General features: G+C 35.3%; 1 protein-coding gene across 5 annotated transcripts; it reads right to left on the bottom strand.

Annotated features, from left to right (window-relative positions):
• Nucleotides 1–21,494: 21,494 nt before the first annotated feature.
• EMC2 (ER membrane protein complex subunit 2) lies at nt 21,495–58,679 on the bottom strand. 5 transcript variants are annotated; one of them, XM_039329524.1, is made up of 12 exons: nt 58,527–58,566; nt 51,203–51,316; nt 48,993–49,057; nt 44,271–44,356; nt 42,743–42,800; nt 36,258–36,343; nt 36,054–36,113; nt 33,451–33,532; nt 32,177–32,287; nt 29,500–29,604; nt 24,714–24,775; nt 21,495–23,249 (listed from the first exon to the last, which is right to left on the bottom strand). In XM_039329524.1, the coding sequence occupies exons 1-11, from the start codon at nt 58,564–58,566 to the stop codon at nt 24,716–24,718; spliced, it is 867 nt and encodes a 288-aa protein (XP_039185458.1). In that variant the 3' UTR covers nt 21,495–23,249; nt 24,714–24,715. The 5 variants fall into 5 exon arrangements, with proteins under 5 accessions (XP_039185458.1, XP_039185457.1, XP_039185461.1 ...); XM_039329525.1 differs by lacking the exon at nt 24,714–24,775 and adding an exon at nt 58,066–58,227 and having other exon boundaries at nt 23,163–23,249; nt 58,527–58,631; XM_039329526.1 differs by lacking the exon at nt 24,714–24,775 and adding an exon at nt 58,066–58,258 and having other exon boundaries at nt 23,163–23,249; nt 58,527–58,630.
• Between the last annotated feature and the right edge of the window lie 13,410 nt (nt 58,680–72,089).

Raw genomic sequence — 72,089 nt, 5'->3', positions numbered from 1 at the left:
TACTATAACTTAAAATGCAATTTTTCTTCCCCTTATATATCACTGCAATTATCATTGCATGATAATTCATGCAGATTTAAAAATTTGCAAGAGGTTAAAGAGATTCATAAAAGATGCAGAAAGATCATTTTTATGAGCACTGTAATGTAACAGCACCCTCTTGTGAAATTCTAGTGGAAGTTGTAGGTTTGGTCAATTGTTATAACTATTAAGAAGATTAAAAAGGACAAGAGAGGACTTCAACACCTTAAGAGGAATCTTTTCTAAGCCATTGCCTTGCATATGAGTTGAATGGCAATTGCCATTATACCCATCAAGTTATATACTGTAATCATAAGGATTTCAATGTATTAATCATTACCAACTATGATCAGAGTCAACAACATAGATCAGATAACACAGAGTAATAGATTTGAAGGGACCTTGGAGATTTTCTAGTCCAACCCCTGCTCAAGCAAGATATCCTATACCATTCTAGACAAATGGCTGTCCAGTCTCTTCCAATGATGGAGCACCCAAAACTTTCAGAGATAAGCTGTTCCACTGATTAATTGTTCTCATTGTCAGGAAATTTCTTCTTGGTTCTATACTTGATCTCTCTTTAATGATCTTTCATCTGTTACCTCTTTTCCTGATGCAAGGTGCTTTGGAGACTAGGTTAACTCCTTCTTCTCTGTGACAGCTCCTTAAGTATTGCAAGCTGCTATGATATGAACCCTTTTCTTTATTAGACTAGACATACATCGTTCCCTAAATCTAATAGCTCACATCAAAAATGTGCCATTTCCATCACCCTGAGGGCTTTGAACATGAAGTCAAAAGCTGTGTTCCAAAAATGGAAGGTGCCACTTTTGATTTTTGGAAGTGGTTTTGGTTTTTCAGGGCTACATTCAGTTGCTTAAGTTTCCCAATTGTCCCTTACCTCCTTCAATAAGTTCCAAAAATTAAGTCTGTGTCCATTCTAGTGAATCTCTGAAACTATAAATAGAATACTAGTGAATCACATATGAACCTAGGCTACATGTCTTGAAACGCTTGGTTGGCTATTTTGCTACCTATGAAATTTCATGCACCTAAAATGATTTTATTGTTTTATAAATTAGGATTTTTTAATGAGGCTGTTGTGCTCAAAAACTACCTAATTGTATTTTTGTATTTTGTATTTTTAATTATCATTTGAATTGGTGGTTAAGTGTTACCAGCTATGCAAAAAACAAGACTGTTACTTTCTGGATTACTTAGTTTCTGGATCATAATTCTAACAACTATATGTTGTTGCCTTATAAATTCTTATTTTTTTTTCTTCCTTGATTATGAGGCTAGGAACACAGGTCAGAAACCCAGAGTAACCAAGCTAATTGTTCCTGTCTTTTAACTTACATTTTAGTAAACATTTTTCTTATTAAAAATTTCTTTTCTCATGTATACTTCGAAATCAACTGAGTCATGTAGTAAGTTGCTTACAACATAAGCTGCTTTTTCTAAAACTATCCAGAAGAGGGTGATATTGAAACATTTCTCTATCACAAGAAAAAAAAAATAATTCTCCTCTCCCTTCTTAAATTAGAAATGTCCTGAATCAATTAAATTGTTTTCCACATTAATCATCTAGCTGCTTGGGAGTATTCTACCAGCTGGCATGAAAAGAATATTTCTGCCCTACTGTTTGCTGAAAATATTACCGTATTTTGTACCCTAAACTTCTTATACACTTCCAAAAAATCATACCATCCTGTTTTGCTGTAGGATTCCAAGTTAAAATATAATATCCAGGTAGTAAAATATAATACCCAGGTAGTAATTTTCCATCTGTTTTCTGTTTCAGATCCATTATTTGATGGAAACATTTCAAAGAAGGGATTTAATAAAATAAAGCAAAATTACATTGCCAATCTGGGAAAAGGCTAATTGTGCCAATATTATTTTTTCTCTTTGCGTCATCTTGACCATTGCTGAATTTCTTCCATTTTGTTTCTTCAGTGTTTATCCCTATTGAATATTGGATTTGCAATAAAAAAAGGTAAAGATTTCCTGCCAGTTGTATCTGATTCTTGGGCCTTGTGCTCATCTCCGATTCTTGGCCAAGGGAGCCAACGTTGTCCAAAGACCATTTTTCGTGGTCATGTGGCCAGCGTGGCTATAAGCCAAAGGCGCATGGAAAGCTGTTACCTTCCCACTGAAGTTGTACCTATTAATCCTTCGAACTGGTAGATGGGCAGGAGCTGGGCGAGTAGTGGGAGCTCACCCCGTTGCACAGAGCTTGGATCTCAAACCCAGCTGTCAGCTCTCTATTTAACAAGCTCAGCATCCTTAACCACTGAGCAATCACATCTTCCATAAGTTAACTTTAAAACTAATATCACACCCTGAAGAAATTCCATCAAGAAGAAGACTGATTTCCTTAAGTTTGGCAAATTGCTCTCTTTTTTAATTTTGTAAAAATCCCTTTATCCTACATCAGCACGGGAAGTATTTATTCATTGTAACTGTGAGATTCTAATCTTCAAACCCATGTTAACAGCCATCTCCCGATTTCAATTATATGAAACTGAAATAAAAGTCAGTAGTATGATATAGCGGTGTTGGAACAACAGTAGAATCCACTGCACGAATATTCACCATTTCTCAGTTATATTTCTCAGCTCAGTCTACCACACAAGATTGTTGTGTGCAAAATTAGAATAGTTTTCAGGTTATCCTCCTGTAAAAAGTCAGGGTTTAAATCTAAAAAGCAACTATTGTAGTTGATTGGAATTTTCAGAATACTTATGAATTCCATCAAATAAGCCCATCGACTTTCCTAAAACCAATGCAGAGTATGTCAGGTTTCTTCAGCCTGCACCAATCCAGATGTGTTCACCTACAATTTCTCAAATTCCAAGTCAATCTTTAAATTGGATTCACATGTGCTCAGTACAGTTGATGAACACATAATAAAGCAGACAAATGCTATGTACACACACAAAAAACCTAACTCATCTCTATTGAAAGCATCCAATTTGTGGAATTTCTCCAGGCTTAAGATTCTCTGAAGTGTTGCTGAAATGCATTTTGATTAATATGAGTGTTGGATTTTCCTGTTGACATTTTTATTTGCATTTTAGGGGACAATGGGAGAAAGTGATAACAACTGAGAAACTAACTACCATAGCTTTATAGGCCTTAATCACATGGGCTGTATGATGTAGTGACTTGATAATTTCTACTGGCAGATGGTTCCTAAATTTGCTCTTGCTGTATGCTGATGGATGTTATGACCAAGACAGAATAAATCAGCTGCAGCCACATGAGAGTGATCCTTATCCTTGATAGCTGTCTAATGTTGGTTTCCTTATTAAGTGACAGCAGTGGGCGAGGAATGTTTTAACTAATGGGTTTTATTCACATCTGGTTTTATTCATGTTTTAGTCTTATTTACTCATAATCTCTGACTGTCTGAAGCCCACACAGTCATGCAAAGCATGTGGGATTGAGACTTTTTAAAGGTTGTTTTTCCCTATCTTTTTTTTGGGGGGGCAGGGAATAATTGGCATTTCTTCTTTGCTGAAGTTATTTCATTTTGCATTGAATTTATTTTAGGCCACATGCAACAGTTTTTTTTCTGTGTTGTCTCTCAAAATGGCAGGATAACAACGACAGTGTATGCAACACTGCCCCTGCAAAAGACACTATGAGTCCCATGTTCCTTTAGCCCTGAAATTTTAATTCTATTTTTTGCAATTAGTTGTTGCTAAGTTGCCTTGGGCAGGTAGATGAAACATATTTAATTAAGCAAATAAGTGAATAAAATTGCACTTATGGCTGCCGCTGCTGCTTTACAAGATATGACATCAATCAGGTGATTTTTTTTTTTTTTAGCATTACATATTTTCTACAACATGGGTTTGACAGTTTCTTGAGGGAGCTGCCCTGGATGGGACAGGGAGTGGTCTTTTCTTGCCGATCTGTCTAGGACTTGCTATTTGAAGGGAAAAATAAGAAGGCATGCAAAAGTATGCAAAAACAAAACAAAAAAATATTGGGCTGAAAACTGAGTTTACATTCAGTGCAAGGATATGAACAATGACTTCTAACAATATAAAAGAAACTGCTGAGACTTAATTTCAAAACAAAAATAAATGTTATGTTCTGCCTACCTAAAAATCGATGAAATAGTTTCCTTTATTTTTGTTGGGGTTAACTGTCAGTTCCAAGCCCAAAAATGACACTGTGAAATTCAATTGAGTCCAATTCTTTATTTGCTTATACCTAATGGAAGAATCTTGCCAGACTAAAGTTATAACCTTATAATTACAAGATGTATCCTGGGAAATTGTAGGATGTGGCTAACTTGAACCTCTTCCCCTCCTCCCCCACCCAGTTCAGGACTGTGCAGTGTCTTAATTTGGGCTTCTCTCTGTGCTGTGCCGCTTCCTCTCTGGGAACTAATGGTGCTGCTGAGATACCCCTCCCATTCAGGAAAAAAATTACAAATGAAAAGAAACAAAAATAGACAAAACATTTTAAAAATGTGCATTAAAAAGGATTTAAAATACATATATTATCCTGCCTGGTTCATTTCTGATAAAGATATTGCAATAATGTTAGCTTCTCCCCCTTGTAAAACAAGTCCACAATTTATAAACTTCTACAACCATTATAACCAATTTGGCCTATCCTCTGTCTACTATACATAAAAACAAAGTATTTAATAGCAATAGCACTTAGAGTTATATACTGTTTCATAGTGTTTTGCAGCCCTCTCTAAGCAGTTTACAGAGTTAGCATTTTGTCCCCAACAATCTGGGTCCTCATTTTACTGACCTCAGAAAGATGGAAGGCTGAGTCAACCTTAAGCAGGTCAGGATCAAACTGCTGGCAGTGGGCAGAATTAGCCTGCAATACTGCAGTCAAACCATTGTGCCATCACAATTCTTATAGAAAAATTAAACTTCAAAGCTGCCTATTAACATTGAAGTAACCTCTGCTCTAAAGGTAATTTTGCAGAGTTACTTTAGTGTCTACTGTGGATATGACTATTTGTTTTTGTTTTACAGTATAAGTTTTAAAAAAAATCTTCATCAGGGTCCAGTTGAAGCTGGGAATAAACAAAATGGAGACTGCTTTAGAAAAAAGGTTGTAGTTTATTGAAGAGCAGAACCAGACAGAAACATGTCTCTGGGAAAGATGATCACATGTTGCTGGGAGTGGTGGATTTTTATACCTTCTGGGGCTCTTGAGGTTGTTTCCTGTTCCTATTTGAGGCTTTGTATTTCCTGTGTCATGTATTTTGACCTGAGTCTGAGTGTGCCCTTTTAGTATTAGTGGGTTAATCCTAATGTCCCCAAAGGTCATGTCTTTTAAAGTTTGGGTGGAGTATATAGATTTTAGAGGTCTTTGTCTTCCTAATCTCATAGCTTCTAGCTTCCTGGCCCCAACCTTCCTGAATGGATTATTACATCTGCATTTCTAAAAGCTGGTTTCTGCTGAGTTTCTGTTTGGAGCTATTCAGAAAAACTGGGCTTGCTTTTCTACCTTTAAGATCCTTTGGAGAAATATATTCTGCCTTTTTAATATTCCCCAAAATATTTCTTTCTATGGATTCTTCCCACAATACCATTTTGGGATTGCTATTTTAAATAGATAACCTTGCATAAAACTTCAGCTAACCAACAATGTAACCCCATTATTATTAGATATTTGTTAAAATATTAATTACGTTCTCACGAATGATGTTCATTGTTAGTTAGTTTTGCTGTTTATAATTCTACAGATTTATTTTGCTAACTGATTTTTTAAAAAGAAAAATATGATAAAGTGCAGAAGGAAAATAAAGAAATGTGCACATCATTGGTTAAAAATTGAAATGATCAGAAAAAATAATAATTGTGCCGAGTTTATTCAATGACCATTAAGCAACCATTTGTGGGTTTGTTCAAGTGTTGACTGATACTAATGGGTTTTAGAATTCCTCAAAGGTCAAAGGAAGAAAAAAAAGGACAAGGTGACAAAAAATGGATTAGGTGATTCATGGACAGATTGTATATAAAATAGTTGTAAAATAAAACACTGGGCATTCATTATTCAGCATTGCTCTTTTAAAAAAAAGGAAGGAAGGAAGGAAGGAAAGTTTTCATGTTGCTTTCATATTTTGAATATCACAGTTCATCTCATGGTTCATTTTTAACATTTTTGTTCTGTGCATATTGTCTTCAATTATTTTTGTAAGACACTCCATGAGGATTATAACCAAAAAAGAGAGATATAAATACGTAATAACTAAAATAATAAACAGGCAAATGGGGTGACTGAGGACATGCCTCAGTACTTGACCCCCAGGTGGGAGAAGAAGTCATCAAGGGCTTCCTACATGCTTCAGTTCTTGACCTCTAGATGGGAGTCATCAAAAGCATCCTGTTCCCACAAGAACTTGTGCCTTATTTCAACATTATCAGATGTTTCTTTCTGAATGTTCCTGTTTCCAAGAGAATTAAAACATGGATAATATAAAAGAAAAGATGTTTCCTACAATGGCATCCAGGCTCTGGGCCAAACACCTTTCAAACCACTTGCTGTTGGTTTTCTGATGACAATAACAAAAAAAAAATTACTTCATTCCTTTAGGAATTCTGCTTGTTGTTAATTGCTTGAAGGGGCTTTCAATTGAAATATGCCTACTTTAATAAAGGATATCCCAGCTTTCTACCCTCCTATAGGTTTATCCTCATCTACCTTCTTTTTTTACTATTTCAAAACAAGCCAAACAACATGAGGCACAAGACAGGATTTTAATAAACAGCAAAAGTGAATTTTAATTTGGATCACTTAATATTGTGGGGTTGGGGTGTTGTTGTTGTTGTTTTGCTTTGTTGGTGTTTTCCTTTTTTTAAATGAGAGAATTGGTGAGATAGGTAGTTTTGGGTCTCTCTGTTGCGCTAATATTGTTTTCTTTCTAAATACCTAACTTGAAACCAGACAAAAAGTTGAAAGGGTTCTATCTGCGTTGATAATCTTGAAGGTGCATGCCCTGTTTTCACAGATTTTAAGATCAAAGCCCTTTTTGAAATATGGAATTATGAATCTTATAAATCAGGTTCACTTCATTTTTTATGTATGTTGCGGCTGCCATCAATTTGGTATTTCTGGCGCTAATGGTTTTGCAGGAATGTTGAGAGTTCTTCAGAAGGTCTAGAGAAGCAATAGTGAAGCCTTAAAAAGATTCTTATCTTTAAGGGGTGATGGTTTGCCATTTTATAAATAAAACATTTCAAGTCTAGCTTTTATAGTAATTGAGTTGAATTCAAGGATGGCCAAGCCAAACATGTTATATATAAATAAATTTTGCTACAAACTTAACTTTTTTATTTATAAATCATATACATGTTATGTATGTATATAGGTTGCATCTTTATTAAAATACTTTTACTCCAGTATGACCATATAATGTAAAAATATATATTCATGGCATAGCAGCCAGTAAAAGAAACACATAAAAGCAAACTAATAGAATGGCAATCCAGCAGAATTAAACAAAATTAACGATGGCAGAAACACACAAAAACACAGTGTTTTATTGAGTGGCAAGTGCAGGGATGTCAAGGCAGAAGAATTTTGCACTTTAAAAGAAATATAATATAAAATAATTTAAATACCCAGGGGAAAATGGTGTCTTCAGAAGTACCACGACCAAAGCATCTCTGGGACATCCAGATAGCAAAGATTTTCTATAACTATAGTTGCTTTCATACACAATTACAGATTATTTTAATTTTGTTTTGCTGAATGAATCCAACCACAATACCCTGAAACATAATTTAACCAATCCCTGCCCTTCCCAAAAATGTAACTAGAATAAAATAATAATAATTGTATTGTGTAAATGCAGAATTAGACACATAATTTTAAAGATCAGAATTAAGACAAAAGAATTTAGAAATATAATTATTTTTTTTTGTATTAGTCTCCTCATTAAGGAAGGCCATGAAAGAAAAAGCTATCTGATGGATCTAATTTTAAAAAACTATTATAGTTTACATGAATTTTACTTAAAGAATAAGGGCAAATAAAAATAAGCACGATCATTGAAAGTGTAATGGACAGAAGTTAACATATTATTCTAAACTCCTTTTCTCACACAAAGGTTTGGGGTGCATTAGGAAATGTGGCATGTCTGACTACTTATATTGTTCTAAGATCATATGTAACATTTAAGCCTGCCCTTAAATGGGGAAGTATCAGTTCCCCCCCCCCCCAGGAAAATTGTGAACATATGGTCTTGTATTGCATTGCTAGGGTAACTATGTATATACCTTTATAGAAGACAAACCTTGGTTTGAAGGAATCTTTTCTTTTGATGTTTGTATTGTTGAGCTTAAGAGCAATATTGTTGGCAGGCAGAACATTGGAGTTCCTGGGAATCAACAATGGATGATCAATGGAAGAAAAGAAGAGCAAAGCACATGGGACCCCAACTATATTTTTTACTGTGCTAGATTTCTATTTAGGCCATAGTTGTTATTTCCAAATTTGCATTTGAAGACAGTTCAGAAACTGCAGCTGGTAAAAAGTGTGGCTGCCAGTTTGGAAAGTGGGAAAACTCCATGTACACTAAGCCACTATGAACACTGAATTAAGTGGGGCCTTGAATATCCCAGTTTAAATACCACCACCACCACCTCCTCCTCCTCCTCCTCCTCCTCCTCCTCCTCCTCCTCCTCCTCCTCCTCCTCCTCCTCCTCCTCCTCCTTCCTTCCTCTTCTTCCTTCTTCTTCTTCTTCTTCTTCTTCTTCTTCTTCTTCTTCTTCTTCTTCTTCTTCTTCTTCTTCTTCTTCTTCTTCTTCTTCTTCTTCTCCTCCTCCTCCTCCCTCCTTCCTCCTGGCAACTTAAATTATATTTTCAAGATATTTCCTTAAGATCAAAATTAAAGCTGACTATATGTGTGTGAAAAGAAAGGATAGAATAGGTTTTAACTGTTCCACACTTAAATCTTATATACTTTGTGTTATTTCTATATTTTTTTCATTTTTATTGTTTTACATATGTTGCTAGACTTTTTTTTAGAAAAATGAGTGATATAACAACAGCAGCAATTACACTGAGCCATTGTATGCTTAATGATTATATATTGGATAAACCACAATTACCTGAGCTTGTAAAATTAGCTTAACTATAAGACAACATTTACAACCCACAGTGGCTGGGATTATATAACATTAAACCAAAGCCAAACAAATCACATTGCTCTGGCACAAAATGTGAACTTGTGTTTAGCAAACCAAGTTGATTAAATCAATCATCTGTTAACAAAGAAAAATAAATTTCTTTTACACACATACTCATAAATACACACATATCACATATATAATACGCAAGATAAAATGTTATTGTGTTTTTAAATCAATGAAAATTTTTAGTATAAAAAAAAATCACCAAAAAAATAAAATGTAATGAGCGTGCAATTTCGTCTTTTAAAATTAATCTGCTTTGTTGACTAAAAGAAAGCAAGTGAAAGTCAGTTTAGAGTGCTTAGGCTATTTTCTTTAGAGAAAATATAGAACTTCCTTAAGAAAAGTAAGATTAAACAAGCTGTTACAACAAATCCTAATTCAGGGAAAGGAAAGGAAAAAAATAGTTCCAGGAACAAAGGAATGTCCAGACAAAATATCCAGACATTGAAGACTTAATTATTTTTGACAACTGTTGCTGCAATGAAAGCTTCGAACATTCATAAGCATAAACAGAACTTGTCATCAGATTAAATACAAAGAGAACCCTAATAAGAAACCTTCACAAAAACCAGGAACACAAATAAAAATGTGTCCTTTTAATTGTAAAGGGTTCAAGAGAACTTGGAGTTTTTACAAAGATACAATCAACAAGAAAGGATTGTGTTACTTACAGAAGCTATAGTTAGCATAAAATGTGGCAATAACCAATATGTGATATTAGATCATGTTAGAAAGATATATAGTGGTTGCTGGTTTATTTTTAGATACAGAATAAAGTATTGATTTGAATCTCTTACAGTGCCAAAAGAAAGCTGTATGTCACTATAAAGATTTTTCTTCATTTCCATTGGTTGAAGCTGTTCTGGATATACAATATATCCTGTATATAGAAAAATTCATTCCTTGAATGGAAAGTATCTTTGGATCCAACTCACTAAAATGTCTAGAATGGGGGAAAAAAACCTATACTAGCAATAAGAAAATGGGTTAAGTTTCATGGTACATTCCTATGTAGCAATAGCTCAATATGTGTTAATAACTATCACATGATGCAATAAATGGGTTCCTTTAAACTAGATGATGAATGTTTGACACAACTTGAATTCACACATAAGGAGGAAATAAATCTTGATGGGTAGTGTATTATTCAGCATGCACCAGAGTTTATGATGCAAAATGCAGACCAGACAATAATGAAATTTAATTTGCTTCTCTATTGTATAAGAACTCTTTTATTTATTATGATTCAGAAGGAGAAATACTCCAATAAGCATAGATGAACTGAATACGTCAGAAGAAAGGCTACATTTGTAAAACTGGAAGAACATGGTGATGATTTGCTATCTACAAATCATCTTCAATGTACTGAAATGATTTAACAAGTCCAGATTTCCATTGAGAATTGTTACCAAAGAGATATATCTCCTTAGAACAAACAAAATTGCATTTATCAGAGACTGATGGGCTTAAAGCAGGACCTAAAATGCTGAAATCTTTCTTGGTATTATTCATTATACTGTCTTTAATGAAAATTATTGAAATACCTGGCATCTTCAAATGCATAAATGTACCTTGGTTGGTATTCCCTCCATGTGATACCCCACAAATTCTCCAAATATGTTTGAAATACATGATTCTACATTCACTCTTACATGATGTGCAGATATTTTATCTGTAATGGAGGAGAACATGAAGCAAGAGATCCTGTTCTCGCAATATGGTTTGGTAATATATTCAAGAATCAAGGCAGATGCTTGGATAAACTAGTGTGGTGGAATGTAGTCTGGAGTTCCAGGAGGAAGGGTCTGCTTTCCAGAGAGCAAAGAGACAATGAAGCTTGGAATGTTTTGTAGGCAGGAAGAGGGCTAAGATGCCTCACCTCCAGCAGTAGTATATCTATAGCAGTGGTGGTGAACCTATGGCACGGGTGCCAGAGGCGGCACTCAGAGCCCTCTCTGTGGGCACGTGCCGTTGCCCCAGCCTCGCCTCCCCCCACAACCCCCTCCTCTCCAGCAGCCCCCCTGAAGGAGAGTCGCCCATGAGCGTGGCCCACATGGAGCAGCGCAGCTAAGGACATGGCAGCCAGGCAGCGTAGACAAGACTCTGCCCTCACACCCCATCGTGCACAGTTGATGCTCCAGGGCGTGGGCAGAGGGCGTGACTGCCATAGCGCTGCTGGACTGCCTGGGTGATCTGTGGCGGACTGTGGAAGCAGTGAGTGGCCCTGCGGGCAGGTGGGGTGGGGGATAGGGGAGCGGAACGGGGCAGGGGCAGGGAGTGGAGTGGGGGCAGGGCCAGTTTTTGGGCACTCAGTCTCTAAAAGGTTCGCCATCACTGATCTAGAGTTATGGAAATAGTTGTTTCACTCTGGCAAGATTTTGTCTGTAGATAAACAACAATAAAACTACTCAGAAGAAACTCCATATACCATTCCTGGTTCTTGGGGCCTGACACATAGTATCCAGTTGAAGGATTAGGACTGACTGGGAATTCTGGTAAATATATTTTAAATCTTCTTGGAGACTGACAGGTTGAATAAAAACCAAGTGAATGGTATACCATCATCTCTTCCATAGAATATGTAGACTTAGATTTTTTTAAAAAAGTTGTTATAGAGATTTCAGCCAGCCAGACAAATGTTGCAATTTTCATCTATTATTGAACTGAAAACGTTTCTCCCCATTGCACATTACACTATCCCAGGCGAATGCAGACATCTTGCTGAACTCATGTTTGTATCAAGGGAAGGTATTTTAGCTTGTTTCAGATTGGAATCAGACCAAAAATGAGGGTCAAAAAGTATTATCAGGAGACCTAAATCCAAAGTATACAATTATGCCAATGTTTTAAAGGCTTAAAAAAATAAAGCAGAGCCTCTTCCAGCTAGCACATATCACTGTCAGTTTCTTCCACAGTTTACCTTTTTGCAAAGAGATTTTCTTCTTTAGCATCTTGGCAGATCTAACAAGCAAGCTCTCCAGTTACTGATCTTAAGTACGAGCCACATTACATATACTTTACACCTCATTTTTATCTCCCATTTGGGGATGTGATACGAAGCAAATCTGTTTTCTTTCTTTCTTTCTTTCTTTTTCTTTCTTTCTTTCTTTCTTTCTTTCTTTCTTTCTTTTCCTTCCTTCCTTCCTTCCTTCCTTCCTTCCTTCCTTCCTTCCTTCCTTCCTTCCTTCCTTCCTTCCTTCCTTCCTCTCTCTCTCTCTCTTTCTTTCCAGTAAAGGAGAAATTGGGTCAACAGTAATGATCAAATTCCAAATAGCTTTCAATCAAAATGGGATTTTCTAAGGAGTCTTCACCCAACCAATCTGACAGAAGGTTTTCAAGTTTCAGAATGAAAATAAAGTAAAGAACCTGGTGCTTAACAATCCTACAATAATTCCTTACAGAGCAGTGGCTACAAAACAAAGACTTGGGTTCAAGACACCCATCAGGAAAAAATAAACACCTTTCAGTTTAGCCAATCATATAAAGTTGTAGAAAGATAACATTGGAGAAAAAAGCCCAGAAAATATAGTCCTAAACATCTTGAAGAAAACCAGAGTATTGACTATTTTTTTTCTTTTAGAATATACACATTTTCTGTGTTTGTTGACGTAGGGTACTAGGACTTCTTAAGTTGGAAGTAAATAAATAACAAAGAGGATTGTTTGTTTGTTTATTCTACCATTATTTTATATGCATAAATAATTCAAGTCAGAGAACATACCTAATACTCCTTCCTGTTCTTGTTTCTCCACAATAGCCATGTTAGATGGGTTGAGTTGAGAGAAGGTGACTAGCTTCACCTAGCAATCAACATATTTTTGTCCTAGTGTGCATTTAAGGTGTGTCAGTACATATGTGAAAGTTTGCATGATATGGTTTATTCAATTAACCCATTGCTTCGATTCACACAACATTCTGAACCATACATAAACTACCCAGCCTAGACTTTCTATAAACATTTGAGTCACTTTTTGACTCCTGGGGATTGCCTGGATTAGTACCTGAAGTTTCCTTGTCAAGATTTTTCAAAAGTTTTTTGCCACTGTCTGCTTCCTAGGACTGAAAAAAAGCTTTATGGGAAGGACTAGAATTCAGTTTCCTAATTGCTAGCTTGATCCCTTAACAACACCAAACTGACTGTCTTGTACAACTTAGTGAACCATAATCCAGGCAACCAATTTTAAATTCAGTATGAGACAAATAAGTAGAGCATACAGTTCCAATAATTGTCAGGGAGACAATTATTTCTGTATATGGATATTCCATGTAGCGGTTGTCACTAGCAGACAACAAATAACTCTTTGTAGCGTTGCAGCCAGACACTTTTTCCAGATATTCTATTCCACTGTCACCACTAAATTTTAGTAAGACTCTACTTACTTTAATATTTCTCCATGCTCTTCTCCCCCAGTCAGTGAGTAATGTCCATTGTTACTTCATTTCCACCCAAAATTCAGTACTATATCCATGAATAGACTTCTATCTTTTTGATTTCCTTATAAGAAAATATCTTAGATCATTCCCAATTATGTATAGAACAGTTCTCATAACCTGTTATGCATTTATAGGAGAGAGAAACGTATTCACACTGGAGCTTCATTTATAATAAGCTCTGAAGCTCTATTGGCTTCAGGCAAACTTACAAAATGTGTTCATTTTAAGGGTTGTGTTTACCACTGAATTCCACCAAAAACAACTGACAGTTCCTCCTTTGTCAAGATACCCAAGGCATTTCTAGGGAAGCCAAAAGCATTTTGACTGAAGTAGCCAAAATTCTCAAAGAAATATGCAAACATCTAACTTTTACTTGATATGAACATTTGAAGTAAATTTGGAGATTTCTATGGGAGGAGGACTATATCTGTCTCTACACAGATTGAAAATGTATGTCAAGAAAGTGTGGATATTCCTTAGAGTCTCATCCCATAAATACTATCTAATAAAGGGCAGACAACCTGATGTTATCCAGATTTCTTGGGATTTTAAAAGCCCCAAAGTAAAAGATTATGAATGCTGTCACACAAACTATCTGAAATACATCTCAATACATCCGTCTCAAATGATGATTTGCAGAAGTGGAGTAACTTTCACTACCAATTATTTCAACCTTCTCTTGTTATAGTTATTTTTCATTTAGTTTTCTTTATATTCTCATCCCAGGAATCATAGCAATCACTGGCTCAATTACATTATGAAATAGCTTTGGTTTTGTTTTGTTTTTAAGATTGGTTAACTTGCTTTTCTTCACTCTTCTCCATCAAACAGAGATACAGATTCATGGTGGAGTTCTTTCCAGCAAGGTTACAAAGGTCATGGCCTTTTATGGGAAATTTGCCCAAAGGTTATGTTTTGCATCACCCAAGTCACAACCGGACTGAGAGAACCCTTGTTCATGGACTCCTTCCATCCTCTTATTGAAGTGCCTTTACAGAACAATCTTTAGCTTGTAACGTTAACCACTGATTGGAAGTTTACATCAATTTTAGAAACAGTAATCCAAAACCTGCCGTAAATTAGAAAAATGTGACAGGGAAGTAATTAAGGTGAAATCAGAATTTTTTTTCCTGATTACCCTATTTATCAGGTAAAATTTCATGCCATTCACAGAACTGTGAGAAGACTCAGCAGACAGCTATATCCCAAGACAGCAGCTGAGTTTGGTTTAGTATTGCATCTCAAAGTAGGACCTTAAAGGCCACATCTGCAAGAAGATTAACAATGAGACAAAAGGGATCATACTTGACCAATGAGACATTTTGAGAAAGAAGTCTAATTTGAAATGTGTCTTGGTAACTTTGAAATGAAAATGATATGTATCTAACCAAGAGTCATGGTAAGCATTAGCAGAAAGTTAACTCCATATTAATTGGATAGTTAGGGACTTTATATCAGATATAGAAAAAGCCTTTCTGGAAATTGTTCAAGGCTCTTAGCTGCACTTACAATAATTTCTTTTATATTGGGTATGTTTTAACAGCACTAAAGAATAAATACAGAGATGTAAATTTGGATAGTAGTTTCTTAGGCCTTCCAGCCATCAAGGATTGTCCACTTGCATCCATTTTTATTAGTAATAGTATTTATATTGCATAATTCTCTGCTCACTTCAGTGGCAAATAAATATGGGATCATAGAACTCATAATAGTTTGGGATTCTTTTGTGACCTCAGTTTAATAAAATTTGAGCAGGAGGGATTATAATTTAATAATAGAGAACTTCTCAATTTGTAGAGCATTAAGTAGATTTGGGGGGGGGGGGGTAGAGGTTAAAACTGGGGAATAAGTAAGGTATCAAGATTCAGTAGAGAACAAAACAGAAGCCCTGCCTAAAACTCTGGAATGAAAGGCTGATGATGGAATGTTGGGCCAAATATTCATGAAACTGAACTGATGGAAGGTCACAAAAATCACTAACCTTTTTATAGCTTTTTAAACTGAGTCTTAAGTTCTTTACCTGTACAATTCAATGATTTTTACTTGTATATGTCTCTAAATAAATGTATTCCTGGCAAGTTATTCTTTTTTTAATTCATTTTAATCCACTTTTTCATAATCACTGAGATAAAAAAGAATACTTAATTCTTAATGCTTAATTAAGGAGTATGTACAGCACAGAATTAAGCAGAGTTAAGCTGACACTGAGCAAGGTTGAATTTATTTGGGAGTAAATTAATCCCTTTGCATTTGATTGGCTAGGTCAATTGACATATATTTGGTGTTTCCATCATATTCTAATTTCCTCTTTTCGCCCAATTGATTTTTAAAAAATTAGTTATGGGAACAGAGCTGTTATTTTAGTTAAATAATTAATTAACTAGATTAAACAATGTAATATAAATTGGGTGATATAAATTACAGCATGAAAACAATGAACATATAAGCAAAAAATGTTCAAACTATATAACTTTAAAATGTAGAATATAAAATATAAAATGGTGAAGCACCAAAACATAACAACCAGAAGGAGACTCCACTCATCTGGCCCCTATTATTAATGTATAATGAGAACATGACAGAAGAGAAGTAAACATATACACACAATCCACATAATTTTATACAAAACTTCTACATGGTATAGCAGTGGTTCATAACTGGATGTCCAATTCAGCTATCCAAGTGATCACCTCTGGCATTGCTTTGTGCAGATCTTCTATGGAACCAGAGTATGCACATCATGGACAATCTTGCACAATATGTTTCATAGTTTGCATATCAGCACCACAATTACAACAAGGGGAATCTTTCCATCCCCGACGATACAGGCACTTCTTCCAATATCATACCTAATTCTTTCAATTTCAACCAGAACGAGGTAGGTTAAAATCAGATGATTTGGTACAGGGATACTAATGGTCAGGCCACAAGAAGGTAACTTGGACCATTCCTCTCTCCAGGAATTCTTGAGGTTAGACTTGTAGATGTTAAGTGAATACCTGGTTTTCCATGCTGGCCTACAGGATTTCAATCTTATGATGGACTGTGCATTATCCTGGCGAATAGGGAGGGCCTTGTCTTTGACCATAGTTGGACAAGAGCACGTTGTCTTCTAATGTGGAGTAATATGATATTGCTAAGTACTGGAAACCAGTGCCCAGAACTGGGATGCAATGTGCCAGTGGTGATGCACATTGTCTGATGGAGTTGGATATTAACCATTTGAGTGTGGGTGCTGTTAAGCCACTCAATGGCACAATATTCTGGTTCCTAATGCCTGTGAAAAAAGCCAGATTTTAATGGTTTTTAATCTCTATAATATTTTTAGAGGAAAAAAAATCTTTATTTCGGTGACCAAGTCATACATGGTAACTATACCAAAAAGATTTCTGTGACATAGGTTGCCCATTCCTGTCTTAGAAGGAAGAAATGTTACTGATTGCTGAAATTAATTTGAACTTCTAAAGGCTGCAAAATAGGCTGAAATATTCTCAGAAAATACAAAGTGTCAACAGAGGAACCAAGGAAATAAGCTAGCATTACAAAACTGTTTTTATTCCTTCATTGCAAACATTTTTAGATAGAAAGATAAAAAGGAGACAGAAACTTTAATGTTTTGTTTTGCACACACACACACACACACACACACACACAGAGAGAGAGAGAGAGATAGATAGAGAGAGAGAGAGAGAGAGAGAGAGAGAGAGAGAGAGAGAGAGAGAGAGAGAGAGAGAGAGAGAGAGAGAGAGAGAGAGAGAGTGAGTTGTTGTTGCTCTTGGTGGTTACATTAAAACCAACAGAAATCTAACTCTGGAGTTATGTTGTTGTTGTTTCCCATTTTCCTATATGGTGGGAACATGAGACAGAAATTGTCTGAAGAATCAGACTGCTCCAGATGATAGTGGTTGATCTCACTCTCATAACAGCGCTTTAAAAATCCTTTTAAAAATGGGCATGGAAAGTGGAAACAACATATCCCTTGTGAGGAACGCATGACAGACAGTTAACTTATTTATTTCTAGTTAACACACTTCAGGCTTTCTGATTTTACAGCATTACATGTACTGAACCTCTTTAGTAAAGTGGGGGTTTCTCATTTCAGCCTAACTGCTGTTAATTTGTTCCAAATGTTAACATTGCAAATAAGGATCTGGTTACCATCTCAACATCAAGTCGATAATAAGAACAGAACTGATCAGCATCTGGTTTAGTTCAGAGTTAAAACATACTGCCGAACACTACAAAATTTGGACTGGAAGATCCTGGCCATTTCAGGGCCACCACCAAGCCCTCCCCCGGAGAAAAGAACAGATCTCTTCCCAAACAGCATCAAGCATTTATTGCTTGATATGTTCACTAAAAATGGACTATCACATTACTAATTTCGCCAAATTCCAAAATATGTAAACAGGCCAAAACCTCTTAGCATAAATTATGGAAGAGCGGCCTTAATGATAATTTTTAAAAATTCATGGTGCTTGATTTCCGGAGTTGGAAAACCATTTTTTAAAAAAACACCATAAGAGACAAAATTTTGAAGTTTCTAATTTCATCTCTGCTACAGGCAGCTCCCACCATAAATATATCATAGTATATTGGACAATGCCTCTTTGTGAATAAACTTGAAAAGAAGTTTAACTATGAATCCAAATTTAACCCCAAGATGCCCCCTTCCAAAGAGGAAAAGGAGGGGTGAAAAGAGAGAGAGAGAGAGAGAGAGAGAGAAGCTAAAAATTTAATCAAAGTCATAGCAACTTTTTAAAGTACCTAAGTATAAAGCTTTTTCAAGTATTCCTGCATTTAAAAAAATCTTTCAGGTAGATTAATATTTTGGAGAGTTTCTTGAGATTTCGTTGCTTAGTGAATTGCTCTATTCATTACATGAGTAATAGCAAGGAACAAGTCCATGAAAGTGTGATAAATCTAAAATAATAATAAGCTGTAGAATTACAATGAGCGTGAGAAACTGAGCGTGAAAAACTGAGGATGTAATAAAATAATAAAATCATCATCATCATCTCTGCCACATGACTGGATAATCAAGTGCCTAGAAATAACAGGTGTCAGTAGAAACATCAGAAAATTTGTGCAAAGATCGATTGCACAATAGAAGACACAGTTGCAGGTCAATGGTGAGAGATTGGGAGAGGTTAACATCAAGAGAATATTTCAAGGAGATTCATTATCACCATTACTATTTTGTTATTGCACTGTTTCCTCTGTCAACAATACTGAATAACTCAGGACATGGCTATCAAACATCAAAAACATCTGCCAGACTATCCCACCTCCTGTACATGGATGATCTGAAGCTGTATGGAAAAACATCATCTGAAATAGAATCGCTGCTCAATACTGTCCTTATATATAGCCAAGATATTGCAATGGAGTTTGGCTTGGACAAATGTGCCACACTTACTATCAAACAAGGAAAAATAATGAAAACTGAAGGAATCAAGATACTTCACAAAAATAACATTAAGAGTCTGGATGAGGAAGATTACTACAAATACTTGGGTATCCTTCAAGCTGACAACATCAAGCACACTGAAGTCAAGAAAAAGATTAGAGCTGAATACATCAAGAGAGTGAAGATCTTAAAGTCCAAACTCAATGGAGGAAATACCATAAAGGCAATCAACACCTGGGCAATTCTAGTCATTAGATACACAGCTGGAATAGTGGACTGGACTCAAGCAGAACTAAAAGCAATGGATAGGAAGACCAGAAAAATAATGACAATGAATCATGCCCTTCATCCACGCAGTGTCATTGACAGACTTTATCTACCAAGGCAAATAGATGGGCGTGGAATGCTGCAAGTACATCAGATGGTTGAAGAAGAAATGGCTTTGGAAGAATATCTGAAGGACAGTGATGAAGATGCACTGAAATTAGTATATCAGGAAGGCTTACTGACTACTGGAGAGACCATTATATCCTTATCAGAACCCAAAACCTCAGCTAAGTACATCTAGGAAGATACAAGATATTTCAACAATTTTAATATATTAGTTTTGTAGACTTATATACACTTAGTCTAGTTACAAAGTACATTAATGAACTGGAACCTATTTATTTTGATGTATCCAGGGAATTGGACTATAGCTTGTGAGGCATTCACCCACATAGTTTTTTTTTCCACATTTTTTAAATGGAGAAAGGAGAAAACAAAAGTCCAAATTTTTTATCACATTGGTTTTTTTTTTTTCAGTTCAGTTCCATTTGCATTAAGAGTCGGGTCTGATGAATCAATAATATACAAACAATAATTTTTAAAACTTGGTCACTAAAACTACATGTTTTGTAATTTATTTCTACAATTTTTCAAACAAAATATTTTATTTATGTAGTCAAAGCAAACTAATGAATGCTTAACCAATTAAAGGTGTGTCAATAATCTTGAGTATAAAAGGCATATCAAACTGAACGCCAGTGCCCATCCCACATTGATTGGGAAACAGCAATTTTTATTTATTAATATGTTTATTCAAGCTGCATATTGATTATATGCAGAACAAATCCCTCAGATAAAATTAACCCTGTAGACTTCTACCTAACCTTTCTCTGTGCAGACAAGAAAATCTGGCTTACCCCTTATACTGTCAGAAAATATCTTTTTTTAAATGATTTATGTCATAGCTTAAAATCTTGCCAATGCATCATTACAGTCTTCTCCCTTCCTTAGCTAGCCCTCACCATGAAGTCAGGGCCAAGTTAAACATGTTTCAAAAAGCAAAATGCCCAAACTATGGTATTTAAACAGGAAGAGATGGGGTGTGGGATACAGAATGCATTCATTTAACTGGTGATTAGTTTTCTGCCAGTTTTCCTATCCCCCGACAAGTGCCAAGTTCTGATGTGACAACAATCTCAGAGAATTTAGAAAGGGTGTGATGAGAAAATTAAGTAACAAGAGCAGCCCTAATGCACTTTTGCAGTTAAAATTTGCTAATAGCACATCACTTAAGCTGTATCAATTAATCCTGGAATGGTACATTTGAAGAACAAATGTTTGGTTTACAGGTAGCCCTCATTTAGCAAGAACAATTGGGACCGTCAACTTGGTCACTAAGGGAAGCGGTCGCTAACTGAAGCCACAACTGTGCTTATCACTTGATTTCAGTTTTCCTTTGCTTTAGACCTGTGGAGGTCATACATTATTTTAAAAATGTATATTTCATACTTCTCAACTGCCTATCGCCATCAGAAGGTATATGCAAGAACTTGTGTCAAAGTTACTTTTTCATCACTATTGTTATCTGCAAATGGTTATTAAATGAGTCATTAAACAAGGACTACTTGCAATTAATTAAATTAATGTTAATTTAAATATCAAATTGATTTCTAATCCATTTTTTTTAAAAATCCCTATCGTTTGATCTTTCCCCCTCTTCTCAGTTGAACAAATATGAATACAGTAAAAGTTTAAAACACATACTCTAATATCTATTATTAATCCAAGCACTGTTTACATCTAAAATAAAGACTAGAATTTAAACACAATTTTTGACTCTTCAATCTGAATGCAGCTTGGCAGATGAACTTCATATGACATAGATGAAAGAAACTGTGTCTTTTAAATATTTGGAAATCTCTGTTTTTGCACCTTGATAAGAATTCACCCCCCAAAACTGGGATATGTTCAATGTAATATTTTTATGACTGAATGGCCCTATGAAACATTTAATAAAACATTTAATAATGTTTTTAAAAAATTGTATTTCAAGCTGAGATCTAGTTCTAGCCTTGGAAATACCTAGCTTGCTACAAGTAACTACTGAATCTTACAATCAAGCATCCCATAATTACTTTTGATCAATTATGTTGCAATGAATAAATTTGATATGCACATTGACTGAATGGAATAAATTTATTAGAAATTCCTACTTTGCCTAGATTCCCATTTCACCTAACAGTATTCAGTATCAAATTATCAGTATTAAGAACTTTAATACATCTTTGATTTATTCAGTCAAAAATAGCACTTCAGATTTACTGGATTCCATTGCATTTATACAGAAAAGACTTGAGTGAATCATCAACTTAGATAGGCAATGAGATTATTCCATTAAAACAGCTGTTTGTAATGTCCTACAACAGATGTCATTCTGAAATTTATTATGTGTATTAATTGAATTTTGAGATAACTCAATTTTGAGACAAGATTTCACATTCTCAGATGTTCGTTCTTTTGAACTAAGTTCCTATTGCATGGAAATTGGCATTTGTACAAAGAATGTGGAGAAAGCACAAAGGCATTTTTAAAAATGAAGTAAAGCTGTTTGCTGTGGAGGAATGAGCAAAAATTCCTATGCAACAAGCAGTTATAAGAAAAGGATGTTGTAGTTACTGCAGCTAAATAGTTATGAATTTAAGGCAGTGATTACTTTTCCACACCGGAATGCTGCATATAACTTCTTTTTCTCTCTCCCTAGAAAGCATAGATATTTAAAGATATGAACAAATTCAGAAAATCTGAAAGGAAGCAAATGCTTTTTCAAAATATTTTAAAATGTTCCAAATGAAAAGAAACCATTACTTATTCTCCCTAAAGCCCTTTTACACTGAAAAGCCAGCAACACAATCAATAATAAACACAATTTGTTGTAAAGTGGGAATCCATTAGTAAGGCCATGGTAGAAATTCAATGTCTGACCATCCCCTTGAGTATATTTTTCTATATATTTTCAGATAGGGGCATAATAAAATCTTTATAACTCGGCACTTTTGAAGAGAATCCAAATCGGCAAACGATATATTCCTTTTCTACAGCTGCTACTAAAGTCGGTTCAGCATGACTTAATTCCATTTTGTTCTTGCCATCTTTTATCATTTATTAGTTTTAGTGTAATTTCTTTTGACTGTTACGAGTTGGGTGGCATACAAGCTTAATTAATTATCATTATATTTAAGAATGTCTTCATTTATCTAAATAGAGGAGCCATTTCAGGTACAGGTTAGAATCAGCAGCAAGTAACTTCAACAATAAGGTTTCCCTTACAAGTGATACTCAACCCATAAAGCTCAAACTCTAGCACTTGCCACTACTATTTTACAAATCAGTGCTGCAGTCATACTAATAATATTGTGCAATACAAAATACCCAGGGGAATATTATTTGATCATTATGGTGAACTTTTAAGTCTGATCTATAAAACAGTTTATGTACCATATGCGACTCCTATTTTGCCCCTTACACTTCCATAAGTCAAGAAGTAATGTTGCTTTATCATTTCTACATCAAGTTATCACTTAAAAATTTACTCTACCAGGTCTGAAGAGACTTATGTTCAATAGAATTTACTCTTTTCATTAACTGCAGTGATTTTTCATCATAGAAGCAATAAATAGAAATCTTATATTTTTATAAAACACATCATTCACGGTAGCAACTTTTACTGACATGAAACCACTGTTAACATAACGAGGCATTTAAAATTAACTTTTAAGTCAGTGAGGACAGAATTTTAGCAATGGAGCTGGAGGAAAATATCTATCACCGGTGATCCTTCTTATGGTTTATGATTGAGTGATCTGTAGGGCCTCCAACATGTCTTCTACAGCTTTCAGTGAATACTTGGTCTCTTTCTTACTACGGCCAGCATACTATGCAAAACAAAAGCAAAGAAGAATCTTTTGAAAAACACATGCAAACAAAGTACAATAGTAAGAGATAGCTCTAGGTTTCAATAATTATATAAAAAATTGTTTGCTTATTTATTATTTATTTAAAATTCATTTTAAATATACTTCAGCAAAATTTGATTATAAAGGAATAAATTTTAAGCTCTACATTTAAAAGTGTTTAAACACTTTAAAATGATTATCAGAGGTGAGGAATGGGGCAGTAAAAGAAAGGCAAGAAATTGCCTGGGATCATAGCATTCATACTTTACTCTCCCAGTTTTCTGTGGATGAATGAATGAGTTTTATTTTGTCTGTGTAACTGTAATATGTTCTCAAATGTTAATAAGCATGTGTGTGCGTGTGTGTGCGCGTGCACACACACACAGATATATGTATGTATGTATGTATGTATGCATGTATGTAATATTGCCCTCAATAAGAGACTGTTTTCTTATAATTAATTTATTAAACATCTTATGAACATCGACAAAAGGTAATTTTATAGGTAATAAAATTAACCTGCTTTTGACCTTCTGAATATTTTTAAACTAGAGGAATCTTGATTCTATAGCCTAAGATTTTAAAGAAATTAAAAGAAAAGCAAAAGGTTACATATGAATACTCCCCTTTATTCTCTTCGGAAATTGACTAGATACTGTGGATAATTTTTGATTTGGATTTCAACTTAAGGGAACTAAAGCTGATTGCCAAAATGCATTCAGAATTCTTTGATTTATTCTATCTTTAAATACATTAAAACAAATATGAGGTATTAAAAAGCATAACATTTCCTGTTAATCTGAAAATTGCTCCACTGAGTGGCATTGGCACAATTGAAACAATAATACACTATATTTTATTTTGGTGCTGCACACACAGAGACAGAAAAGAAGTTCTCAATATAAGTAACAGATATATTTTAGTTTACTATATTATGTTTTATTATACCATTCTAACTGTGCACTTTCTCTCATACAGTTCGACTGGTATACATGGCTGGTGAAGAAATGCCTCTAAATTATATACATTCTGTAATTTGGCATGCTCTTTAGGTGAGATGTTTGTGCGTGCTTTAAATCTATACCATATGGCTACAAAGAAACATCTGAGAATGCTCCGACATCTTATTGAATTACAGGAAATGCTGGCAAAACAGCTCATCATTATCAACTCTTCATGAGTATAAGAGTAATCCTGTAAGATCTGATCAAGGGTTATATAATCCAACATTCTAGTATGCAATAGCTAACGAAGTATTTTTAAGAAGCCAACCAGCAGGGTTTGAGGGTAAAAGGATACTCTCTTGCAGCAATTGATACTGTGAGATAGATTATACTGCCTTACCAAAGGCAGTGGCTCAGTTCAACCATTTGTCTAGTGACTGACTGTTTGAAGTTATGCTGGTGCTGAAAGAAATGACTTAAAACTAGCCCTCACACTTACAACTATTGCCGTGTCTCCGTGGTCCCATCATGATCCCAGTGCTTAGCCACCAGCCTGGATTTCTGTGAATTGTAACATCCCTTGGTCACATAATCATCATTTGTGACCTTCCCAGCCAGCTTCCAACAAGTCAATGAAGAAGCTGGAAGGAGATTGCCAGTTGCAAACATGTGATGTCTCACTTAACAACCAATTGAAAAAAGATAGTAAAACTGGATGTGGTCCCATGATGTCTCGCCTAACGTCTGTACTATTTACTGGTGAATTTTCCAGTCCTATTCTGGTTGTAAGCTGAAGACTGCCCTATATACTATAATGTACCGGTAGGTCTCGATTAGCGCAGTTAAGGAATCCTGCGAAATGACCAGATTATTCAAACATGCACTCTTCAAAATGGTATTTCTACAGAAAAATTTGGTAATTGGTTCCAGCTCAACAGAAAAAGGCAATGAAAAATTTTAAACATAATTTTTTATGCATATATTAATAAATTAATACAGTGAAGATAAGAAAAAGTACTTCTAATTTGAATTTATGGTTAACAAAGTCACAGAGTAGTTATAGAAAGCAAAACAAAACAAAAAATCTACTGTAGATTTAGGTGTTTCAACATCTCATTCTATTTTAGTGGTACTCTGACCACGTTAAGGTCATTTAATTATATAAAAGTTTTGCTCTAATGTAATGACATGCCTCGTCTTTTACAACTTTTTCTGCCATCAAGTCAATTTTTGAATCCTAACAACTGCATGGAAAAATCCCTGCAGTTTTGTTGGCAAGGTTTCTCAGAAGTGATTTGTCATTGTGTCTTTCTTATAGCTGATCACCAATAGCTTACTGGTCCATGGTTTCCTGGCTGGCTCTATGCCTAAGGCGTGGCTAGAACTCATGGCCTCCCAGTTTCCCTCTTGACGCTTTAACCAGTACACAGGTTTTCTGTACATACGGGAATGCTTCAGGATCCAATAAATCTAACCTATTATCGGTGTAGTTATTTACTTCCTTAAAACATCAGTTCTTGAACATGAATACTTCACTGCTCTAATCACAAGGTGGCAACCTTCAGCAACAGAGATGTTTCAAAGAAACAATACCGGCATTTTCACTCCATTTCCTGTGTTTTTACGTTTTTAATAGCTTTAAATACAAATATATAGACCAGGCAAACCACATGGAACACTCAGGTCAAGCAAAGTTTGGTATTTGTTCAACAGTTTCTTATGGCAACATTTGTCAGGGTGGGGTGTGTGTATAAATTTGATATTCAAGCCAATTTCTCATTTATGTAATTTTATCCCACATATTTAAATTCCCCTTTCAGTTTTTAGCTGGATGTGGTATCTGTCACTTTTCTGTTAAAATACAGCTGAAGTATGCAATATATCATAAATACACGAAGTCACAAAGAAATGCTGACATTTGTTTTTAGTATATTTTAGTTGAGTAACAATGCAACTGTTCTGTTAAATATCAACTGAAATAAAAGCCAGTTAAGGATAATTTTGATTCACTTCCAACATAACTTCCCAATAGTTTTGGAATTGGATCATAAAGTTATAAAATATAAATTGCATTTTATAATTTGTACTGCTGACTTTAGAAATAATGTATATAAGTAACTCTTAGTATTTAACTTTACAGAATTGAATTTTAGAAGCAGGTTTACAAACTACTAACAGATATTATTTCAAAGTCCATTTCATAAAGATACTTTTTACACTAAGAAAACTAATTTGCAGATTATGAAACGGTGTGCTTGATATTTGGCCTTTATTAGTATAAAATCAGAGCATCCATTGTCAATGATTAAGAATGAACTAATTAGCCCAAAGCAAAAGGCTGTTTTATTAAATTCTGATAATTTTTTTACCTTTTAAACCAAACTGCTACAGTGCACCATTATAGGAATGCCAACCACTGAAGACATTTATAGCAATATGAAGAAACACTTGTGATTCATGCACACTGCAATATGCTGATGCTAAGGCTCTCAAAACCAAGAATGCTGGAATGGAATCATCTTCAGTTATTCAAGAACCAGCGGGCAATATAAATCAATCAAACAAGCATTCCATGCATTATTCACAATTGATTATGTCCTATCAAGTTGTTGTCAATTCCTAATGACCATAAAGATTTTTTCCATGATAATCTGTCCCTGCTTTCATCTATCTTGTCCTCTTCTTCTCTTTCTTTTCACCCTTCTCAGCGTTAGAGTCTTCAAAGAACTTTGTCTTCATATAATGCCTTCAAAGTAGGATAATTTGAGCCTGATCATTTGGGTCCTGAGTGAGCACTCTGGATTGATTTGTTTGATGATCCACTGATTATTTATTTATTTATTTTTGTAATATATTTTATTGATTTATTTAAAACATAAATCACAATAATTGGTGAATAGTGTGTTGTCTGGGTTACATTTGTAAAACAATCATTAACAATTGATTTCTATAATCCATAATCCACATAATGGTTTTAGTTGATTTCCTCTTTTCCCAAAATATCCTCTTTTGCAAACGTTGAGTTAATACAATTCTTTTGTTTTGATAGATAACAATTAAATATATAATTTTGCCAAATATTCTAAAAATAATAATCACATCAATATAATATTTCTTTTCTATCCAATCATTCTGGTTGCGTTATCATAGATCCTATTACAGTCCTTAGTTTGTTTCTCCCATCAAATTCTAGGTATTCTTACTGGTTATAATTATTTATTTATTTGTTTATTTGTCCACAGTATTCTTAGAAGTCTTCTCCAATATGAAAATTCAAAAGCGTCAATACTCTTCCTATTCTGCTTCTTTAAAGTCCAACCTTCGCTTCCAATGAGTGTCACGAAAATACCACAACTGGCACAATTCTGATCTTTGTAGATATACAGGTAGTCCTCGAGTTACAAGCGTCATGGAGCCTGCCCATTCCACTCATAACTCAAAAACTCATAGTGTGAATCTCGTTAAAATGCACCCTTGCTCGTTAAAATGCACGTGGCTTGTTAAGTGAACATGAGGTATCTCAGGGTGGGGAAGGCCATGAAGGGCCTAGCTGGAACAGGCTCCCAAGGCCTACCCGACCCACTAAGATACCACATGCTTTTCCTTCCCTTCCTGCTGCGCCGGACTCACCTGGATAAGATCCATCTCTGCCGTGATTCCTGCTGCCGCCTGGATTTGAGACCTGAAAATGCTTCCGTGACCCCTCCGCCCCCCGATCCAGTGCCATGGAGGGGCCTGCAGAAGCATTCGCCGGGCTCAAATCTGGGCAGCAGCAGCCTGGAAAAGGCATCTGGAGTCCGGATTGGGGAGCAGCTAGCACTTGTGCAAATGGGGCTGTTAGCTCGTGCAGGTGTGTGAGGCCCGTTTGCACATGTGCACAGGTGCTAGCAGCGGTGGCTAGCACCCACGCAGAGCTGCTAGCACTGTGCGGGTGCGCGTGGCTCATTCACATGCGTTCACTCGCACACATTTCCCAGCTTCTCCCTTCCCTCCGGGCCACCAGAAAGAAAAGATTGGTGACCTCTGTTTTAGCCTACGAATTCAAGTTGCAAGTCGCTTTTAAATTCAGAGTTCTTTTGAAAGACTTTTCTTGTTTTTCTAGGTCTCCTTCCATCCTCAAATATTTTCTTTTATCAGCATGTTCAATGCCTTTACAGCTATTATTATAATAATGGTTCTTATCTCTTCTAAGAACTGTTTGAAATTCTTTAAGTACTTTTCTAAGGTTTTTGTCCTGTCTACTCTTTGCAATTTTCACAGTTTTTTCCTATATCTAGTTAGCTTTTTTTCTTTCTTCCTTACTGGCAGTTTCTTTTCACATTTATCCTTCACAGTTTCTTTAAGCTCATTTCATCATTTCTTGGATTCTCTATTAGTGAGATTCAGGACTTCAAAGCAATTTCCAATATTCTTCTTTAAAATGGTAGGAATATATTCAAGATCATTTTGTGGAAATTGACTGGCTTTCTTCTTCTTTCAGCTTAACTTGGAAACTGCATATAAACAATTCATAATCTGTTCCGCAGTCAGCACCTGGCCATGTCTTTGATAATATAATTGAGCTCCTTTGCCTCCTTTTAACAATAATATAGGCAATTGGTGATTTCCATGTACAGAGGTATCATTTTGATTGTTTGAACATAGTGTTAGATATTTGTTCAAAATATATGGCCTTAATAGTTTTCCATTTACAAATATACAAACCTGATTAATCAAAAATTCTAGGCAGGTTTTTAAGACAAGAATACATCAAAGCAATGGACTGAACAGGGGAGCTCACTGGGTGAACTTTGGAGAATTTCATTATCTCTCTGCCTACATGGTTGATGTAGATAAAATTAGGGTACACTCCCAAGAAAATAGACCAAAGATAAATAAAATAATGTAATAAATAAACTAATAAAGCCTACTGGAAGCACATTTAATAAAGGACACTAACAGTTAGCAAATACCTTTGTGTCTTATGAAATATGGAAAAAATGATTTTTAAAGATGTAATACTGAAAAAAAAACATAAAATACAGATAGGATGGATAGTCTGTTCCTGGTCAGTATGTCCTTTTGATAACAACATTCACATATTCAGAAATTAAATAAATTATTTAATTGTGTGTTCATGATTCCAAAAAGAATGGGTTGTAAAAATTTTGTATTGTATAGGTCATACCCAAATTTGTATGCGAGTGGCTTTTTACTATCATTGTATATAATTTCCTTTTCTGCACCATCAAGCTTTAAAAACTAATATATTATATAAATGTTATTGAGTTTAACAAAATACTCACCTGGTAAGCTCTATTGATTTGGTTTGCAGCCCAACTTGCATACTTCATATTATCCTTTTTAACTTTTGCACTGGCCTTGGAATTAGAGACAATATGGCTGGCAGACTAGAAGTACAACAGGAAACAAACCAGGAAATTTTTTTTTGACAATTTAACTAAAATATACTATACATATTGAATCTTGTCCTATCATCTATGCTGAAAAATTAATACCTTTTAAATCAGAATTCAGAATCAATAAATAAGTATTTTGATTCTGTTGGACAAAAATCATAGATATGGTAGATTTTTCCACCAAATACAAAAAGCTAGTTTCTGAATTTCTTTGAATTTGTAGTTGGCAACAGTCCTGCATATCATGGAACAACTTCTGAAACAAAGGTATTTATTACAGGAGCAAAAAAATTATTTGATCCTCTGCTGATTTTGTATGTTTGCCCACTGACAAAGAAACGATCAGTCTATAATTTTAATGGTAGTTTTATTTTAACAGAATAACAAAAAAAATCCAGAAAAACACATTTCAAAAAAGGTATAAATTGATTTACATTTTAATGAGTGAAATAAGTATTTGATCCCTTCGCAAAACATGACTTAGTACTTGGTGGCAAAACCCTTGCTGGCAATCACAGAAGTCAGATGTTTTTTGTAGTTGGCCACCAGGTTTGCACACTTCTCAGGAGGGATTTTGTCCCACTCCTCTTTGCAGATCCTCTCCAAGTCATTAATGTTTGGAAGCTGACATTTGACAGCTCGAACCTTCAGCTGCCTCCACAGATTTTCTATGGGATTAAGGTCTGGAGACTGGCTAGGCTACTCTAGGACCTTAATGTGCTTCATTTTGAGCCACTCCTTTGTTGCCTTAGCCATGTGTTTTGGGTCATTGCCATGCTGGAATACCCATCCACAATTCATTTTCAATGCTTTAGCTGAGGGGAGGAAGTTCTCACCCAAGATTTGATGGTACATGGCCCTGTCTATTGTCCCTTTGATGTGGTGAAGTTGTCCTGTCCCCTTAGCAGAAAAACACCCCCAAAGCATAATGTTTCCATCTCCATGTTCTTGGGGTCATAGGCAGCATTCTTCCTCCTCCAAACAAAGCAAGTTGAGTTGATGCCAAAGAGCTCGATTTTGGTCTAATCTGATCACAACACTTTTACCCAGTTCTTCTCTGAATTATTCAGATGTTCATTAGCTAACTTCAGACGGGCCTGTACATGTGCTTTCTTGAGCAGGGGACCTTGTAGGTGCTGCAGGATTTCAGTCCTTCACGGCATAGTGTGTTACCAATTGTTTTCTTGGTGACTATGGTCCCAGCTGCCTTGAGATCATTGACAAGATCCTCCCGTGTAGTTCTGGGCTGATTCCTCACCGTTCTCATGATCATTGAAGTTCCATGAGGTGAGATCTTGCATAGAGCCCCAGACTGAGGGAGATTAACAGTTATTTTGTGTTTCTTCCATTTGCAAATAATCACACCAACTGATATCACCTTCTCACCAAGCTGCTTGGCAAAAATCTTGTAGCCCATTCCAGCCTTGTGTAGGTCTACAATCTTGTCCCTGACATCCTTGGACAGCTCTTTGGTCTTAGCCATGGTGGAGAGTTTGGAATATGATTGATTGCTTCTGTGGAGAGGTATGTTTTATACAGGTAACAAGCTGATATTAGAAGCATTCTCTTTAAAAAAGTGCTCCTAATCTCAGTTCGTTACCTGTATAAAAGACACCTGGGATCCAGAAATCTTGCTGATTGATAGGGAATCAAATACTTATTTCACTCAAATGCAATTTATAACTTTTTTGAAATGCGTTTTTATGGATTTTTTGTTGTTATTCTATCTCTCACTGTTAAAATAAACCTACCATTAAAATTATAGACTGATCATTTCTTTGTCAGTGGGCAAACATACAAAATCAGCAGGGGATCAAATACTTTTTTTTCTCATTGTACGTGTTCAACTTACATGGCTGCTCACTTGACAAGTGACTCTAGATGGTTCCCAAGGGCTAAAAACATCAACCAAATTGCTTTGGATCACATGTGTGCCTTGACTTATGGCCATAATGACTTATGACAGATTTCCAATCCCAATTACAGTGGTAAGTCAAGAAGTACCTGTAAACAGCATTACAAGTATCTATTTCACTGTTTATGCCCACTGTATTACTACAATGGAATAGGACAATGCAACAGTATTTATGTTTTTTTAAAGAGAAGACATATTCATGCAAATTAGGTTAGCTGTTTCATAGCTGAAAAGACATTTAAAGTCAAAGCTATTCAAAGACATCTTTCCAATGGATTAGTTTAAGGCAAACTAATTTATCAGAGAATCTGCATATACTGTACTGTAGAATAAATTAACAAATATAACTCTTCAGTTCCACTTTAAATTTTATAGTGTGATTATGGCACCACTACAATTCATCGTTGAAAATGCTGATACTGGCCAAATAATAACAAAATGGATAGAAAATATAAATGCTACTAATGCTAAATAAATGTACTTATTAGTAGAGAAAGAACTGAGACAATCTAGTCACAATAGATATTGTCACAATAGATCTTGAAAATCTTTTTTCCTTTCTATTAGTAAATAGAAATCTTCCTTTTCCAAATTTAAATAACAAGGCAAATCATTTTTGAACAAAAACACCCTGCTTTCTGGACTTACCATGTAAAGACCAAACAATGCTCTCATGTTTCTGTTGTTCAGTTTTAATGCCTGAGCAAAGTATTTTCGTGAGAGCTCAAGGTTCTCAAGCCCTCCTTGAGTATATTTAACCTGTAAATTAAACGTTTATTTTAACAGACTTTCTAAAGATGTCAATTTTAAAAGAATATATAATTTATCATGCATTACATATATAGAAAAGTTAGGCAATTTCCCCCCTAAAAAAAATTTTTTTTAATCAGGTGAGATAGTTGAGACAGTTGATGTTAAATATTTAATGCAGGCATTGTCAGGGGTCTATCTGAAGAGCTATATAGTAATTTGGCCTGTATTTACCAGTTTGCATTTTGCATCTTATTTTTACCTATAATTAAATAAATTCACTCCAGTTATTAGTAGTTTTATTGAACTGCATAATATATAAGATTAGTTTGCTTTAATATACAAGAAAGTATTTCATGGGCTTTCCTTTTATAGATTATAACAAATTAAAATATTAATTTTCAGTCCCTTGGACTGCAAGGCAATCAAACCGGTCAGTCCTAGAGGAGATCAACCCTGACCTCTCTTTAGAAGGCCAGATCCTGAAGTTGAAACTCAAATACTTTGGCCACCTAATGAGAAGGAAGGACTCACTGGAGAAGGGCCTAATGCTGGGAAAGATTGAGGGCAATAGAAGAAGGGGACGACAGAGAATAAGGTGGCTGGATGGAGTCATTGAAGCAGTAAGCATGAGCTTAAATGGACTCCAGAAGATGGTAGAGGACAGGAAGGCCTGGAGGAACATTGTCCATGGGATTGCCATGGGTCGGACACGACTTTGCAATTAACAACAACAAAAATATTAAAAATTTAATTAAAATTTAAGACTTTAAAAAAAATTAAACGTATTATTTTTAAAAAATTCGGAAACAAGGGACATGTCATGGGGGAAAAGGATGGAAAATCATGGTAGGAAAAATTGAATGTGAGCCACGGGAGAAGACAAACAAGTTATGAAGAGAGTATATCCAACTGACCATTCCTTTGGGACAATTACTAGCTGCTCCTTGTCTTCTAAGGAGAAACTTCCTGACAGTTAGAACAATTAACCAGTGGAACAACCTGCCTCCAGAAGCGATGAATGCTCTAACACTGGAGGTTTTTAAGAAGAGACTGGACAGCCATTTGTCCAAAATGGTATAGGGTTTCCTGCCTGAGCAGAGGTTGGACTAGATGACTTCCAAGGTTCCTTCCAACATCATCATCATCATCATTATTATTAAAATACTCACCTCTGCAAACTGTTGGCAATACAAGTGGTTGTGAGGATTAGTCATCATGAGTTCCTCCAGGCAAAAGGCAGCCTTTGCATAACTAAAGACAAAAGAGAGTTAAAGAAAAACAGACAATTTGGGGGTTTATTATAACGTCAAGATGAAAACAATGTTTAAAAAAATGATTTTTTTTATAGAACAGGCAAAAGAAAAAAGCATTTAAGGGACAAAGAATTTTATGTGGGTAAGATTTTGCAAACTGGATAAGATTGGATTGGGTTGGATTCACAAAAATCTTATCCATAAGCAGATATATTACTCCTTGGAGCATCTGCAGTTCACAATATTACTAAAGATTTAAATTGTAAGTTCTGTTTAGCAAAAGGAAGATAAATTTCTCAGGATTGTATAGTACCAATTCTCAAAGTTATGAAAAAATAAAAAGTACAGTATAGTACATAGTGCTTTCATATACAATGTGGTTTTAAGTGATGCTTCATTATAGTAGTTTATTCATGTAAGCTAAATATGGTCAATAATGTATTAAACTTATGTATTTTGAAGATTCAATACGCATCCTTCAAACACATGCTTTTTATAAAATATGCTCAACTTCTACAAGCTTTCAAAATCTGTGGCAACTGACTTCTAACATATGATAGCAAGAGAAAATGCATGCTTAGTTAAGTTACCGCAGATTGACTACCAAACATGTGTTCCAAACCCACATTTTTAAAAACAACAACAAAAACTACAACTTTTATTACAAAATCAGACTTCAGTCTATCCTATAAAACCACACCTAAAAACAAATGCAAACAAAGGATCTGTCGTAAATATTATAACAAAACTCCAAAAGCCTTGTTTGCTTGTTCAAGGCAACTTGATAACTATAATCTACAGCAATCAGAACTGAATTTCATTTGCAGATCTTAATACATTCTTAACCCCTTGTGTTGCATTTACTGAACCCTGAAAATTCACAAGTTTTTCTGAACTACTTCTTGGAATCTGGCTTGGGAGAAGTGAATGAAAAATCAGAAATACTGATTCCAGGGGTGTTTGATGGTTTCTAAGTTTGGTTGCTTTCTTGCAGACAGACATTTCACTACCCAAACTAGGTAACACCAGCAGTGTACTACTGATGTTACCTTGTTTGGGTAGTGAAATGTCTGCAAAACAACAACCAAGCTTAGAGTGCATCGAAGATCCCCCATTCCAACTGAGCTACAAATATTTTTCTCTATCAAATACTAATTATTCTGACAACCATTCCCTCCACAAAATTCCACATACATCCCTTGTCCTTTACCTTTTGGGTTCACTTTATTTGTAATCTGCCTAAAAAATATAATATATGTAACCATGATGTTTTTATGTAACTGTAACTTTTATCATCTCTTTTATTAAAGCTGATTCTATTTAACATTTTTACCAAAAAGGAAATACTTAGAAGATATATTCTTCATGGATTTTGTGAAAGTATTTGACTTCTGTTTCAAAATTTTGGACACTTTTAATTTCTAATTTTATCAATATGCCTGTTTATGTTTGCTATTAAATTTATAGAAATATGTATTTTTAATTGCCACCTGCCAGTTTTATCCATGTATCTGATAAAGTAGGATATAGTCCATATCAGAGTATGTCATAATAAAAGTGTTAATAAAATATGCCACAAGAGGCTAGTAAGAAAATAATATTTTGTTGTTTCTGAACCTCTTAATTATAAATTATATATATATATATATATTGCACTTATATTGTTAATATACTAAAAGCAATGTGTAAGTTGCTTTGATTATGAGATGGGTAGCATATAAATTCAAACAAACAAACAAACACTCAGCAAACTTAAGCTATGTTCTTAAAAAGAGAAATAAAGGTATTTTTGCTAACTCTATAGAAATAGCTGCTTTTCTTCTGAGAACCTCATTACTGTACTTTCTTATTCCTTGAAATATGCATAGAAATCAACAACACTGTAAGATTTGGCCTAAGAAATAAGGTTGGAGAGAAAAAAAACACAATAATTTCCTTTTGGAATGAAGGTTAAAATTAATGCCATATATTTAAAAAACTGAACTAAAGCTGTACACTAATCTGCTCATGCTGGGATTTCCTCTTGTCACTAAAGCAATAAAAAGTGAACAAAAACATTCAAGATCCAATAGAAAAGTGCCAACATTCTTGAGTGCATGCTGCTATTTATCCAAGAGACAACATTCTTATTTTAATGTCTATTTATTGTTTAGAAAACATTCGTCTCTGCTGCAAATCATATATAGCCTGTCTCTTCAGAGAAGCATGATAAAATTTTAAATACAGTTCATGCATGCCTTTTCTTGAATTAGGAGATCAGTACTTACATCAGGCTATATTAATAAAATGCTTCTAAACAAACTACCAAAAACATGTCAGCTAAATAAAATGTGCTTGACAAGTCCATAAAAATGCATTCTAATAAAAAAAAATTAGAAACTTTTTCTATTTATAAAAAGGGGGGATGGCCACTGAGAAAAAGAGTATGTAATAATCGCTTTAAGGAAGCAATCCCTTTTTGTATGGAAAAAAAAAACCTTTCTCAGTCCTTTATGAATTAGATTTTGCAAACAACTTACTCATGTTCATTGATGTAGAGCTCAGCGAGCTCATGCCAGGCTTCCTGGTCCCCAACAAATCTGAACAAAGGAAGATGGAGAAAACAGATTCTATAAAATGAACAGCAAGGAGGCAAAGAAAAAAAAATCATATGCAAATACCTTTTTAATTAAAAAAGAGATTAGGATAAAGCAACACAATGTGTATTCTTATAAAACACTCACTGTTCCAAATACTCATTCAACTCTCGGATGGCTTCAGTGTTTTTCCCCTGGGCTTTCCGAATGGCAATCTTACGTTTTCGGGCTGCCTATAGGTTAAAATTTACAGAGGATTATGTGCTTGTAGACCCCTCTTGGGTTTTTGAGAAACAGGCAGTTTGACTCTGCAAACTATTATTTTATTGACCAAAAAACTGCATTGCTGAGCAACTGCATGACAGGAGTTTTCACATAGATTCAGACACAACGACATCCTGCAGAGAGATTTAAATACCTTTCTTGCTTTGATGTTATGCTTTAGCTTATATACACAAACTGTATGCATCATAAGTGGTTGTCCAGATTCTGATAATTACAACCATTAAAGAACTCTGAAGTTGTTCACCTACCATTTATGCATTTTGTTTCACAGTGAGAGAGCCACTGGAGATGATCAAACTGTACTTCCAGGTTCTCAATATATATTTTTTTCTTCTGTGCTAAAGAACCTTTTAGAAGCAATGTTCCATAAATCTCAAAGCAGAAATTGGTATTTGCTGAAGCAGCCTCTGCATATTGCAATAATCACAGGAAAAAAAGGTAGCCAATATTATGCACACGATTCCTGGCAGTATAACAACTCTAAGAACATTTCAACTGCTATCACAGCTACTTAAATTCTAAGTTGTCTGGCAGCTGTTTCACTGAATTAACAGCTTCATAACAGGTAAACAAAAGGCATGCCCTAACAATCTGGGGCACAAGCCATTGCTGATTCTCTACCCTTCCCCCTTTAAAACAAACTTCATTTGCAGCAGCTGAGAGGACAGTTCACTGCCACGAGAAGGGTTCTTTCTTTTCATCTCTGAATGTTCTTCCTTCAAAAATACACAAGTAGGGCCTCCTCAAATGATCTGGAATTAAGACTTTCCAGTCACTGCTGCTGTATTTGTAAACCGCAGTATACCCACACAACAGAAGCTATTCAGTCTCCTAAGCTTCCTACCAGTGGAAACATTATACGCTTTTCTAGCATGTGTGTATAAACTGATCTTTATCTTCAACTACCAAAGGACATTTGATCACATCAGAAGACGATGGACTTGGTGAAATGTGTGCAATATCTCATTCGAAGATCGCCAACATTAAATAGGGCATGAAATTCCTTATACTACCTTTCTTCAGTTGCAGACTTTCAAGTTCTCCCAAGTAGTATAATCTTAAAAGAAAGCAATAATCTGGTAAAATTTAGAACCACAACTATTTTATGTGAAATTGGAATTTAAAACTTGGGAAATTAATAAATGTGTATCTGTACTTAATAAATTGACATCCCACTAGCACACTGACCAATTTCTACCCCATCTTTTCTCCCGTACACTGTTGTCAGTCAGCTCAAAAAAATCTAGAACCATAACCACTTATAAATCCTATGTTTCCTGAATATATGGCATCATTTTTTCAGCTATCCTATAGAAGTCATTACTTCTCAAATCCCAACAGATATAAAAATTGATTATACCTCAAACTATCACTAAATTATAGGTACTGCCCAGATGAAGCAGCACTGGTATAAACAGGAATTGGCAACTTTAACCCATCAAGTCAATCCATTCACTGCAATATGTTCTATTTATCAAAGTTGCTTTGGATAGTGAGACGGGCAGCATATACCATACTGTATAATAAAAATAAATTTTTACCGGCAGGAAATTTTTCAAGCCAAGTGAATGTTGTATTGCACTGACTACATAGAAATAGGCTTCAGAGACACTTGTGGAGTTAAACCTACACACGTTCTTTTGGTCCCACCAAACAATTCTTCCATACTGGCCATATTAAATGCAAAGCAGTGAATACATTAGAGAAATCAGTGAAAGATTTATCTCTGTTCATCCAGCAACCAGAAAACCCAATTTGATGTAGTGGTTAAGATGCTGACTTAGAAATTGGGAGACTGTGAGTTCTAGTCCCAGGCATGAAAGCCAGCTGTCATGTCAAGCCAGTTGGTCTCTCTTATTTCAATCCACCTCACATGGTTGTTGTGCAGAAAACAGGAAGAAGGAGTATTAGATACGTTTGCCACCTTGAGTTATTTATAAAAATAATAAAGACATAATATTCGTAAATAAATATACCAATTTATATACTATATGTTTTGATAGACAGGAATATTCTTCTATACTGTATTTGTATACATATTTGCAACTCATCTCAAAAGAAAAGAATCCTGAGAACTATCTTGAGTTAATTTTTTCCTCCTTTTCATTCAAAAAGAATTTTGTAGTCTATCAAGGCAGTGTTTGTAAGTTGATCCACTTTGTGTTATGATGGCACTGAGCAGATGGTGGTTATGATTGGCCCTCAGAATTCTGGCAATCCCAGCACCCCTGTGCTCGTGTCTAGGCGCTTGGAAACTGGCTCAGAATTATGACTAGCCTACAGCAGCTAGCAATCATGTGATTGTGATTTGCAATCTTCCCTGCCAACCTCTCTAGAAAGTCAATGGGGAAATCAGCAGTCACAAGTCGCTAGGTAGGTCCTCCCCTACTTGCACCCTCTCCTTCAGCCTTCTGCACTTCGTGTACTCCTGCCCATACACCTCAACCCTCTCTGTTCCTCACTCACACCCTCCTTTATCTATGTCACACCTTCAGGCAACGTTTCTGACCTTCCCTCATCCTTGCACACACTCCCTGTTGCCCACTTCCTCACACACTTTCCCTAACTATCCTGCACATCTTTGTGCACCCTTTCTAACCTGTGCTTCTTCTGCATTCCTCCCTTGCACTCCTCAACCTTGCCTCTCATGCACCTCCTTGCACCCTGCTCACCCTGTTTTTCACACACCTACTTGCACTTTCCCCAACCTGCTTTTGGTCATCCCCTTGTACTCTCACATTTTTCCCAATGCACACAATTCTTAGCACTTTCCTGACCCGCACTGCACCTCTCATCCACATCCTTGCCAACCTTCCCTTCTAACCCCCTTGGCTTTCTATCCCACCCAGAAGCAGCCACTTATCTGCTGGCCAGCCTGGAACTTGCAATTCCTCTGGCTTGCTTATAACTTCCAGTTTATGAAAGCAACAAAAGGCAGTCTGAAAATTACGTATCTGCCCATTGCCCATATAGGTAGTTATTATGACCATTTGTTTAACAATTGTTTGGAGTTACAATTGCACTGAAAGTGCGACTTATGGCTTGACCTTGAAGTTACAACCACTGCAGCATCCCTGATCACATGACTGCAATTTAGGTGCTTTGCACCCATCTCATTTACAACAGTTGCAGAGTTCTGCAGTCACGTGCTTGCAATCTGCAACCTCCCAGCTGACTTCCAACAAGCAATGAAGAAAGACGGATTTGCTTAACAACCATGTGATTTACTTAACTATCATGTGATTTGCTTCACAACCATGGTAAAAAGGGTCATAAAATAATTTGGACATGTGATGACTCGCTTAATGACCATATTGTTCAGCCGTAGAAATTCCAATCTAATTGTGGTTCTAAGTCCAGAATTACATGTAGTATATTTAAGATGATGGAACAGAAATTCACAATGGCACCACACTGACATTTGTAAACAAATGCAATAATCATACATTCCCACTCACTTTCCCATGAGATGATTTACTTTCATACTCCAAATCTATGTGCTTCCTTGCACAAATACAGAAATGTTTTTTAGAGAATGCTCTAAAAGCAGTAAAGTTCCAGAGTGGAAATCTAACAGATACATCAGAAGTTGGAGAGAAAGATTAATTCCTACCCAAGGATTCCTTAGTTGAAGCTAATGGACTGTAACAAAACTTGGCTTTACATAAGTTACATTGCTCAGGACTGTTTTTCAACTCCCATTAAGAAAATGCTTGACTAGTACATGTATTAGGACTTTAATTTTTAGTATTAATATAGAAATCTATTTTGAGGCCTCTTTTTAAACATTTATTTTTCCGCTATTTTCATTTCATAACTGCAATACAACAAGTACTTTAAGAAGTACTTTTCCATTATATAAGGTAAAGTTTACAACCCTCTGTACTCTAATGGAAAATACTGTAGGGTAGTAAAGTTGTTTTTTATCCTTATGCATCCCCTATCTTTCCTGTCTCAAACAGTCAGCTCCTGCAATGCGTGATCTTTACATGACTTATGCGAACAAAAGCTGATGTATCACTTGCCAAACAACAGAAAATGTTTAATATATCTAAGCAACTCCATGTGTCAGCACACCATAAAAGACTGCTTTAAGCTCAGGTTAGTGCCAAGACAAACTCAGGAATAGTTTCAGTTTAAAACCATGAAGCATTTATTTTCCTACAGCAGCCATATGTGCACATGGAAATAATTAACAGGTAGATGACATATAAACAACTCCAATACCTGACAATTTATCAAAACGTTTTACTTAACCTTCATTCTTCAGCACACAAAATCAAAGTACCCATACTTGACTCAAGAAAAGGCATTTGCTCAATAGTCAAGATTAATAAATTTAAGTAAGGTAAGGTACTCAGGAATAATATTTACAATATTATAGCAATATAATGAAAGTAATAGTATACTTTTCATATTAATGATCTGGCTATTTTAAGATGCTTTGGTGCAATTTTCTGAATTGGAAATATGAGAAACTGGATTCCCACATGACAAAAAGCAGAAATGTTAGCAGGAAGCAATTTTGAAAATGTCTTCCAGTTAATTTAATCTCTCATTATTTAATTCAGGTTTAATTATAAGTCAAACACAGTTTATGCAAGTTCAGTGTCTCCAACTGAATATTTCTTATGTTTCATGTTAATTTTAAAAACAGTCTCTTTAAAGCAACTGAAGTTATATATACTTTTTAATAAATTATCTGATCAGTTTATTCTTTTATCTAACACAATAGCTATTTATCTAAAAGGAAAAACAAATTAATACTTTTGATTCTCGCTATTTTCAAGATGAGTTTTTTAAATATGATTACAAAAATATTGCAGAACAGTCCATTATTTTCAAGTCTCAGAATTATTTGGGTATCATTCCCACTCTAATCAGTAATATTTTTAATCAGATATTTTAAAAAACACTATTCTAATTAATAATTTTTCTTGCATGAGAAGAAAATAAGTATCAGCAAGTTAAAATGAAAAGGGCACATGCATATCTCAGATGAGAGTTCCAAAGATGTGAAGCCCGATTTATTGTACATATTAATGCAATATTCTCTTACTGTCAAACCAACAAGCAGAATTCCACATTGAATGTACACTTGGACAGGTTTATATTGCTGTAGACTATTCTTTAAATAATCTCATGTTAAACTGTTCAGGACTTGGAAAACCACAGCCAAAGATCTAGGCTGGTCTCTGAACTGATGTAACATGACACAAAATCTTAGCCTTTCCCACTGTTCTTGTAAATACATTACATACTGAGTAAAATTTATGAACAGTTCTTAAATTTGGGCCATAAAAAACACACTGCAGTACCCACTCTGGTGATATTGTGGGGAGGTTCACTTTTCTTCAATTGGACAACAGAGACATCAAAGTTAACCCAACTCCTGAAGTCACTAGCTCTTCCTTTAAAAGTGCTGAAGCAAGTCAACTGATGAAAAATATCCCTGTAAAACTGACAATACAGAAGGCCATGGTTTCTATGGCACCTGTGTTCCATGGCAGTATCAGGTTTCATTTGGGTTTTCCTATATTTTCCTTCTAGGACAGTTGGAGAAAGCATTAAATCAAACTAAAGATAAAGGTCTCCAGAATTTGGAAATTGATATAAATATCAATTATGAGGCTGGTTTAGGCACTAAATTCTGGTGCCAAAATCTGTTTATAATATCCAATCTGCCATGATCAGCAGTAGACATATGGATGAGCTGTAACATTAACTATATGTTGATATTTGCAGACCAATTTCCCAGTCAATATTAATATACTGCAAGGAAAAAGGAGTATATGGGTGTGACCATGCCCTCACCTACTCCTAATTCACTTCAATTAATTCACTGGAGCCAATTCAAGATTCTGAAGATTTTAACCTTCACCATATGTGCAATATAAACTGTTAGTATAAAAATAACTTATTCATATTCAAACTTGCTCATATTTTTGTCTCACAACTATATAAAATTATGGTCTGACTTTTACAAATTTCATTAAAGTTTCAAAATATATTAGGCTACTATAAGCATAAAAACATACCAATGTTCTATTACAGGGGTGTCAAACTGGCGGCCCGCGGGCCAGATGCATCACATGCAGGCCACGCCTTCCTGGCTCTGCAAAGGCAAAGCGTCGCAATACGTCACGCTACGTCATGTGATACGATTGAGTTTGACACCCGTGCTCTATTACCACATAGACAAGGAGCATCAGCTTCTCATCAGAGAAATTTATTAAATCTGGTAATTTTCATGTTGGAATTTTAACACAAAGTATTAACAAGAAGGAAAGTGTTACAATATAAAGGCAAAGAAAAAAAGGCAATGCTTATTTTTCTATTTTACTTACAGTGTTTGTTGAGTCCTCTTGTAAAATTCTGTCATATAACTGTATTGCATCATCATAGCTACAAATATGAACAGAAAACACCTGCAGGTAAATTTAACAGAGTTCTAACATCTCTATATACTTAAAGCCAGTCATCCTAACCTAATAAGATGTGCAAACTTGCTGGAAAATACATATGGATATGGACATAAATATGTATAATGTTGTTCATCTGAAATCATTGAAATAGCTATATTGTATTTTGGAGCATTTGAAGCCACTGTCTTCAGTGCAGACACTACAGCACTTAAGAACAATTAATATCTTTGTTATCAGGTGTGAGCAGACTTTTTATCTTGATTAATAAATTGTTTTAACTTGCCCGGAGGATTGCTTAGTAAAAAGTTTATACATCTTTATTGCTTTACTAGATTTCAGCAGATTTACTCATGGATTTACTCATGGAGATGCTAAGAATTTAAGCTAGAACTTAAATGTGTGTGTGTGTGTGTGTGTGTTATTACTGAAATGTATATTTTTTTGTATTATTAGAGTCTAATTTTCTTCATACCTAGACTCTTCTCACTTCACATAGCTTTTTCAGAAACAGATTCAAACATTTTCAGCAACTTATTCTAACTATAATAGTGACATCTCATGATAACAACTTCTCACCCTCTAGAAAGCAAGTCATACCACACATATTCTATTAAAAGGTAGTTCTTGCTTGGCAATCATAATTGGGACCAGCAACATGATCTCTAAGTGAAACATCACATGACTGCAACAGACTTCCAATGTTACTTTCCATTCACACATTACTTGAATCACCAGGGTTGTTAGTGAGATAACAAGTGACCACAATTTGAGCTTTTACTGACTTCTTCATTGACTATGCTTGTCGGAAGCTAGTTGAGAAGTGCACAAAGTGCAAACATGTCACTGTAAAATGATACAAGTGTCATAAACGCATGATTACATGATTATGGGGATCCTATGATGGTCAGAAATGTAAGATTATCCCACTTCACTCTTTTCATCAGAAATGTTAAATTTAATGGTCTGACATCTAGTCAGTTTATATTCAAAAAGGTTCCTTAAATAATTAGAAACAGAATATGAATGAGATCATTATCCCATTTGTTTCAAATCTGAAAGATGTCAGAAAAAGAATTAAGATGTTCCTTCAGAACTAGTAATATTTATTTTTCTTTAAGAAAACAAATTGTGAACATTCCAGCTTATATAATTGATTATGAGTTGACACAGAACTCTTCAACAAAGTGTTCTATACTACAGGACAATGTCAAACAAATTGGACCAAGCTACTGTCTCTAAAAGATAGTTAAATTTAAGAAGCTGCATAATCTTAATTTTTAATATACATTTCTATTACATTTTCTAATATGTTTCCATTCTCATTCATCTTTATTTATAATTATCAAACTTTACTCTCAACTACATAATTTTTCATGCCTTTTATATTTATATATTCTGGAAGACGTCTTGTAAGGCTGCATCTGGAAAATATTCTTTAGAATTCAGTTACCTCTCCATGGCTTCAAATTTCATACCAGTTAACCGTTTAACTCTGTGGCTCCCAGGGAATTGCCGTCTTAGTTCTTGCAGACAATACTATAAATTCATATAAAAAATAAGTAGGTAAAGAATGTAATTTTCAAATGTTTGAGTGATGTTTATTTGAATATAGTAACTAAGAGATTCATCTGGCAATGATCCATCCCAGTACAATCAAAATATCAAATTAACACTTCAACAATATTTGAAAGAAGCCATTATATAGATCAAACCAAGCTACAAACATAACCAAAATACCGTTTTAAAAAACCTAAAAGAACATATAACTAATTATAGATGAGGGGTTTTTTTTTCCTTTTCAAACATACAATGCAATTTGTACTGCTAGCAGAATTCAGTAATTCAGCTCTTTGTGCATAATTTTATATAAAAATTTATGTCACATTTAATTTGGATTTACTATAGTAAAATCTATTATTTAAAATGAAAACAACTATTATTTTTTTTTACCTAAGTCAGTCACAGCTATTAAATGCAAATACAATATACCATGTTAGACAGAAACAAATTCCAAATTAAACTACTTTCGGGCAATCGGTGCTTGGAAACATGATTAGAAGCTATCAAAAATAATAAAACATGAACATTATATAGACTAAAAAGATAAAATGTTTTATAGCCAGTGTTTCTAAATATAAAAACTACAACAGAAAAGACATTTGACAAGACGTGTGATCGTAAAGAATAAAAGTGGTAGCAAAGGTAAGATCTCACAAAGGAGTCCAATTAAAAGACTGGAATTGACTTTGAAAGACCAAATGATGGATTACAGATACAAAGGAAGGTAAAAAGAATAGAGTTGGATTCTGCTCTTTAACAAAAGGCTCACAGCTAAAAAGCACATCCAAGTCAAGAACACAGGGCGGGGGGGGAGGGTAGAGGGAAATATAAATTCATACTGACAGGAGGAAAATTCAAAATTAATGTTAGAAAGAATAGTGGAAGCTTGGAACCAACTTCCAGTGGAGGTAGTGGGTCGATCATCGGTAACTGAGTTTAAGCATTCATGGGATAAGCACATATCAATTATCTGACAAAAATTAAAAATAAATTAAAATTAATAAAATATAAAAATAATAATTGAAATAAATAAATTGAAAACAAAAAAACTCTCAATGGTCAGACTTGATGGATCACTAGATTTTTTTTCTGTCTGTGTTTTCTTCTATGTTTCTAATAGCCAACTCGGGGAATATCTAGATTTGAGGGGTCCTTGGTGTTCTCTGAACTTGGTTGTAGACATTTCATTATACAAACTATGTAACATCATCAGTGTTAATTTGGGTAATGAAACGTCTGCAAGTAAACAACCAACACCAAGGACCCCGCATTTCAACTCCAAGCTACAAATATTCTCCTTTATTGATACCTAAATTTATTTTATGATTGTTTGCAGCCCAGATTCACTTGTTTGAGGTCGCAGCTATAGAAATTAATTAATTTAAATAAATAAATAAAATCCAAACTGCAAAATATGATTGGTGACTTCTAAAAAATAGATGATCTCACTAAATCTGTGAAAGTACATGCATATATGGGTAATATGGTCACTTGAGAGACATAAGGTAAAAGAATTCAAAGACCCCTAGTTATAGGAGATGTTACACTTTGGAAGAAACAGCGTTAGAAGATCAAAATACAAGTTTCATCTGGAACTGATGGCAAACATTTCTTCCCAATACAGGTCTCTCAGTTGTTGAGTTTTAAGGGTGTAATTCAATAAAAACCTAAAGTTTTCTTTACAATTCTAAAAACTGTAAATATATTACTGTGCAAATGCTGATTATTTTAAGATGCAGTTGTCTGACCTTTCCTGAAAAAAACAAACTGGTGCCAAGCATATTTAAGTCATAATGTATATTTTAGAGGGGGAAGAGAGTAAGAATATTTTGGTCTGATTTTTAACTAGTTTTAAGAAAGTATTTGTACAGGAAAAACACTGTAATCCCAGAAGAGGAGGGTATATTTTACACCTTGCTGGTTGGTACAGTGCTACTGTTTTGTGATAAAATCTACTATTTTTTAGGCAACTCTATTTTCTTTCTGTAACTTCTATCTAAATAAAGCCACTGGATTGGGTTGATGTATCCAGATGCATTTCATATCAAATTTATGTGAAGCATAGGAATAAATAAATCATGGATGATCTCTGAGCTTATTTGTTTGCAAACTTTTGTTAGCCGAGTCGGTAACATCTTCAATGCTAGAAGGGTTGCTCTCTATTTATACACAGTAGAAGATATTAGGTACTTGGGTAACCAAATGTCTGTAAACAACAACCAAACTCAGTGAGCACCAAGGTCTCCATAATTCAATCTGAGCTACATATATTAACATATATTGGTAATTAAATCACTGCCTATAATGAATATGAATTGGACAGGGCTAAATGAGGCAAAATTCAGTCAATATACAGAGATTCTCAGTTAATGAACAAGTGGTATTGAAAAGTTAAGGTTACTATTAAACCTGGCCTTGTGCTCTGTGGTTTTGGCTTAATATAATCAGAGATCATTTAGCATGATTTTATTCCTTGTTTCTAATTATATAAAGTTTGCTTTGAACTTTGGAAAGCTAGTTTGTACAGCTGTTTTATTTTAACTAATTGGGGGTTTCAATGAAAAACACTATTTTAATTACCATCTTGAGCTATCCTAAATTTAGCTTACAAATATATATAATTGTTATCCCAGTTTATTCAAAAAAAAACTTTGAAAGCATTATCACCGAAGGCCAATGTGATAAAACTAATGAAAGAATGAACAATGTGTATAATCTTCCTTACTTTCACTCTGTAAAATATGCTTAATTTTTCTAAATACAGTGGTAGGTTTATTTTAAAGAGATTAGGCTTAAACATAAATTATGACTGTATGAGAACTATGATGGAACCAACTATTGAGAAGAACAACACAGCCACACTCAGTTCTTCAGCCAGAAGTTTCATTGTATCTCTTATTAAAACATCAAGTATTTTAAAATATATAATTTCTAAATCACGCTAAATCCCACAATGGAAGAGTGGATGGTAAAGGTGATAGAGTTAGCAGATATGGTGAGAGTGTTTTAATCAAAGAGAGGAATTTATCGAGTTTCATTTCTATTTGAAACTACTTCTGGAGTTTTTGTTCAAAACTAGACAAATGAACCTTTAATTTCAGGTTTTGAAAATTAGAATAATTTTGTAATTATAGAAATGGATTGAAACATTGCAAAATGTAAAAGGTTGAGGTTACATTTTTTTTATTTTACTGCACTGAAAAACATCAGAAGTCATTTTTTTCTTTAGTTTCTCTTTTTCTTTTAGTTTCTACCTTTTGTTTTTTTCTGTATTTTTATTTTATAATGAAACAATAAAAAGAATACTTAATTTTAAATGCAGTGCCCAAGAATACATAAAAGACAAAAATGAATCCACTATTGTGCTATTCAAAATTCTGGACTGAAAACACTGTACAAATTTAATATTCATCCGCTCTTTCACCTCAAGAAATATATTAACTGATTTTATAGCACTCTTCTTTTTTTGTCCAAAAAGACAAAAATATTTCCATGAGCATGAGCAACATTTCTAGAGCAGGTAAACAAGAAAATGTACATGAAACATTTGAGTATATCCTCTACAGAAAAGGGACTAAAGTTAAAATATCAGTCTCAATATACCCTGCTAGATAACTTGCGTATAATTGAGAGAAGGAAACTGTGAAAACTGAATGAATACACATTACTGTTATTAGAAACAAATACAACTAAATCATATGTGAGTGCCAACATAGGGAAAGAAGAACAAGCAATCATCATAGCACATTTTAAAACAAAATCTGAAGAAGCAATGTACATAATTCTGAAAAAAGGAATAGCTTTGTAGGGACATATAATTAATGCATGTTTAAACTATTGAATTAATAATATGCTCAAAGCACTGAGAGGTCTCCTCAATTTTTAAAACATGCAAACTGGAAAGTCCAAGAAATAAATGCAATTATATTTTGTAATAAATATATTCTACTTTAAATTCCAAATATTTCAATATAAAGTCCTTCACAAAAATGTCTGGCTACCCAAAATCACATTGTTTTATTAACTTTCCAGAATAAATTCGGTACATTTTCAAAACAGTATCTTAAAAATTGAAAAGCTCAGAGTTTTTAATTACTCCTCTTTTCCATTGCAGCTTCTTATTTGATATAATATGCGATTTCATAGGATTCCTTCTTCCATAAGGAGTTTCAGGAAGCCATAGTGAAAACATTCAAAATTTTTGAATGTTGCTCCTGGACACCTAGGAAATATGTCCTTGCACAGCCACTTTCCAAATCAGTCATATGCGTTTCAGAAAAGACATAGATATTTCAAAAGGAAGTTAGTGTATTTCACAAGATTTACATAGCTCCAGGGCTTTTTTTCTCATAGAACACCCAGAGCGGAGTTCCGGCACCTTTTTGGGATGGAACCTTGTAGGGTAGAAGGCGGGTTGTATGACGTGTGTGAGTTCCGGCACCTTTTTTTTTTTTTTTTTTTTTAGAAAAAAAGCACTGCATAGCCCTAAAGGTAGACTCCAGAAATATATTTCAGTAATGGACTGCAAAAGAAAATAAGGAGAATGCCTACCTATTGTGTTAGCGAAGATTAAATTTCCTGGATTTGCATAAGAAGTCTGTCGAACACTTACCGATGCCAAGTCATCTCGGCTGCAATCCAACGCGGCGATCATCACTTGCTCATATATTATCCAAACTAAATAATACAAAATATTGTGAAGCATAGAATTGTTTTTTCCACATACCTGCTATTCAGCTCATAGCAAACTGTAGGAAATATTGCTTTTTATAAGGTTAGTATACTTAATCTTACGGAAACCAATCACACTAGTGCTAAACCTGAATATTTGGATAAATTCCTTGTGTGTCTAACCACACTTGGCCAAATAAGTGAAGCATAATAAATAAATAAAGTATAAGTACTTTCTAAACATGTTTTAACGTCATTGCCCATGTATTTTTATCCACTGGTTTATTTCAAAAGCTGAATTGAAAAAGCAACATGGGATATCAAATCAACTATGGAATGATTCAGAAATGCCCAGCCTCAAAAAAACAGTCTGTGGTTTTGGCAAATAATAGTTTTCAGAAAAAACTTTGCTGATATAGGTGCAATGTTGTTCTTTTATTTCCTTTAAATAATGTTTTTATAAAATCCCTAAGTTGCTGTATTTATTGAATTCTAAAGTTCATGGAAGATGCTCCAAAGAGAAATCTTGCTCTAAAGAATTAAAAAATGCTATCAGTCATAGAATTATTCATCCTGGGCTATGGAAGTTAATGAAAATCCATGTTGATACTGCATTCCTTCTTTTTCATATATTTACTATTCAGATTATACCCCTTGACTAAAAATAACCCAATCTGATAAACTGAATATCTTTCAACTCCCATGAAAATTCAGGGCGTTCAGCTTCCATTAAGAAAAGAAAAAAAGATCACAGATAAGTACATATCTGCAATAGCTTTTACATTTCTCTTGTGTAAAACCTGAAAGGATTCTGAGAATAGATGAACTTTCTAAGTAAAATAAAAATGCTTTCTGAGTAGTAAAGTATAAGCTATTAATGCAGACTATAAAAGGTATGACAGCAAGAAATGACAATTCATTTACTGCAACCTCTGGAAGAATGAAATATACCACAAATGAATTAAAACAAAATACTGTTGTTTGTAATCGAAGTAATGTTGTGTTATCTAAATTCATGAATGTTATTAAGATGTTACTGTAAATTCATAGAGTAATTCACCAAAAAAGGATCAATGAGTATATTCAACTATTCTGATAAGACGATCACTCTTTCCAACATAATCAATTCCACACAAGTTCATTATTCACTTATTCTTGTGAAGGAAAAAAGGATTTCACTACTCATGGTTACTTCTAGTAATATCCTAGAACAAAAGTTTTTTGATTTAGCATTTAATGAATCTGCTTCACAAAACTACTTTTTGTTGAATTTAAGTATTACTAAGATCAAGACTTTCTAAAATTAAATAAGGAATATTCTTGATCTTTGAGACCTCTGCCAAAAATAAATTGCTCATATTGAATGAATTAGGTTAACTGAATTATAAAAAAATAAAGATAAAATAAATTAATTAAAATCAAATCTTTTTTTTTACTCCCTTCCTGTCTACATAGGAATCTTAATCAACCCTGTACACTCGGATGCTTTACACTGCACTGCATACATTGCTCCGTTAAAACATCCTTTTCAACGATTCCCTTCTAGTATAAAATACGGAATGCCAAGTTTCTTTCTGGGAAGAATTTGTATTGTGAACTGCCCAATTTTATTGTAAAAGCAACCTTCATACTGACTTCCCGTCGCTGAATTAGCTTTAATTTTCAATAATAAACTTCTCTATTTCAAATCCCTAAACGTTTGACTAGTTGAAATTTGTTTAATGTTTTTTGGAAGGGGTGGGGAAAGATATTTCCCAAAGCTATGAATAGAGAGTAACTTAATCTGTTGTAGCTACAAACTCCTAGCCACACACTATATTTGTAAAAATCAGAAGACTAGGAATACTGGGCGATTTTAAGCTTACAAAGTTTATGCACATACTGTATATCAATATGGCACCAAAAAGTTAAGTAAAACAGATGGCATGATGGAGAAATCAACTGTCTACTAACTGTAACTAACCCAGATTGGATCTTGTATATTAATTATTTTACCTGATATTTTAATATAAATCCATATATCTGAATTTGTTGGCCTTTATTACAAAGTACAAATTTTAACTGGATACTAATAAAACATAGAACACAACATATACAACTGCACATCAGAAAAATTAACTAATAAAGAGAAGTAAAATAGTTTTGACCTACTGTCATCACCAAGCTTAGCTCCATATTCATTAATTAACTCTTCTCCAACTTCAACAATTTGCTCACTGTTCCGATTGTTTTCCTCTCTCCATTTTCTCATTTTGTCTCGCATCTCTGAAAGAAACAAAATAACAATTAGAAGAGAATAACAATAGTATTCAATATTTCTATTGTTTTCTATTATTTCTGTTGTTTCTATTGTTCTATTATTATTATTTCAATATCTCATTTAAACAAATAATCATTGCTGGATTATGGCTTTCATATGAACACATATGTATAATTCTCTTTCTCGTGTTATTCTCACACTGCCTTTCAACAAAAATTAAAATTGGAAACTTACTGCTATCGTTCAGCATACTTCTACTTTTTTGGAATGACTAAACCTATAGAGTATAAAACTCCAAATTGATTTTTAATTACTACCCTCTTTATGCCAAAATACATAGCAATACAAAAACATCATACAGAAATGAAACTGCAAATTTCTAAATATTATCTTACTATTTAGAAACAATCTAATTGCTATTTTATGACTATTATTCTTTCAACTCTCCAAGGAGTATTTGTTGCAATTAATAATTATTCTGGGAACCATTTCTTGCGGATGTGAACCATAGTCTTCTGATTAAAATGAGCTTACTCTGAATGCCGAACAGTTTTATTTTAAAATGACAATATTCAATTATAGGATAAAAGACAACACTATCACACATCCCATTTATACTTCTGAGAATTCTCAGATTGTTTTCAGAACTCTCTAAAGAATAAATTATTAAATGGTTAACTGATAGAATTTTCTTATTTTAATAAAACCAATAAAACTGTAATATTAACTCATAAAGGTATATTTCTTACTATTTCCTAAATCAAAATATAAGCATAGGAGAAAAATATTACTATTAAAATTAATAAAGCAACATATATGTATACACTTTATATTTTAAAAATATTAATTTTTCTTAATTAACAAGGTATCCTAATACGTGAAAAAGAGCAGGAACAAGATTTCTTTCTACAGTTTATTTTTTTAAAGTTTATCCTAGATGTGGCTCTAATAAAAGTAAATGTCAAGAATAATATAGCTAAATAATATAAAACTTTAAAGCTTAAAAACATCAAAGTATAGACTAGATCATGAAGGCTTTCCACAGTTTCTTAAAATCACTATGCACTGCAGAGTCCTCTGAAGATTTGTTTTAGACTAGCAATTTTATGATTAAAAAAATCAGTACTTACTAAAGAAAACATCAATTATTATTGGTGCTGTTATTATTAATACATGCAAAAGACTTGCAGAATTATTTTACCTGATATTTAATATGAAATACATATCTCTGAATTAGTTGGTTAATTTTAGGTTAAATAAACCTCTTTCTACAATCTGTTCCTATTCCACCCCTCCCTCTCCCACATAAAAAAAAATCTCAGTATGTTGGAAACATACTGCATTTTATTTTAAAAATCAACAAAACCAATGTATATTATGTTTCATGTGCCTGAGTAGAGCTAAATGGTTCCTGACTCAAGTTGATCCCTGGAAATTAAAAAATGGACATAAACAATCTGAGTAAATATTGTATCTATTACTGAGACTGAGATTAAAATATTAAAAGCTGTGTTCATGAATTTACTTCACCACTAGTAGAATATCTATTATGTAAGACTAATTCCAATCCAAAAAAAAAATCTATGTCAGAGTATACTACAGGATTTCAAATACAGAGAAAAAAAGGAGACAATCCAGTTTTGTCATCTGATAATTATCTTTTAAAAGAACACGAGTAATAGTACAGTTTTCAAAGAGCATTATTCCCAGCAGTATGACAAATATCGCTGCCTAAGATAAGTTAAAGGACCAGATTTTAAAATACATAGAGAACAGGAAGAACTCTTTTCCACTGTACATGGCTCTCTATTACCAAATTAGATACAACGCTCATCATTGTTGCAAGTCTTTCAAAATTATTGGAAATATTAAGAATTACTTTTAAAAGTGAGATTACAAGATAACATACTTCAATCAAAGCATGTAAAAGTTTTTTCACAGCTAGAATTACTTTAATAAATTTAATTCTTTCAAAAATGGAAATGAGAGCTATAGCACCTGATTGTAAAAATTACACCTACTGATATATTCTTAAATTTGTAATAACATGGTGGAATAGAAATACCATATGGTAGCTTGATTTATGATTATGACCATTGTAAAACAATTATAAAATCAAGACACATGGTGTCCCATTTTATATCCACAATGACGCATAACCACAATTCTCAGCTCAATTATGGTTGAGAGTCCAGGACCACCTGTATAGTTTTCTTCACACATTATTTCTGAGTGTTTTTAGTTATGTTTTTGTTCATTGTATATTTAAATAAGCTTTTAAAAAGAAAGATTATCCTCTGAGTTTTATTTTAATATTTTCATTATGGTTCTGTCTTTATTCAGTAATGTACAATACACATTCATGGTAGGATAGTAATCAACCATCAGATTCAAGCTGATAATTTTATCTCCTTTACAGAATTTCTCATTTATAACTATATTTGTATTATACCTCTATTTTAAATGTGTGACTATGAACACTGAAACAAAAATGTGAAATTCCAGAAAAATGAAGGCTAAGTAAAGCTAAATATTCTTTTATACTTAGCCACATATGGATATTAGTTTGGATACTCTCTTAAGACTCACTAAAAAGGGGGGACGTTGGCATTACAAAATGACATTTGGTAAAGAGGCACCTCCTGTAAATTTCATTTATGAAAAATGCCTCCTTTTCTCTTCAGACTCCCTGTACCACTCAGAAAGGTCCTAATCCTAAAAAGAATATGTTTGTTTGAAAAGTACTTTCACTTTCTCCTGATCTTAAATATTGGGATAATCTAATATTTCTTAAGGTTTTTTTTAATTTAAAAGTATGATGTATGAGTGTAACAGTTTAAGGCTTTTCCTCTGTATAATAGGATTCGCTTCGGGTAATAATTTAAACCTGAATTAAATTAATTTAATTTAAAAACGATAGAGATGATCAGAAAAAGTTGCACCAGTCTTTGGATGTTCTCTCTACCTTCTTTATGAGGGTAGACAAGTATATGTTTCCTCTCAAATTTTAAAATAACATGACATTCTAATCCTGCGTCCCTCTTCATGAATTGAAATTAGTTATAACATGATCCAGAAGCAAGGATGGTATTGGTTTCTTCCAATTAATCAGTTGTATTAACACATTATGCTCTGCTATAAGGTATTAAGGTTTCTTAAGTTACATCAGCTGGATTTAGACATGCTAAATATAGCCAAATGAGCTACATTGTTTCAGTAGTCCATATAGTTCTGAAACTCTGTATTATTATTAGAGACAGATCTGATTTATACATTGAATCAAATCATATGGTTTATAAACTCACCTGCTTTAATTGTAAAACATAATTTATGGTTTGGCCTGATATATGAACTCAGCAAATTGTTAATGTTAAGGCATCAAAACAATTCAAGGCTGAGAGGGACCAGATTTCCTAAGACTAGTTTGAAATGAGGCCTGAATATCTGAAATTACTTACTCCCTCTCCCTCACCTCCATGTGTTTATTCACTAATCCCATGCCTTTCATTAATCTTGTGACATTTTGTTGTGCAAATATATGAATGACACATTTTCACTAAAAATAAATGGGAACCTGAATTAATATTAAGCAGTATCAGTCATAGTAAATTCAAAAATGTTTCTAGTTCTGAATATGCCCTATATAATTCTTAGTAAACCCAGCACTAAGTTTGAAAATGGTCAATCCTACTCAGAGCATTTTGTTGTTGGAAAGAGAGGAAGAAGTAAATGTAGTGAATTTGTAAGACTGTAGTAAACCTTAATTTAATGGATTTCAGATACAAAAGATAAAATCTGCCTGGACTCCGTATCCTTCTGCCCCTGCATAAAATCTTACCTGCCATTTTACATATGTGTAAAATATGCTTGCATAAAATCTCTGTTGAATTTAACAAATATTGTGCTTAATGGAAACTGCCTCCCCTATTTTCTATAAACCATCTCCTATAAACTCTGATCTCCCCTTAAATTTAGGCAAAGATGGATAGGTGAAGGATTATCTCACTTCTATGCACTTCTATACCCTCTCTCTGGTGCTGCAGCTCATTGGGACACACCCCTGCTAGTCCAACCTAATCCACTGTTGGACAATGTTGTGGGGTTTTGTGATTACATGCGTCTGATATACGAGATAGGTTCAAATATATGTTATTAACATGGGAAATCCATATAGAAATAACGAAGTTCAAGGATCATATAAGTTGATACTGTTATCTACACAGAATTGTTGATTAATTTATCTTAATAGAGTTAGTCTTTCCTATCCTGTTTTTATGGTTTTTTGATGTATAATTACATGTATAGCAGTAATAAATAATACCTGTAGGAGATGACCAGGCTGAGCCCAAGGAAGGGGTCAAACGCATCCTCAGTCTTACATCCCTTCATGCCCAGAAGAGATCTAAGTCAAGCCTTGAATTTCATTATCTCTTACCTATTTGCTTTGACTGTTAGGAGTTCAGATTCTTGTAGAGAATATGAACTTGCAATAAACCTTTATATTTTTAATTGCCTGGACTTCCTGATTTTCCCGCGCTTAACACTATCTATATTTGCATACACCCACACACACACACACACACACACACACACACACACACACGTGTATGTATACATATACACCCACACACATTTTTTTCCCTCTCTCAATTGTGTCCAATTTTTGGAGACTGTTTGGATAAGTCTCTAAGGTTTTCTTGGCAAGGTTGTTCAGAAATGGTTTGCCTTTATTTCCTTCCTGGGGCTAAGAGAAAACAACTAGCCCAAAGTCACCCAGCTGGCTTCAATAGCTAAGGCAGGGCTAGAAACAGTTTCTTGGTTTCTAGCCTGATGCCTTGCTCTAATATATATAAATATATAATTATAGGAATATATATTATATGGATATAATACATAAAATATATACAAATCTTAAAATCATATTTACACATGGCTAACTCAAATAAATGGAAAAAAGATTACAGTTTGCTTTATTTCTTGAAGAAAACATGGTAAGAAACTGAATAAGTGGAACAGCAATATACATCAAATAGATCTGACAAGAAACACATGAGTTAATTCTACATTATTTTAAGGCTACATTAACACAATCTTGCAAGTCTGAAAGTACAAATCTCATGCTGTTTCTTTTTACCACCTGATAAATTAGGGCAGATTAGTACTATTATTATCTTTCTTTGCACATTATTCAGCTGCAGGCTCCCATTGCTCTATCTGATCACCCCCTAGGTAGCATCTCTTCCCCTCATCTCTCAAGGTCATTCCCACATACCATTACAAATATAAAGTGGAAGAATCTGGTTAATTTATGGTCAACTCAAAGTTACTAGCTCACAACATTTTTTTATCATGCCTGTATTATTTTTATATATAACTCAAGGCAGTGAACATACCTTTCTATTTCCTCACAACAGCAAACCTGTGAAGGGATTGGGGCTAAGAGACAGTGACTGGCCCAAAGTCACCCAGCCAACTTTCATGCTAAAGGCCAAACTAGAACTTACAGTCTCCTGGCATCTAGTCTGGTGCTTTAACTAATAGACCAACCTGGTTCAATATAATAATGAAATTTAATTTAATAATTACAGTTAAAACACCTATCTACTGCACCTATATTAGCTATCTATTATCCCGGACAAACTCACATAATTCATGATCCTAGGCCAAAGCAAGCCCAAAATAACAATAAAAAGACAATACCCTAAAGCTAAAATGTCCCATATTTTTAGAGGTGGTTTACCTCCAGGTAAATAGGCAAAAGTATTTTGCTATCAATGTCTTCCTCTGTCTCACAGGAAACAGTTATGCAAACCGTATTTAGTCACTTTTATTTAATTAACCTCAAAGGGCTGTTGCGAAGATAACAGGTGCTGTTCATGGACTCTTTGGAGAAATATGAAAGTCAGCCATTTCTTTAGGAAGTGCTGCGGCATTTCCATTGTAAAGATTGTATAAGTATTTATACCATAGGAACTGAATTTGAAACTATTTTTTCCCACTCTTAAGAGACTAATAGCTTAGAATCAATACATCTGTAATAAATAAATTCGCCTACTAACTATCCTAAATTCAGAAGAAGTACTAATAGACCAATAGAAATACTAATAGACTGGTCTGTGCCCAGTTCTGTATATACCCAAACTTATGAATAAATAAAAATCAGTCTTGTGTCCTAAAACTGCATTCCACATAAGATTCAAGGCCTATGTTTGCGCAAAATTATCTGAATAACTTGCTTACATTCATACTTCACAAAGTAGTTGTTCTGAAAGCTTGATCAGTGAAAGGATATCCACATTTCCATCATTTCTTTTTTAATGAGCTTTGGTAAGTATATTAATACATATATAAAAGAAAGAAAAAAGGCAGGCAGCCTATTCACTTTAAGATCCATTCCCTCCACTCTAATTTTACATATTCAAGATCATACTACTTATATTATTGCTTATCCCATAATTGAAAGCAAAGTAAGACAGATTCTGTTCAGAAAACATCTTCACTACATATTATGGGAGTATCACGAATACATTTCTGATTATGTATTATATTTTTGCAATTAACTTTGATTCAGGAAAAGGCTTGGTTTACATATCATGCCAACATTGTGGCTCGCATTAGTGTGCCAACCCAAACAAGTGTCTGTCATTCAAGAAGCCCGGAAAAAACCGACAAAATCTTTCTAGAAGGTGATAGCTTTGAAAAGAAACCTAGAGGGAAAAAAATCTTCAACACAGGAAAACGTGAAATACTTCACCTTCACACTTCAGGTTCTTCGGTGTATAATTTCTTTCCCTTCCATTCTTGGGATGGAAGTCGCCAAGTGTCTCCGGAGGGGATCAAAGTAGGGATTGTTATCTTATATCCGTAACTTCCGAGTGGATCAGACTCTACCACCTTCCTTCTCTTCTAAACAGGACTGTGAAAGGTTATGTATATCTTTGAACACGCTACGATGGGCAAATGAGAAAACGTGAAGGCGATTACAGGGTTAATTGCTCCGAATTATGCGTAAGTTATCTTTGAGAATTGGACCTAGGAAGAATTTCCAAACGACTTCCCTTGCGAGGAGAGAAGTGACGGGGACGAATACAAGCGGCGAACACAAGCCCCTCCGGAGCTACGAACAACTCCTTCACACAATTAAAGAAACATCGTAAGCACCCCATCTCTTTACGTCTCCCCCCTCCTCCCCTCGCTCCACGGCCGCCGGTTTACCTTCCCAAGTCACGTCGTACATCTCAGAGACTCTCGCCATCTTGCCGGGCTCCTCTCCGTTCGCCGAGCGACCGGCTCACGTGATGCCGCTGGAGCCCCGCCCTCAGCTTTCTAGCCCGTGCCTGCAGCGGCGAAAACCATCTGATTGGCTGAGCGCGCGGAGGGTAGGAAGAAGGAGATGAGGCGTTGCAAAACGGCTCGGAGAACTTGCTCGGTCGGTCGAGCGGAGGCGGGGATGGTTCACTGGGTTGGTCTCATTTTACCGACTTCTGAAGGATGGAAGGCTGAGCCGCTCATAATCGAACTCCCGGAGTGAGCAGTGAGTTAACCTGCAGTACTGCATTCTAACCGCTGCTGGTTCAGCAAAGGAGATACCCTTCCCCTGATATAGGATTGGTGGCAGATCCCAGGACACCAGCACATGGAAGGATGACGGGAAGTGCCAACATAGAGTGGGGAAGGAATCAGCTTTTTATCTTCTTTAACCAAAGAAGAGTTGCGTGTCATTGGAAAAGGTTTTTCTGGAGAAGTATCTATAGCAGAATTTTTCAACCGTATTGAACTCAAGATGTCTGGACATTCGGGGAGTTAAAGTCTACACATCTTTAAAGCTGTCAAATTTGAAAGACGCTAGGGCAAGGGTTCCTAGCCTTGGCCACTTTATGACTTGTGGACTTCAACTCCCAGAATTCCTCAGCCAAGGTGGCTGGCTGAGGAATTCTGGGAGTTGAAGCCCACAAGTCATAAAGTGGCCAAGGTTGGGGACCTCTGCACTAGGGTACAGTAAATATGGCTGAATTTCAGGTTTGGGTGAAAGCATTTCTTGGCATAAGTTCAAGAGTCTTCAAACACCTCAGGAATTAAGGCAGATTCCATTTTTCTAAGTCAGAGTGTAGTTTGCTTGGCTTGGGCTTAATGCAAAGTCTGAATCCAGCTACTTATTTTAATCATAGTTAAGGCACACTGTGATTTAACATGGTGCATGAGCCAGACCATTGTGTTTTGTGTAAGGGAGTTGAGTTGTAAGTGGAAACATAATAAACCAGGGAAACACAGCACTGTACATGTATTATATTGCTTCTTCACTCCAAATACCATTCTACCAATAATGTTTTGTTACATAATGAATGTAAACACACAAAACTATGAAAGATGAATACATAAACAGTTTACAACAAATGCTGCCACTCAGATTTAGATTATTTTGATTGCCATACTTGTTTATGCTGCAATAAATAGTCATGCTTTGCCTACACATTCATTTTGTCCTTGGTGAAAGTTTGTAAAGTTTTCAGATTTCACTTTATAATTTTATTATATGGGGCTAGAATATATATTTCTGTTCCAGATTCTGATATTAGCTGCTTCTCTAAAGTATATCACTTTGTTGTCAGTGAACCAATATAGAACTTTGCATATAACACAACACTTTAGAATTTAGAAGCTTTATTTAGCAAGACTCAGAAAATTACCACTTTAGTAGGGAAAGGAATTGGGTTATAACTGAATTAACTATTTTTAATTTCTTTTTATCTCAGAGAATCCAAATGAAACCATAGAATTCATAATTCTTAAAACTGCATTCTTTTAACTAATACTAAAGTCACAGATATTTTAGCATTATTCAGCTACAAGCCAGTAGCAAGGAGAGAAAGGAAAAAATGTGTGAAGTCATGACTTACCTACTATTGGTAGTTGAGTTTATTTCCTGAGCCATATTTTGTTTAGCCATTTTAATTAGTTACAATTGCCTAGATTTGTGTTTAGAGATACCCACTGTTTTACAAACCACAATGGCAGCATGCCAATATAAAACTGATCAGTTTGTTTTATGGGCTTAATGTGGGTTTTTTAAACCTGAAATCACAGCCATTTTGTGCTGCTTCTGTGTATTTTCAAATATGTACACATATACCTTCCTAACTCAAAACATAGCTTAAAGAGATAATCAGCTTGTGACTTCTTGTATATTGGCTGTTTCCATCATAATTAAAGTCCCTCTTTTCCCTTACTTACACAAGGCCTTGTGAGAGAACAGAGACAGATTTTAGTTGGATTCTGCTGAGTGTCTGAAATGTGTCTAAAAGTCAAAGGAAATCCTCAGATGTGTACAATTGTATAACTTAAAGAAAACTCCTAGATCAAATAAGCAGTATATGAAAATCTTATTAATTCCTAATACTGAATTTGCTAGTTAGAATGGTCTCTGTTAAGTCCTTATGAACACTGGACATCTTGTCAAAAGTCCTTTGGAGTACATAGATAATCAATTTAAATAAGTAAATAAATAAATTTAAGTAAATATAAATAAATAAATCTTCAAGAATATGTGCTGTTCTGTAAAGAGTCTCTGGGTTTTATAATATACAGTAACTGTTACTCCTTAGTAGAGTAATTTTTTTTCCAAATATGTCTTGCATTTGTTATCAGCTGTGAAGAAAAAAAGCCAGTGATCTAGAGCAGATGTATATAAACATGTCCACAGAAAATAAATAAACTACAGCATTTGAATAAATCCATGACGAAATAACAACATTAATCTGGGATGCGGATGCCTTATAGAGACATGTTCTTGCACAGTTTGTTGATCAACAAATATTAATATTTATTAGTATAAGTAATAGTAGTATTGTTAATATAAAAATAAGTGTTTGTTACTTTTCATAATGAAATATATTTGTATTAAGCCACTTCCAATGAGCAAATAATGCATAAATAAAAGATCAAATACACATAGTTGATAAAAATATTTAATCATTATTAATCAATTCAAAGAGTAAGACCTAGTTGAAAAGGAAGATTATGGGCACAACTCCCTAGAGATGGTATTCACTAGTTTGGGAGCCTTCTCCCATAAGCATGCCAAAAAATACATCATATCTAACCAAAACCCAGATCAATTTGTTACTAAATTTATAATCACACAATTACAGTGCATTTATGCCACATGCTTAGTCCAATGAAGTTCTCATTCTTTTAATACTCACTATTAATCCCAATAACTGAGCCGAGGTGGCGCAGCAGTTAGAGTGCAGTACTGCAGGCCACTTTAGCTGACTGTGTTCAGCAGGTCAGCGGTCCAAATCTCACCGGCTCAAGGTTGACTCAGCCTTCCATCCTTCCGGGGTAGGTAAAATGAGGACCCAGATTGTTGGGGGCAATGTAAATATATATATACATTGCTTCCTGGTGTACACCACTTAGAGAGTGCTTGCACTTAAAGCGGTATATAAGTTTCATAAATAAATAAATAAATAACTTATAAATCATAATAACTAGGTCTTAAGAGTGCTTTTTCACGAGGCAACTGGATTTTCTTGGCTTTTTCTTTGAAGACATTTCGCTTCTCATCCAAGAAGCTTCTTCACCTCTAACTGGATGTTGGGGAATGGAAGGATTTATATTCCTTGCAAACAGCTGGTCGTTTGCACTAGAGCAGAGGCACAGGTGCCAGAGGCGGCACTCAGAGCCCTCTCTGTGGGTATGCGCGCCGTCGCCCCAGACTAGGCCTTCAGCTGGATTTTATAAAACCTTTTCGCTTTAGGCTTCCACTGCCGTGTACAAAAAAAAGGTCCAATCAATCAGTCAATTTCAACTTCTCGCGGGAAAAAAAAGATCTTGCAAAGTTGGAATTGATTGATTGAACTTTTTAGTCCGACTACATGAACTGCTGTAAGTTGAAGACTACCTGTACTGAATGACCATTAGTACTCATAATGGTGTCAGTTTATCATGTGATCCTTATTATTTTTATTAGATAAATTTATATCCTATTTGACTTCCAGGAATCTAAGATCAATGAAAAGTTTATCTATATTATCACTTACAGCAGCCTTTCTTCAGCCACGTCACAATGAAGGAACTCTTAAGAAAATTACCAGATATTATGGAAGCTCTGCATAAAAATAGCAAAACATTTAAAAACTTCACATCACCATTTACTTCTAACCTACACAATCCATGTTTTACAACAACAGAAATGGGGGCAGGCTGGCAGCTGAATCACAATGCATAAAAATTGCTTTCATTGCAAATGCTCACATTTGCAAAAAAAAAAAATGTCTTTTTATCATGATCTTTTGTGAAAATCTAGGGTTCTATGATATTGTTATTCTACAATCTTATAGGAACTTTATAAAAATGAGGTCATAATACTCTTCATATTTCCTAAAAAGAAGAAGAAGAAGAGTTCAGCTCATAAACTCATGTGAAATTTGCCTCAATTGACTGTTTCTGGATTGGATCCTAGCGTTGATAAAACTCCGGTTCTGATTTCTGCTGGCAAGTTTAATTGCAAGTAGAATGCTATTTTATTTAGGCTGTAAATTAAAAACAGAAAACAGCTATGAGCATTCTTATTTTGTTTTGAGAAATATGACATTATTTTTAACAGAGACATGCCTGGTGTGCTTAAGATATCAAGGCTTATTTAAATAGGCATAGAACAAAGTCTAGTATCTCCAAGGAAAGGATGCTGTTTCTGGAAAACAACAGATGTAGATTCAGATAATTCAGCCCCAAATGATACAGATGTTTTTTGAATGATTTTAAGGCAATACTGTAGAAAATACTGCAAAATAACAAAACTACAGACCACACACATACTCAAAATCCAGAATAGCAATATTATCTTTCTGAGTTGCTTAATATGCAATGAATAAACCATTGTTAGGATCATAAGATATGTGAATCTGGGGATCGTGGAATCTTTAGTTGAAATCCAAATGTTGTACGTGTTTATGTCACCAACAGCTGAGAATGCTTAGTTCAGAGTTGTCATGTATATTAGAAGTGGCAGGAACCACAGGCATCATCTGGAAGTATCCAGCACAAGTTCCAGTAACATATTTAACTAGGCCCTTTGGCAACAATATTATACCTCGAAAAGCTGTTGCATTTGGAATAATTCTTTAAAGACATTATTTGGAGCAAGTGGCCTTAGTAGAAGATGTTTTACCCATAAATAAAATGTTGTTAGTTTATTGAGCAATCTGCAAATAAAAAGGAAGCGAACAAAAAAAAGAAAATAATCACACTTCAGTTGCAATCTGAGGTCTGATCTCTTTTCTTGTTCTTTTAATACAGACATAAAGACACACGCTACACATTCAAGTCAGGCCAGTATTTTCTCTTCATAATGGTCAGCAGTAAAGCACAAGTCAGTAATATTTATTAAGTAAGTTCCCTACGTTGAGTTCTTCATCCTACATATCCCTTCCCAAGCCAGTTGCAGTATTTCACCTGACACAATATGTTCTGAATTCTTCTCCCTTCCTCACAGGATTTTAATTATTCATTAATCTAATTTGCATGGCCACCTATATTTATCCAAGAATCCCTGGGCAGCAAACAAACAAAAATGAAGAATTACATTGAGACTCATTAGGAACCCAAATTGTCAGACACAAGGTTCAGACTCTCTTGGATCACATTTGCCAAATCAATCTCAATCTCATTCTTCCCAGCGCTTGTGAAATGTAGCTCATCTCTTGCTAGGAGTCTCTCATCTTGGAAATGTGTCCAAACTCTATTATCTTGGATTCCATCAAAGTACCCAGTGGCCATTGCCAGTGTTCTCTGTCTTTCTGGACTGTGTCCTTTGACAGAAAGGCACAAAGAAAACACCACTGTGCCCCTAGGTTTTTTTTTAAATCCTTCTGCCAGGTGTTCTAGTATCCTTTTCAGTTTCCTCAGGAATGTATCTGGTTGTGCCATTTGTTCCCATATGGTTCAGTGGAAACAGATATTTAACTGGGCTTAAATGGGAAGTCTTTCTTTTACCACCTAAATATGTGCCCTCTGTTTTTATGAGATGCTGATCAGCTGACATGACCTTGCTTTCTACAGGAATATTTCACCTGGAAACAAGATGCATAGTATTCAGTCAATACCTCAGAAGTAATCAGGCTCAACTGAAGCTTTTTGGGTGGGAGGCAGGGGAAGAAAAATAAATAAAAAATGGGTGGGGGAACCACCAATTAGCAGAAGCCTCTTTTTCTCTTTTTTTAAAAAAGTGATCTGGCAAGCTTCTGCTTAGTTACCTCTCTGGGCCTCATATTTTTTCCTTTTCAACAGAGCTTTTTTTCCCCCTTTCATGGACAATTCCTGCAGATGGGATAAACTGGTAACTTTGTGTTCTGTATTCTCTATACATTTATTTAAACATTGAAGCTGACCCCAGCTTCAGTGTTTTCATGGGCAAACCAAAAGTCTGAGAAATGCTTGGGCCCCAAATCAGGGCCATGGATATTATTAATTAATATCTGAAACCTCTGCATGATATTTAAGAGCCACTTAAATCGAGAACTCGAATTAAAGATTTTTTAATGAATAGAATACCACATTCTTCATACAACCTCATAAAGTCAAGATTACATTAAATATAAATAGCACTTTTTTACTTCTTTTTAAAAAAGATGCAGTGATTATGATGAGAAAGCAATGTTTATTGGCAACCCATTAACCAATGTAAAACAAAGAAGGATCTTTTACACAGCTAATGTCCTGATAGTTAGTAAAATGTATTTTCTCAACAATTAGATTTGCCTGAATTATTTTGCTGGATCAAGGAAATATATTTGAATTGGTTATTAAAAGTCATTAACAATTAGTGTGTCTTCTGGTTCAGAATTAGGTTCTGAAATATGCACACAAGGAATACATCACTTTGAATCCTTGAGCACATTTACAATAGTAATTCATTTTTAGTATTTGTTAGATATCCAGTTTCAGCCTTAATGTATTATACTACCACTATTAAATCTCTCAGATCTGTGTTTGCATAACTCACTTGTCCATGACCTGCATGTTTAGAAAGTGGCATAACAAGCCAAATAAATGAATAAATGCAATATATTTATATTTTATGTTTTCTTAATTTAATAAATTTAATAATGATAAAAACAAAATAAATTAGACAATTAAAATGTTCAGAAAATCTATCTATAATTAAAAAGAAAAAGATTTGTTTGGGAAAGTGAAAGACTAGGTTGTAATCCAAAAAGTATTTTTAGGTAGGGAAGGAAATTAACATGTAATCTTACATTATAATGAAAATGTATGAGTCATGATTAATAAAGAGGGCTAAATGAGGGTGTTTATCCATAAAGGAATAAAGGGTGCATAGTTATAAGTGTGCAAAGGATAATTGCAAATGTCAAAATCTTTTCAATTACAGTGGTGGAATGTATGATATTGATTATAATCCTATCAAGCTGTGGTTAATAGAGTTGCAATTATCTCCAGTAAATACATATTCTGTAATAATAGCTTAGTGTTCAAAACCAAAATGAAATAGCCACAATTAAACCACAGTCTTTCTGGAAACCATGTAATATTTGGGTGTCCAGTAGGACATGGACCACCCAATCTGTAATTGACTGTTGTTTTTCCAAGTTAAACTCTACCAGTTTCCAATTGAATAAAACTCTGGATATCTTAAATCTCAGGACATAACTATACATAAAGTATAATATTATTTTAAGCAGAAAAGTAGAAAATTCAAATCCTGATTGTTTCAATTTTATAATATATATGTATTATTAATTCTGGAATAGTAATACAGCTGGTCCAAAATTGTCTATTTAGCCTCAGTTTCACATTTGATTTATAAGAGGCAGTTTGTAAAAGATAGATAATTGATCCTGTGAAGCCAAGGATTTTTTTATTTCTTTTATAATAAGGCATTTATGAAGTTACATAGCATAAGAAGACGGATGGAGAGAAACACCCTCTATAAAAATACAACCCAAGATCTTTTATGAAAGATGAGTAGTATCAGATGCAAAATAAATAATAGGAATGACTCCTTCACAAACCATACAATTATCCCATGGAATTTATTACTGTAAGATTGGCTGCCTCTGTTGACAGTTTTTAACAGGCAGAATGCAAGAATTCATGGCAGGTAAGACTGTTTTTACATTATCATGGATGCATTTATTTTAAACATTCTGCCCTTAGAAACAGAGATTTCCCATAGAGGGTTATAACACTCCATAATCACAATTATTATTATTGTTATAAAAATCTAAAAACAATAATCATAGTATAATCTATTTAAAAATCTATGTTCAAAATATAGCAACAGATGTAGAAGACTCAATACATCTAAAAAAAACCCACTGGGTTTGTCAACTGGAGCCATATCTCAGAGAAAAAGATGCTGCTAATAACTTTGAAAATAAACACTTTGCCAGATATATTGACCAAAGCCTTCATTTTGTTATAAGGTAATCATTACCATCATCATCATCCACCAACCATGATCATAATATCAATATCTGTCTGTCCCAGGTCTGCGAGAAGGACTCGATAACTGGATAAAAATGTCAAATCCAGTCTGAACATCTGGCTGACTGTACAACAAAAACCATAATAATTGCAATATCTGCAAGAAATACCAGCAAGCCATGGGACCATAAAATAAAGTCATAGAAAATGACAAAGTCAAAGTGCTCTGTAACTTTAGAATTCAAACAGATAGGCACCTGCCACGTAACACCCTTGGCTTAACAATCATCAATAAGAAAGACAAAAAAGTCTAGATAGTGGACATGGCAATACCTGGAGACAACAGAACAGAAGAGAAAGAGTTGGAGAAGATAATACAAAGAGAAGTAGAAAGATTGTGTCAAATGAAAGCAAAGATAGTAATAGGCATTGTGAATGCAATGCCAAAACATAGGGAACACCACTCGAACATCCTCACATTGACAAAATCATCATCAGTCAATTGCAAAAGGCAATTTTACTTGGAGCAGCTTACATTATGTGACAATACTTTCAATATTATTAAAAAAAACAACACCTGCCTATCCCAGGTCCTTGGGAAGAACTCAATAGGTAAATAAAAATGCCAAATTCACCTTAAGTATCTGGCTGGCTGTGCAACAACTATAAAATAATGACCGCTTTAAAACTAATTCTTCAGATATCTGGACAAGAAAATACAAGGGCAAATATTGCAATATAAAAAACTTTAAAATTGTCTTGGTTAGGAAGAATTACAGGAATTAAAATGAATGTTCTGTCAAGCCTTAATTTTCTGACCAAATGATTCTAATCATCATAATCATCACTGCACAACAACTACAACAACAACAAAAACAACAACTATTATTATTATTATTATTATTATTATTATTATTATTATTATTCAATTGCAAAAGGCAGCTTTACTGGGAACAACTTCCATCCTGCAATGATATCTGTAACATCCAGATCTGCTTATCCCAGATCTTTGGTAAAACTCAATAGGTAGACAAAAATGCCAAATCCAGTCTGAACATCTGGCTGACTGTGTGATTGTGATGATGATGATGATATTATAATTATTATTTATGTGCTGCTCAACTCTCAACCATTCTGGGAGGTTAAAAATTAAAAACAATATATTAAGTAAGTGGCAAGTAACAAAATGTGTACATTACAATAAAAACGAGAATTATATATATTATAGGATTTGGTCTGGCAGCTCTAAATTTCAATAGTGTTTCAGCTAGTTCTTCTTGTAGCTCAAGATAGGGTCATTAGCCCATTTAGGCTTGGTGCCTTACCAATTTTAATTTTCTTTATTGCTTCTTTAATCTCTTTGGCTGTTATAAATTTGCTTAATATTTGGTTATGTTTTTCAATGAATTCTTTAGGCTCTGAGTTTTTAAATATATGTTTTCAAATTTTCTTTGTCAATTTTGTGCCTGGATTATAATTCTTTAAATATTTTTGCAAGCTCCTCTGTAATTTCCCATTTAGTTTATGACAGTTTATACTCTTTCTCTATTGCTGTTTCTTTTTTCTAATCTAATCTGAGATGCCAGACATTTCCTGGTTTCTTTGTATTTTCAAAATGATTTTGTATGACATATTTTATCTTTTTGTGAAATTCTGACATTTCCAATAAATCTAATAGTTGTTTCTGTATTTAACTCTTTCAGTGATTGGTTTTATAAATCTGTTTTAATTCCTGTATTTTCTCTTCTAATTATGATTTCTGTTATGTCCCGAGCCTTTGCAAACGGCTCGGGCGTTTGTAGGCAGTCCCGGGCAGGTGCAAAGCTGCCCGGGACCAGACAGGCTGTCGCCAGCGCCGTGCGCATGCGCGGGTGCTGGCGCGGGAAAAGTAACCCATTTACCCGGGAGTTGCCTATATAAGAGGCTGCGAGGCGTTTGGGCGAAGCTGAAGCCATCTTCCTGTAAGCTGAACGCTGAATAAATGAAACTGAGAACTCCAGCTGCTTCTCGTGTCTGTTTTCCCGCCACGGACTCAACACTGGCGACGAAGGTGGGATGCCTTGCACTACCTGGAAAGGAAAAAGTGTAAGCTTACCCAAGGAGTCCTGAGCGGCGGAAGAGGAACGGCGTCGACTCGGCAGCTGCCCGCCAATCCGGTGCGCATTCGGGGGTAGGCTGGCTGATAGACCCGTCTCCTGAAGATCCGAAGATGGCGAAAATCGGAAGGCTTTCGGAATTCGACGTCTCACATCCAGAGCGGTGGGAGTCCTACGTATCCAGAATGGAGAACTACTTCAAGGCAAACCAAGTGAGGGAAGATAGCTTGAAGGCCGCCACCCTGCTTTGCGTTTGCGGCCAAGACGCCTTCGAAATCGCAGAAAACCTTGCAGCACCTGTCCCAGTAGAGTCTGTAAGCTACGCAGACCTGAAGAAGCTGCTGAAGGAGCACTTCCACCCCAAGGTGTCCGTTATCTCATGGCGCCACACCTTCGAACAAAGGGATCAACGGTCCAGTGAGTCAGCCAAGGAATACATCGCCGCGCTACGGAAGGCCGCCAAGCCCTGCGAGTTCAAGGACCTCGAGGAACGACTGAGGGACCGATTCGTGTGCGGGTTAAGGCATCGCGAGCTACAACAGAGACTTTTCGCAAAGGAAGAATTATCCTTCCAAGACGCCTTAAGGGAAGTCACCGCAGAAGAAGCAGCAGGCGGCGCCGTCAAGAACATGCGGCCGATCAGAAGCAGTGCAGAGGGTGCGTCCGTGCACCAGGAAGACGTCCGACGAAACTCCGAGGAGGATCCGGACGAGGAAGTCGACCGTCTACACCCCGCGAAGGAAGAAACCAGAAGGGAAGCTCTTCGGCTCCGCTCAAGTGCATCGGCTGTGGAGGTCGCCACAGGAGAACCGACTGCAAGTTCCGCTCCGCTACCTGCCGGGCATGCGGTAAACAAGGGCACATTGCAGCTGTGTGCCTGGGCCGACGAAAGGCACAACCCCAAGAAGAACGCCTGAAGGGTACCAGATTCCCCAGCCAGAATAGGGTAGGTTTTTGCGCTTCGCGAAGAAGCATCTGTAGAACAGGCACACACAAGCCCATGAAGAAAAAGCTGTCACTCAACGTGAAGCTACAAGGGGTTCCATTATCTATGGAACTAGACACAGGGTCTGCCCTGTCCATCATTTCCTTGCATACATTTAGGAAGATTTGTTCCAGTAGTGGGTCTAAGGCCAAGGTAAGGCCTTCTGATATTGTATTAACAGATTTTCAGAACTCAAGAGTGTGTGTTAAGGGGAGGCCACCCTTAACGTGCAATACAAGAGCTTTGAAGGTCCACTAGACTTATTAGTAGTAGGGGGTGAACGAACGAGTCTCATAGGACTCGATTGGTTTGAGGCCCTGGGGATACAAGTCACAGGACTCAACAGCTTACAAACACTCGACCTACAGGAAGTCTGCAAAGAATTTGCAGATGTTTTCAGCCCCCAGCTGGGCACATTCAAAGGACCACCTGTGTCCTTAAAGCTAGACCCCACTGTCACTCCCATTAGGATTAAAGCAAGAAGGGTCCCTTTTGCTTTAAAAAGTAAGATTGACACTGAATTAGACAAACTAATCCAACAAGGAATCCTAGAACCTGTTGATTCCAGCCCATGGGAGACCCCCATTGTCACGCCTCTAAAGGCAAATGGGGACATTCGCATTTGTGCTGATTACAAATGCACACTCAATAAGGCATTGCAGCAACATGCCTATCCTGTTCCTGTGGTCAGTCACATCCTGGCCTCTCTCAAGGGGGGGCGTGTTTTTGCAAAGCTTGACCTAGCTCAAGCATATCAACAGCTGCCTGTTGATGATGATGCTGCATAGCTCAGACCATTGTGACCCACAGGGGAGCCTTTAAGGTAAAAAGGCTACAGTTTGGAGTGAATGTCGCTCCTGGGATTTTCCAAAGCGTTATGGAAAACACACTACGAGGTATACCAGGGGTCTGCCCCTACTTTGACGATGTATTGATTGCAGGAGACTCCACACACATTCTAGCTGAAAGGCTTAGGGCTGTCCTGTTAAGATTCAGGAAATCAGGCCTCAAGCTCAGAAAAGACAAATGCCAGATTGGGGTGCCTTCTACTGAATTTCTGGGATTCAAAATTGATGCTGCTGGGATTCATCCTGCTGAATCCAAACTAACTGCTATTTTAGAAGCACACAGGCCAAAGTCTAAGGCCGAACTTCAGGCCTTCCTAGGCCTCCTGAATTTCTACAATTCTTTTCTTCCACATAAAGCTAGTGTAGCTGAGCCTCTTCACAGGCTACTAGACAAACAAGCTGTGTGGCTGTGGTCACAAGCACATGGAGGCTTGCTTTAAAGAAGTCTAAGAGGCTGCTCACTTCTAACAGTGTCTTGCACATGTTCAACGAGTTCTACCTGTGTTGCACGCGCTTGTGATGCGTTCCCCCTACGGGTTGGAGCTGTCTGAGTCACTCAGGTGCTGATGGGAAACTCAGGTTCCTATTGCATACTACTCCAGAACAGGTTCTTCTGCTGAGCGCAACTACGCTCAGATAGACAGGGAGGCTCTGGCTGTTGTCGCTGGAAATAAAAAATTCCACGATTTTCTCTATGGCAGGCATTTCACGGTCTTTACTGACCATAAGCCTCTGCTGGGACTGTTTACCACACGTAAGCAGACTCCCCAAATCATTTTCCCTAGAATGCTTAGGTGGTCTATTTTTCTGTCTGCATATGATTTTTCTTTACTCCACAAGCCTGGGAAAGAAATGGGCCATGCTGATGGCCTCAGTAGTTTGCCTCTGCCAGTAGTAGAAGCTGACCCTGCGCCAGCTGTCAACATTCTATAAATCCAAGCCTTGCCCGAGCTCCCTCTTAGTGCCAGGGATGTTACCGCTGAAACAGGTACAGATTACACACTTTCACGTGTCCGTTCCTGGGTCCTGTCCGGGTGGCCTGAGCACTGCCCTAGGTCCTGAGTTTCAGAGTTTCTGGTCCAAAAGGAAACGAACTCGCCCTTTCCTCAGGGGGTTGTCTGCTTTGGGAAACAGAGTGTCATTCCCACCTCAATGAGGACTAGGGTCTTAGAATCCCTCCACGAGGGTCATCCTGGCATTGTCCGTCTGAAGGCTCTTGCACGAAGCCACTTGTGGTGGCCTGGTTTAGATAAAGATATTGAGGCTAAGGTGCACGCATGCCACCTGTGCCAACGATCTCGCCCAGAGATGCCCCAAGCTCCTGTGCATAGATGGTAGGAAACACAGTCCCCATGGTCTAGGGTGCACATTGACTACGCTGGGCCCTTTCAGGGCCAGTTCT

This window comes from Crotalus tigris, unplaced genomic scaffold (genome assembly GCF_016545835.1).
Source record: "Crotalus tigris isolate CLP2741 ecotype Arizona unplaced genomic scaffold, ASM1654583v1 scf7180000024399.229188, whole genome shotgun sequence".
Lineage (NCBI taxonomy): Eukaryota > Metazoa > Chordata > Lepidosauria > Squamata > Viperidae > Crotalus > Crotalus tigris.
The sequence above is the reverse complement of the archived record's forward strand: the minus strand, read 5'-3'. Positions and strand labels throughout refer to the sequence as shown.

Coding starts and splice junctions, on each gene's coding strand:
- EMC2 (XM_039329523.1), bottom strand. CDS start 58,566: ATGGCGAGAGTCTCTGAGATGTACGACGTGACTTGGGAAG. Junction 49,058..51,202: donor AGCTAAGCTTGGTGATGACA/GTAGGTCAAAAC, acceptor TGTATTATTTAG/TTTGGATAATATATGAGCAA. Junction 29,605..32,176: donor CATTGTTTGGTCTTTACATG/GTAAGTCCAGAA, acceptor TTGTACTTCTAG/TCTGCCAGCCATATTGTCTC.